Here is a 64,266-nt window from a genome sequence, read left to right as displayed (position 1 = left end):
TTCCCCGCTCCCAGCAGGCTCGAGGAGAGCCCTCCCTGCCCTGCCCGGCTGGGTCGGGTCGGGCGGTGGCACCGCTGCAGGGACGGCAGCTCTGGGTCTGTCCAGCCTGGAGGACCGGGTGGACGCACCCCGTGCCGGTGCCTGGCGCTCAGGCGGGTGCCGTGGTTTCGGGGCAGGGCCTGGGAGAGCCCCCCCGCCCTCCCCCTGCGTTTGGGGGTCCCTGGCTGGTCCCTGGGCCCGGTGGCAGAGGAGGGGGAGGGCAGGAGGCCGGGCCGTGGCGTCACCGTCCCGCCCGCCCTGACGCGGGGCCGCGCCGGCGTCTCCCCCGCAGCCGAGGAGGACGAGGACAAGGAGGACGACTTCCGCGCGCCGCTCTACAAGACGGTGGAGATCAAGGGCATCCAGGTGCGCATGAAGTGGTGCGCGACCTGCCGCTTCTACCGGCCGCCGCGCTGCTCCCACTGCAGCGTCTGCGACAACTGCGTGGAGGTGAGGAGCTGCCGGGCCGCGACGCCGCACCGCGGAGCCTCGCGCGGCGCGGGGGGAGCTGCCGAGCCCCTCACCGCCGAGCCCCTCACCACCTCCTCTCCCCCCGCAGGAGTTCGACCATCACTGCCCCTGGGTCAACAACTGCATCGGGCGGCGCAACTACCGTTACTTCTTCCTCTTCCTGCTCTCGCTCACCACGCACATCATGGGGGTGTTCGGCTTCGGCCTGCTCTACGTGCTCTACCAGGTGGAGGAGCTCTCCGGCGTCCGCATGGCCGTCACGTATCCTCTGCGGGGCCGCGGGGGGGGCGGCGCGGGGCAGGGGCGGCGTGGGGCACGGCGGGGCCGTGGCTCTTCCTTAGCCACCCGCTGGCAGCATGGTGGTGATGTGCGTGGCCGGCCTGTTCTTCATCCCCGTCGCCGGCCTGACGGGGTTCCACGTGGTGCTGGTGGCGAGGGGCCGTACCACCAACGAACAGGTACGCCGGGGCGCGGGCACAGGGCTACGGGCTGCGTCTGGGGGCGTTTTGGGGCTCCCCGGGACAGGACAGACAGGAACAGGCTGGGCTGGGGCAAGGGGAGGCCACTGAGGTCTGTGAGGGGCGGCTGAGAGCACCTGGAGAGGGGGGATCCTCCCTGCTGCCGTTCGGGGTGGCTGTGGGGAGGACGGAGCCTGCTGGCTCCTCGGGAGGGCGCGGGGCGACGGGGACAGCTGGAAACAAGGCAGCTTCCAGCTAGACGTTGGGGAGGGACTGGAACAGGGACCTGGGAAAGGGGGCCATCTCCAAGTATCCAAGTATCTGACCTTGGAGGTTGTCGTGAGCGAGCTGGGCAGACCCTGGGCTGACTGGCCAGGCCGGAGCCCCCCCGAGGCCCCCCCCCGCCCCGGCTCACTGCCAGGGTCCTGGTCCCGCAGGTGACGGGCAAGTTCCGCGGTGGCGTCAACCCCTTCACCAACGGTTGCTGTAAGAACGTCAGCCGGGTCCTCTGCAGCTCCCCGGCCCCCAGGTGAGCCCGGCACAGCCCGGCGGTGCCCCCCGCCCTGCAGCGCCCGGCATGAGCTCCAGGCCTGACCTTCCTGCCCCTCGCCCCAGGTACCTCGGGCGCCCGAGGGCCGAGCAGACGGTGCTGGTGCGGCCGCCCTTCCTGCGGCCCGAGGTGTCGGACGGTCAGATCACCGTCAAGATCATGGACAACGGTATCCAGACAGAGCTGAAGAGGACGAAGGTGAGGAGGGGTGGGGGTTGGCGGCCCCTGCGCTGGGGCCCTCCATGGAGCCCAGGGGTGCAAGCCTGCATCCGTGAGTAAAGAACCGAGTGAGCCTTGTCACGTCCCCGCCGTGTCCTCTTGTTCCGTGTCCCCACGGGACAGAAGCCACGTCCCTCCCATGTGGCAGCGGCCACATGAGGCTTTGCACCCTCCGTCACCCTTCCCTGCCCCGTCCTTCCCCCGGCAGCACCCTTTGGAGTTTCCCCTCCCCAGCACTTCCAGCACCTGAGGCACGTGCTCGCCGTGTCGGATGGCCCGGAGGGCAGCGGGGGGCCCCTCACGCCGCTGCCCGCTCCCTGCGTGCCGCGGGGAGGGCTGGGGCCCCGGCACCCCCTGACCCCCCTCTGCGCTTTGTCTCTGCAGTCCAAAGGGAGCCTGGAGGTGACGGAGAGCCAGTCTGCCGACGCCGAGCCGCCGCCCCCGCCCAAGCCAGACCTCAGCCGCTACACGGGCCTGAGGACACACTTAACCCTGGCCACCAACGAGGGTAAGGAGGGATGCGGGGTCCAGGCAGCCGCCGGGCGGGGAGCCCAGGGCTGCGCCGGGCAGGCCAGGAGCCAGGGCCGTGGGCGGCACAGGCTGCGGGGCCGACCCGGAGCACACCAGCACCGCTGCGCTGCGGGGCAGGACGTGCCCGCGGCCCCGGGCCGGTCTGCGCGGCCCCTTGTGCGTGGAGGAGCCTGCGGGATGCTGGCGGCCAGCGGAGGAGCGGCAGGCCTGGCTTGGCGGAGGGCACGGCTGCGGCGGCCGGCGTGACTCGCTGTCCCCGCGTCCCCACGTGCCGGCGGAGCAGCGCTGGGAGCCGCCCGCGTGGGCTGGCCCAGAGAGGTGGGACGTGACGGGCAGAGCCTGGAAGCAGCCGCTTCCTGCAGTAGGCTGGAGGCCTCTGCCCCCTCCCCGTGCCCCGCGGCTGGGAGAGGAGCTGTGGCACGTGTGGCAGCGGGGTGACCAGCCAGCAGGTCCGTGGGGTGCCCGGGCACCCGCTGACGCCTCCGTGCAGCGCACACCCCGCCGGCCCCGCGGCGTCACCCAGCCGGGGCCGCTGCAGGCGTGGAAGTGCCAGCCCCAGACCCACTGCCGTGGGGACACGTTCTCCATCCTGCTCCGTTCCCCCCGCCCCGGTGCGCCTCTCCTCAAGCCCTTCCCTCTCTCCTCCTCCTCCTCCTCCCGGTGTGTCCGCCCCAGGCTCAGAGCCGGTTCTTGGGGAGGGAGGGCAGGGCTCCGCACGGCCCCGGGGAGCCGCTGCGCGTCTGAGCATCCCTCTCTGTCCCCCACCCGCAGACAGTGGCCTGCTAGGCAAGGACAGCCCCCCGACGCCCACCATGTACAGGTACCGGCCCGGCTACAGCAGCAGCAGCAGCTCGGCAGCCCTGCCCCACTCCACCAGCGCCAAGGTAAGGCCGTGCCAGGCGAGGGGGGACCCCGCCTCGAGGGGCTGCCGCCGGGGGCGCATCGGGGTGGGCGCGGGGAGCTCTGCAGGGGCCCTGCCTTTCTGCGGGTGACCGCCGTGCCTCTGCCCGCAGCTGAGCCGGGTGAACAGCCTGAAGGAGCCCAACTCCATCTGCGAGGGCGGCCACAAGCCCAGCTACCGCTCGGAGCCCAGCCTGGAGCCCGAGAGCTTCCGCTCGCCCACCTTTGGCAAGGGCTTCCACTTCGACCCGCTCTCCAGCGGCTCCCGCTCCTCCAGCCTCAAGTCGGCGCAGGGCACGGGCTTCGAGATGGGCCACCTCCAGTCCATCCGCTCCGAGGGCACCACCTCCACCTCCTACAAGAGCCTGGCGAACCAGACGCGCAACGGCAGCCTGTCCTACGACAGCCTGCTCACACCCTCCGACAGCCCCGACTTCGAGTCGGTGCAGGCGGGCCCGGAGCCCGACCCGCCGCTGGGCTACACCTCGCCCTTCCTCTCGGCCCGCATCGCCCAGCAGAGAGAGACCGACCTGCACGGCCGCTTCGCCGGCGCCGCGCCCCCGAGGCCGCCGCCGCGCGAGCCCTCGCCCGTGCGCTACGACAACCTCTCCCGGCACATCGTGGCCTCCATCCAGGAGCGGGAGAAGCTGCTGCAGCAGCCGCCGGGCGCGGGCCGGGAGGAGGACGCGGCGCCGGCCGACTCGGGCATCCAGTCGCCGCCGGGCTCCGGCAGCGCCGCGCGCACCAGCTCCTCCTCGGACGATTCGAAGCGCTCGCCCCTGGGCAAGAACCCGCTCACCCGCCCGGCCCCCCCGCGCTTCGGCAAGCCCGAGCCCCCCGCCGCGCTCCGGGCGTGCTCCCTGGGCTCCCCCGACCCCCCCGCCGCCCCCCACCTGGGCAAATCCGTGTCTTACAGCAGCCAAAAACCAGCCTCGCCGGCCAGCGTCCCCGAGGCCGAGGAGGTGGCCTTGCAGCCCTTGCTGGCACCAAAGTGAGTACCGGCGCCGGCCGCTTTCTGCACGGGGCGGGGGGGTCTCATCCCAGCGCCTCCCGGGGACACCCCACGGGCCCCTCGGGAGCTGGGGGTGGTGTGTGGGTGCTGGGGGTCCCCAGGGAGGGCAGGGCTGTGGCGGTGCCGGGTGCTGGGGTCCCTCCCAGGGGGTACGGCAGCCCCATGGTCCTGTCCTCCCCCACACCCCACAGTGCCCCCCTCCCTCCCTGTCCTCACCCCGTGTCCCTCTGTCCCTCCCTCCCCCTGCTCGCACCCTGTGTCCCTCCATCCTGCCCCTCCTCACCCCCCATGTCCCTCTGTCCTTCTCCCCCCTCTGTGTCCCTCCATCCTGCCCCTCCTCACCCCCATGTCCCTCTGTCCTTCTCCCCCCTCCGTGTCCCTCCGTCCTGCCCCTCCTCACCCCGTGTCCCTCTGTCCTTCCCTCCCCAGGGACGAGGTGCAGACGAGAACAGCCTACAGCAAGTCCAACGGGCAGCCCAAGAGCCTGGGCTCGGCCCCCCCCGGGCCCGGGGCAGGTGCCCCTCAGCAGCCCCACGCGAGGAGGAGTCAAGAAGGTCTCGGGCGTGGGGGGCACCACCTACGAGATCTCGGTATGAGGGGCAGAGCCGCTCGCCCCCTCGCCACCTCCCCGGCTGGCCCCCGCCGCCCCGCAGGGACCTTCTGCGGCCGGACGCTCTGCGGGTCCCGGGAGAGCCGGACGGGGTGGCCGGGCCAGCGGCCCCGCTGCCCTCCCGCGGCACCCCGGGACGTGGGGGCTGCTCTCCCCCCGCCCAGGACTGCGCCCGCCGCCGCCCGGGGGGTCGGGGGCCGCACCCGGCGCCCGGCGCCGCCGCCACTCGTGGGCCTTGTGCAATCAACCGCTCGCCTAGCGTGGTAGGAACGGATTGTTTTTAAACCAGAATACTTTTTTTTATTATTATTGTTACGGATTCTATTTTTTTTCTCTTTCTGAGTTACCAGGTGTGTGTATATATAAATATCTATATATATAAATATAAATATTAAAAAAAAAAAAAAAAAAAGGCAGAAATTATATATCTTACCCAGAGAGAGGAAGAAACTCCCCCTTCCCTGCCCAGGGCCTGGGCCCCCACCTGTCACCGTCCCCAGAGGAGGGCCGTGGGGCCGGGGCTGCCTCCTGCCTTCGTGGGACCAGCCGGGGCCGGTGCCTGGTGTCACCGTCCCCCCCGAGGCGGGGCCGTGGGACGGCAGGGGTCCCCCGGGGTGCCCTGGCCCCCGCCGAGCCCCACCGAGGTGCTTTCAGCCAAGGACGCTCCCACCTCCCCGGTTCTTTGCTTGTGCAGCCCCCAGCCCTCCCTCCTGGGGCCGCCGGGGAGGAGGAAGGGCCGTGGGGCAGCCCCCTCCCCAAACCCAGCCGTGAGCCGGCACGTGCGGGCACTGGCGGGTGCAGAGAAACACTCGCGGGCTCCAGCCCTTCCCCACCTGCGGTTTTTGCTCTTTTTATGTTTTTATGATGTTTCCCCGGGGTTTGTGTTGGGGGGGGGGTGTTGTTTTTGTTGGGGGTGGGTTTTTTTTTGTTTAAATGGGTCTGATGGGGTCTCTCACTGTCGCGGTTGTTTTCGTTTCCGTTCGGGGAAGGGGCAGGCCAGCAGTATTTTCTCATCACATGCCAAAACCCACGTGGCCAAGGAGCCCAGCGCTCCCCGTCCCCCGCCGGGGCCCACCACACTTCAGGCACTACTGGACTCTTTCTCTACGGCAATATCTCGCCCGTGGCCTCCGCAGAGCCACGCCATTGTTTTTTTATTAATATTAGCCATTTTAAAAAACGAGGAATAAAAGGATATTTAATGAGCCACCCCCGCGGGCATGCGTGTGCTTTGTTTAGCGTCCGGGGACGGAGGAGCCCCCGCGGGGCTGGTGTCCTTCGGGGCTCGGCCTCCCCTCGCAGCGGAGCAGAAAGGGGGGGGGGCCCGAGGAGCGCTGGGCCCGGCCCCAGTGCGGGGAGGCCCCTCCTCAGGGTGCTTTTTGGGCAAACTCTGCTCCCACAGAAGGTAAGTTTTTTTTCAGGGCATGAGGAAAGCGGCTCTGGGGAAGGCGCCGCGGGAGCTGGTGAGTCCCAGGCTCCTGCGTGAGGCACGGGGACCAAAGGAGGACCTTGGCGTGGTGCTGAGGCTGCCGGCGCCCACGACAGCAGCCACCACCGCGCGGGGACACGGTGCCTCTCCGGGGTCACTCCTGCCCTCCCTGCGCCTGGAGGTGAGGGGCAGGGGAACTCGGAGCCCCTCGGCCCAGCCCAGCAGCCACAGCCAGGCCGGAGCCCACGGCCCCGGGCTCTGCCCCTTCCGCCTCGCCCCAGCTCGGGCAGGAGACAGCCCCGGAGCTGGGGCGGGAGCTCGGCCACCGTCCTCCCTCCCAGGCTGCGGCGTGTCGGGGCCGTGCCCATCCCATGCCCCACGGGCTCCCCCAGTCTCGGCTCCTCACCTCAACGTGACAGCCGAGGGTTGCAGCAGCCACTGCCACCAGCCCCTCCTCAGAGCAGAGACTTTAATTAAAAGGTGACTAAAAAAGAGCAGCCCCGAGGCACCGGGTTCTTTTGGTATAAAAGGCCGAGGCCGGCAGCCCCAGTGCCAGCAGAGTCCGTGTCCCCTGGTCCCGGCTGGCTGCACGATGCAAGCAGGGGGCTGCGGGGTGGGGGGGGGAACAGGCCAGCCTGAGCCCCCCTGCCGAGCGCTGCAGGAGGGATGAGCCCCCCCCCCCAGGTCAGTCAGGGCCGTTCCCGTGGGCTGGGGGACCCCCAGGGCGGCGCCGGCGCGGCCTCACCGCAAGCTGCTGCTGCTGCTGGCCTGGGAGCCGCCCACCCCCGGGTGCTCCGGGCTGTGCCGGTTCTGCGGAGGAAGGACAGACACGTGAGAGCTCCTGCTCGACGGCAGCACCCCTGGGGAGCAGCCGCTTACCGGCACCCTGCCCCGCTCTGCCTGGGCTGAGCTCGCTGCCAGACGGCCCCGAGGGTGGGCACAGGCTGGGAATCAGACCCCACCTCCCCGCACCCACCTTCTTTTTCTTTTTCTCTTTCTTCTTCCTCTTGCGTTCTGGATCCTCCTCCTTTTTCTTCTTTTTCTTCTTGTGGTCAGAGTCCGAGGGGGTTTCTGCAGGAAGGAAGGTGCCGGATGAGCTGGGAACCCCTCGGGGCTGGATGGAAGAGGGGGCGGCTGAGGCAGCGAGGCGCAGCCCCTTACCTGGGGGGACGGGATCCTGCGTGCGGCTCTGCTTGTGCTTGTGCTTGTTCTTCTTCTTGGGCGGCTGGATGTGCATCAGCCGGCACTGCTCGGGCAGCTGGGGAGGGGAGACGGGGCCGGTCAGGCCGGTCCAGGCACCGAGCAGCCCGAGCGGCCGCCCCCCAGCCCCGGGCTCACCGGGCCAGCGTGGAGGCGGAAGCCCGTCAGCATGGTGCCGGTGAGGGGCGTGAAGGAGCTGCCGCAGATCGGGGGCTTCTCGATGAGGGAGCGCAGGCTGCTGTTGTCGTGGGAGCCGGGCAGGTCGATCATGCCGGGCAGGTCGGGGAGGAAGTTGCTGAGCTTCTCCTTCACCTTCTTGCCGCAGAACTTGTTGTAGGCGTGCTCCAGGTTGTAGTGCGTGATCAGGTTCGTGCTGCCCGTCAGCTCCGTGGTGCCTGCGCCAGCCGCCCGCCGCGGCGAGGGGGTGGGCTGGTGCTGCCGCGCCCCCGCCCCGCCACCAGGGACCCCGGCCCCGCTCCCTGCCCCTGCCCAGGCACCGGGACCCCCGGCCCCGCCCCGGCCCCGGGACCCCGCCCCCGCTCCCCGCCCCTGCCCCGGCCCCGGGACCCCCGGCCCCGCTCCCCGCCCAGGCCCCCGCCCCCCCCAAGGCCCCATTTCCCCACTCGACGGCGAGCTGCTTTGCCCCGCCCCCTGCAGGCTCATTGGCCTGCCGCGCTGTCAGTTCGAGCCTCCCCGCCCACCACTCTCTCCCCTCATTGGCTCGTCGCGCCGCCAGTTACCGCCGCGCCCCCGCTCCGCCGCGCCGATTGGCTAAGCGCGGCGCCCGGCCCCGCCCCGCACCTGGCAGCTCCCGCAGCAGGTAGAAGGGGCCTGCGGCGGCCTTGCGGGCCGCATCTTCGCCCGGCGGCGGCGCGGCGGCGGCGGGAGGCGGCGCGGCCCCGGCGCCCGGCGCCTTGGCGGGCCCGAAGCCCAGGGCGGCGGCGGCGGCGGCGGGCGGCGGCTCGGCCCCGCCGAACAGCGCCGAGAAGTTCTCCATCTTCCCGGCGTGCCCCGCGCGGGGCCGGCCCCACAGCCCCGCCCCGCCGCGATTGGCCGAGCGCCGCCCAGGCCCCGCCCGCTGCCCCGGTTGCGAAGGGAGACGCGGTCCCAGCCTTCTGATTGGCCGCTTCTCTCTTCCCCTCTCATTGGTCCGCCGGGGTGTGGGAGGTGCTTGACAGCGCCGCTCGCCATTGGCCAGTGGGGAAGAAGTCCCGCCTCCCTCAGACGAGCAGTCGGGCGGCCCAATAGGCGGCGGGCGGGGGTCCGGCAGAGCGGCGGCGAAGATGGCGGTGGTGGCGCCGCTGCTGGCGCTGCTGTGCTCGGTGCCGGGGCTGTGCCGCTGGCTGGCGCGGCCCTACTACGCGCTCTCCGCGCTGCTCGCCACCGCCTTCCTGCTCGTCCGCAAGGTCCCGCCGCTCTGCCACGGGCTGCCCTCGCAGCGGGAGGACGGCAACCCCTGCGACTTCGACTGGGTGAGGCGGCCTGGCCTGCCGCGGCCCCGCACGGCCCCGGCCCCCGCACCCCCCGGGCCTGGCCCTGCTCGGGGCCTGCATGCCCGGCCCTGCTGAGGGAGGGGGGAAGGCCTGTAGCCACTGGCATTGCTCGGCGGCTGCCATCGCGCTGCTGAGGGGCTCCCCAGGCACCGGCGAGGAGGGGGGGCCGTGCCCGTCGTTGCAGGGGCAGCGCCCTCTCCTTGCTGTGTCCCCCTCGGGAGTCGGGAGGCAAAGGAGCTCCAGGAGGAGGCAGGGAACTGGCAGGGGCTTGGGGCCAGCAGGGCCTGGCACGGCCGCTCGTCCCCGTGCCAGGCTGGGCCAGGAGCAGCCTGGCTGCGGGAGGGCGGTACGGCTGCAGCCGGCGCTGGCGGCCGCTCCCAGGCTCCGCAGCCCGGCGGCGCTGGGCGGCTGCAGGCTCCCGTGGGTGCCTCCTGCTCACGCCATCTCTCCTGTCCCAGCGGGAGGTGGAGATCCTCATGTTCCTCAGCGCCATCGTGATGATGAAGAACCGACGCTCCAGTGAGTCGGGGCCTGTGCTGTGGGGTGGGCGCGGGGGGCCGTGGGGCTGCGTGCAGGGCCTCCCCCAAGGAGCTGGATGGCTTGGGAGCTGGAGGACCAGATCCGGCCCACCCTCGGGACATGGCGGGGATCTGGCCCCATCTTCTATCCCTCTCTCCTGCAGTCACCGTGGAGCAGCACATCGGGAACATCTTCATGTTCAGCAAGGTGGCGAACGCCATCCTCTTCTTCCGCCTCGACATCCGCATGGGCCTGCTCTACCTCACGCTCTGCATCGGTGAGACCTGCCGGGGGGAACCCGCAGCACCGGGGGCAGCAGCGGTGCCGCCGTGGCACGGCTCGGCCTGCCCTCAGCACCCGCCGCCCCTACCTGCGTAAGGAGTCTCCATGGGCTCGGGGGCCTGAGGGGGAGCTCTGCCCGCCCCAGGGCTCGCTCTGCCTTGGTTCCCGGGGCTGCTCTGGGGAAGGAGGAGCCGTGTCCCAAGCCCAGCCTGGGCCGTGCGGGCGCGGGGGGCTCAGGGGCGCTCTCGTTGCAGTGTTCCTGATGACCTGCAAGCCGCCGCTCTACATGGGCCCCGAGTACATCAAGTATTTCAGCGACAAGACCATAGATGTGAGTATCCCCTCTGCGGGGGGTGCTGGGGGCTCTGCCCGCCGCCCCCCCCGAGCCCTGCGCCCCTGCGGCAGGAGGAGCTGGAGCGGGACAAGCGGGTGACCTGGATCGTCGAGTTCTTCGCCAACTGGTCCAGCGAGTGCCAGTCCTTCGCCCCCATCTTCGCCGACCTCTCTCTCAAGTGAGCGGCGCCCGCCGGGGGCCGGGGCTCGCGCCCAGCCCTGCAGTCCCCCGTGGCACTCATGGCCGCGTGTCCCCGTCCTCCCCAGGTACAACTGCTCGGGGCTGCATTTTGGGAAGGTGGACGTTGGCCGGTACACGGACGTCAGCACCAGGTCTGGGGGGAGACGGCCTGGGCAGCAGGGCCTGTGCCGGGGCAGAGTCCCTGGGAGCCCCCTGCCCCCTCCAGCTGCCTGGGGGTCACCATCGGCCTCTCCCCCTCCTGCCGCAGGTACAAGGTCAGCACCTCGCCCCTCACCAAGCAGCTGCCCACCCTCATCCTCTTCCAGGGCGGGACCGAGACCGTGCGCCGGCCGCAGATCGACAAGAAGGGCCGGGCCGTGTCCTGGACCTTCTCCGAGGTGGGTGGGAGGTTGCAGCCCCCCGCCCCCGGGGCAGGACGGGGCTCGGCAGCCAGGCTGTGCCCGGGGAGGGGCGGGGGGTCCCCGGGGGTGCTGACGCTGCCTCTGGGCCGCAGGAGAACGTGATCCGGGAGTTCAGCCTCAACGAGCTCTACCAGAAGGCCAAGAAGCAGCCGAGGCCGCGGGAGGAGGGGCCCGAGGAGCCCCCGGCCGCGCAGGCAGCCGCCGCGCCGCCCCCCGGGGACACCAAGAAGGACAAGTAGCGGCCGTCTGCGCCGTCACCGTCACCCCGGTGCCACCGGCCCCCGGGGCTGCCCGCCGCCCCCCCCTGCCCGGGGCCACGCCCGGGGGGGGGGCAGAGCTCATCCTCATCGCTGACAATAAACCGCCCGTGTCGCCGCGCGTGCCCGTGTCGCCGCGCGTGCCCGTGTCGCCGCGCGTGCCCGTGTCGCCGCGCGTGCCCGTGTCGCCGCCCCCGCCGGGGCGGGGCTTGCTGCCGGGGGCGGGGCCGCCGCGAAGGCGCCGCGCTCTGATTGGCTGGTGCCGCGGCGCTCGCGGCGCAGCGGGGAAAGGGAGAGGCGCGCGCGCGGGCGGAACCACTGAGCCTGCCCGGGGAGGGGGGTAAGTGGTGTTACCGCGGCTCGGGCCCCCTCCCGCCACCGCTGACCGGGGAAGGGCGAGGGAGTCCCGCGGAGCGTGCGGCGGGGCGGCCCGGGCCCCAGCCCGCGGCCTCCGGAGCGCCGTCCAGCCCCTCCGCCTCTCTCCGCCCCCCCCGCGGCGGCCCGCGCCGGTGGCGGAGGCCGGCGCGGCGCCCCGCGGCCCGGCACGTGCTCGGCGCGCGCGGCAGGTAGGCGGCGGGGCCGGGGCTGCGGCCGCTCCGAGCGGGGCCCGGGGCCCTCGCACCGGCCCTGCCCGTCTCCTCTCCCCGCGGCGGCGTCGCCGGGACCCCCTTCCCACCCACCCACGCCCCTAAAGCGGCATCCCCGGGACCTCCCCACGCCCCCGGGACGGATCCCGGTGGCCCCCCCCCTCTTTCACGCCACGGTGGGTCCCCGGGGGCCCGCCCTCCCTGCCCGCCTCCCAAAGCAGGATCCCGGGGGGGCCCCTCCTTCCCCCCCCAACAGCGGCATCCCGGGGGGTCCCACCCTTCCCATCCCATGGCCCCCCCCGCCGTTCCCCGGCCCCCACCGCCCCGCGGCTCTCCCCAGGATGGCTCCCCGCGGGAGGAAGCGCGGGGCCCGGCAGCCGCCGGCGGCCGAGGCACCGGAGGAGGCGGGTGCCCCGAAGCGGGCGCGCACCCAGCGGGAGGGCAGCCCGGAGGCTACCGGCAGCCCCGGGGGCAGCGGCCCCCGCGTCGTCATCGAGCACTGGTGAGCCGGCGTGCAGCGCGGCGCCGCCCGGGTGCCGAGGGGGGTCCCGGGGTGCCCGCGGGGTGCTGACCCCCCCGTGCCCCCCCAGCAAGAGCTGACGGGTGTTCGGGCGCAACGCGGCGGCGGTGAGCGAGGCCCTGCGCGGGGCCGTGGCCCACCTCCCCGTGGACATCAACCCCCGGCAGCCGCGCAGGAACAGCTTCGAGGTGTCCCTGGTGAAGGAGGACGGCAGCAGTGAGTGCCGGGGCCGGGGGGGCGGCGGGGGGGGCTCCCCAGCGCCCCTGACCTGTCCCCCTTGTCCTCGCCAGCCGTGGAGCTGTGGAGCGGCATCGGGAAGGGGCCCCCCCGCAGGCTGAAGTTCCCCCAGCCCGAGGCGGTGGTGGAAGCCCTGAAGAGCAGCCTGGCGTAGGGGCGGCGACGGCACCCGCGGCGCGAGCACCCATGAAGAGGCGAGATGAAGTGGGGGGCACCCGCCACCCCAGTCCCGTCTCCGATGCTGCAGCTCCGCCACAGGCAGCCAGTGCCGGACCCCCCGGCTCCCCCTCACCCCCCCTCGTCCCCCTGCTGTTCCCCAATAAAGCTCGGCAGCCCCATGGCGCAGCTCTGCCGGCTCCAACCCTTTATTTTGATGCCCCACAGCCCAGGGCTGTGCAGCCTCCTCAACCCGGGGCGAGGGCAGCCCTGCCTGCGCCGCCCAGGGTGCGGGCAGCAGCGGGGGGGGCAGAGCCAGCCCCCCTAGGTGAGGACATCCACCTCCTCCTCGGACTCGGACGAGGGGCAGGGCCAGACACCGATGGTGCCGGGGGGCAGGCACGCCTCCACCGTACCCACATCCACCTCCTCCTCCTCAGGGTCACGCAGGGGCTCCCCCAGTGGCACTGCCTGCCCGCAGCCCTGCTGGGGAGCGGGGGGCACCTGGCCCTGCTTCCTCCAGGCCGCCTGAGGCGGGCAGCGCCTGCCCGCTCGCCCCTGTGCACCCCCATCCGTTGGGGTCCACGGCTCTGTCACCCCCCCATCGCCCGCTGCCACAGCACCGGGCGCGGTGGGGGGCTGCCTCTCCCGCACCACCTCCCAGCGCCCCCCGCTCTCCCCCTTCCGCAGCTTCACCCGCCCCACCGGGCCGCGGCCAGGGTGCGCGGTCCCCGGAGAGCGTGGCCCCCCCTGCGGCGGGACACCGCTGCTCCCAGGGGGGACGCCAGCACCGCCGGGCTCAGCCTTACCCCCAGCCACCATGGGGGGGCCACGCCGGGGCAGGCGCAGGCAGGAGTGGTCGAGCTGCCGCTGGGGTCGCAGCCTGACCAGGCGTCCCCCCCACAGCTGCAGCGACTCGAGCTCGGTGATGCGGAGGCGGCGGGCAGCCGCCAGCACCTCCTGCACCTCCTCCTGCGTCGCCTCCAGCTCGGCCGTGTAGAGGAAGCGCACCAGCTTGCGCAGCGCCCTGATCTTCAGCCCCCCCAGCTCCAGCACCACCCTGCGACCCCGCAGGGGCAGCTCCCGGCCCAGCTGCTCCATGAAGAAAGGGCTGCAGACAGAGAGGACGCAGCAGTGGGCCACCACCGCCTCGCCTGCAAGGCAACAGCGGCTGTCACCGCCCTGCAGCCCCCCTGCTCTCCCCAGTCTCCCCAGGAGGGTTGTGGGGACCCTGCCCGCAGGTCCCCTGAGGGCACTGGCTCCTCGGCGGGTCACGCTGCCCGCTCACCTTCAGCCTGCAGGACCACGTCGCAGAAGACGTCCGCCCGCTGCTGCTGCTGGTGGAGGCGCTGGAAGACCGTGCAGAGCAGGCGGGTGCTGCGGTAAAGCAGCCTCGGGGTGGCTGACGGCGAGGCCATGGGCGCCCTGCGGAGACAGCACGGCGCTGGGGACACGGGGGTCAGCACCCGCCGCCCCGCCTTCGGGCTGGCCCGAGGGGCTCGGGACTGCGATGTCGCGGGGCCTGCGCAGGAGCGGGGCTGCAGCCACCCAACCACCCTGCGTGCCCCCTCGGTGCCCGTGCGGGGCCCCGCGCGGAGCTGCCCCGCGCTGTGCGGGGCCCCACGCACCCCCCAGCCCCTGGGGCTCCGCTCGGCCGCCAGAGGGCGCCGGCCACGGCGGTTCTGGGGAGGAAAGGGGCGGGTTTGGAGCCCGCCGCCTGCCCTCAGGCTGCCGCCGCTCTGCCCTGGGCCCTCGCCCCCGCCCCGCCGCGTACCTGCCGGCGGAGGGGGAGGCTGCGGCCGAGGGACGGGACGGGACCGGGACCGGGCGGTCACGCGCCCCCGCCTCCCTCACGCGCGCGCCTCGCGCCCGCCGCCTCGCGTGTCCCGGAGCCCCGCCATTGGTCCGCTCTGCCAGCCAATCACACCCCGCCAGCCAATGGCCGCGCAGGTAGGCGCTGCGGCGGGAAGGGCGCGAGGGCGGGGTGCTGGCGGAGCCGGGGGAGAGGGGGCGGCGGGGGAGCGCCCCCTGCCGGGCCGGAGGGAGCCGGGGGTGAGCACCGCTGCCGGGGGGGGCCCGGGGGGGCCCGGGGGAGCCGTGGGGCGTGAGGCCGCGGTGCCGGGGACGGGCCGAGGGGCGAGGGCTGGGCGCCGGGGACGTGCCTGTGGCAGCCCTGCACCGCCGCGGCCGTTCCCCGCAGCCCCTCTGGCCGCGGTGCCCCTGCCCCGGCCGGGTGTCAGGGGGCACAGACCGCGGCCTGTTGCAAAGCGCCGTTCCGCCGGGGGGTTGCGGCCCCGGGGCTTCGGAGCGTGCGGGGGGGCAGGCTGGGGACCGAGCCCCCCGAGGGACCGAACCCCTGTGAGGGACCGAACCCTCCCTGAGGGACCGAGCCCCCCCTGAGGGCCGGCTGCGCCCCCCAGTCACCGCCCCGCAGGGCAGGGGTGCAAGGGGGTGCGTGGGGGGACGGCCCGTCCCGGCCTTCGCCCTCGCTCCTGCAGGGCACGGCCGAGGCAGCCAAGCCATGATTTGAGCAGAGGGCTCGGTGCCGCTCGTGGTCGCCGTCACCACGGCGCTGGGGCACGCGGGATAAATAACTGGGGAGCGCAGAGTCTGCAGGGCAGCTCCTCCTGGCAGGGTGGCACCGGGGTTCGTCAGTTCGGAGCCCTGTGCCGGGCCTTGGTTTGGATTTCCAAAATCTATCGTGGCCTCGTGAGTGAGAAATGGCGTTTTTGGGGCACGCAGACAGGGGAGGACTGATGGCGGGTGTTTTGGAAGCCGTCCTTCATGCAAACGATGCTGCCTACTTAGTTTGAAAGTATTTTGCCATTTTATAAAGCATCCATTGTAAAAACGTCTGCGTCAGTCACTCCGCACACACGAACAACAATTATAATAATCCCAGCCCGATTGCCTGGAGATATTAGTTGTTCTTACAAACAACCCAAGTGGGTGGAAGTTTCAAGAGCTGCAGAAGAATACGAGTCTAAACGGCGCCGTGGACTTTAAACCTACAGAGTTTTCAAATGCGGTGTCATCCCCTGGTATTTTCCGTGGCTTTGCAGATGGATTTTCATCTGGTTTGACATGTGAGCGTGGTTTGGTTTTTCTCAATTTTTGCTGCGTGCAGAATGGACACAAACCAAGAAAGCGCCTGATGACGGGTCTGGGCCAGCGGCTGCTGAGGGTAGTGGCAGCCTTTCCACTGGCCTCGGGTGGCTTGGAGCCTGGCCGCAAATACCGAGGGACACAGCAAAACACATAATTTGGTATCAAAGTGCTATCATATGCTCATAAAAATAGAAGTAAAATAGAGATGTTTCCTCCCCCCGCCCCTTGCAATCTTTCAGAATTACAGTGATCGGAGCCGACACGTGGAAAGCTTGAATTCTGCGGGACGGAAGGATCCAGACACCGACTGAGGGCCCTGCCTCTGATTCCAGAGCCCGACTGCCTCTGCCTCGTGTTTTCAGACCCGTCCCCAGCCTGGTGATCTGCCCTCAGTCCCACGTCGACCCCGCATCCTCGGTCCCACATCGGCCCCGCGCCCCGGTCCCATCCCCATGGTGAGGCACCTTCAGCTCAGAGGGGACCTGCGCAGCCCTGCAGAAGGGATGTACCTGGCCTCAGGACGTGGTGGGCTGTCTGGGCTTCCCCGCTGCTGCATAACACACTGTGTCGTGCCCCAACCGCGCTGAGACGGCGGAGTAGGGAGAGGGGGGTTTACCAAGCGGGGATCAGAAGCAAAGCTGAGAGGAAGACCCCTCCTCTCCAGCCCAGGCGGAGGTGCAAGTGGGTGCTCTGACGGGGAGCCTGCAAGAGGGGGGACGTCGGCGGTGGAAATCGCTTCCCAGCCGGGCGAGCCAACCGTGGCAGAGACGTCGGGAGTGACGCGGAGCCAGGGCCAAGCGCAGTTACAGAACCCCAAGGCGCCAAGGACTCCCCTCGCCATCGGCAGGTGAGGCAGCGTCCCGAGTGTTGGAGCAGCCCAAATCCTTGGTGCTGGCTGGGGACAGGGCTTGCTCCCCCCGTCCAAGCTCCTCCGGTGCCTGGGCAGCCCTGCTGCAAGGGGGGACGGAGAGGCTGCCCTCGCTTCGCTGGCTGCACCGGCAGCACCCGGCGTCGGGAGGGAAGCCGTGCCCGGCGGCTCCTCTCCTCCCTGCCACGTGGCCTGAGGACTGCCCTCCCGGCCAGGAGCAGTGGCCGAGGAGTTCCTGCTCTGGCTGTGGAGGAAGGAGCTGCCTTGGCCTGTCCACCCCAGGGAGGATGCCAAGGCACGGCTCGGCTCTTCCCTCCCCTCTGTGTCCCTCTGCCCACCCCCAGGGCCGTCCCAGAGGCAGGGGTGATGGAAGGGTGGGTGGCGCGTGTTGTCCTTGTCCTGGGACACGCTCAGGGCTGCCAGCAGCTCTGCTGTCCCAAGACGAGCAGGGCTGGGCGCTGCAGCCACCTCCTCGGTGAGGGCTGGGCACACACCCCGCGGCTCTGGCAGAGCACGGGGTGTCCGGAGGCCCTGCGGTTTCTTGGGCTGGCGATGACGGGAGGGACAAGGTCCCCCAGCCCCAGCGGCAACGGTCACACGCTGTGCAAAACAGCTCCCACGCATCCTCCCGTGAGAGCCCCGCGGCCTGTGGAACGTGTTTTCCAGGTGGAGCATGGCACAGATGCTCCACTGTGGACAAGGGGATCCCGATGCCCTGCAGAGGCGGCCCCACAGCCCGGCCTGGAGCCGTCCCTCGGGCAGCCCAGTGCATCCCCTGGCCGTGGGAAGGGGCAGCAGAGCTCGTGGTGGGACAGCGGGGGGACGGTGGGCTGATGTGCTGATACATGACCTGGCAATACCGCAGACGCTCCCACTGCAGGTACACAAAAGCGGCCTTTTATGGGCGTAACTTTTCCTAGTGCCGAAGCCAAATAACGTACACTGGGAAAAGCACCGACACCCTTTTGTCCCCTTGCCCCCCTCTTTAAACACCGACATCCCCATTCGCTGACAGAACTTGCTGGCTAAAAACACGCGGCTGTGGCTCTCACCACCACGCCAGCACCGCGTGTGAGGCGGTGAACCTGCCTGCCCCGTCCTGGTGTCAGGGAGCTGGTTACCCCAGCGGTGCCAGGCCTGGGGCTTGGGTGCCCATCCTCGATGGTGGCTGGGCGCAGCCCTGGGTGACTCGTGGGTCGGGAATGTCATGGGGGTTTGTGTCTGGTGGGATTCACCGGGGAGGGGAAGGTCCGCAGTCCGGAGGCAGCCTGGACGTGCGCAGGTGATCCGGGCTGCCTCTGCAGCTGATGGGAAGAGAGGCCTCCCCACGGCACGCCGTGCCCTCCCCGTGCCTCCCAAGCCCTCACATCGGCGGGTTCTGAGCTGGTTTCTTTAAGAGAAGGAAATTCTCGCCTTGGGCCTCTCTCACTTACAGCCACGATTGTTTTCCAGCAACGTCCCCTTTTGCTCTTGTCGCTCCGCTGCAGCGCAGGAGCTGCCTCAGTGTCCCCACTCCTGGGAGGTGCCTCGCACTGTGCCGCAGCTGCCCCAGAAGGGACGGACGAAGGCCGGGGGCCGTGGCTGGGAAAAGAGCTGCAGGTGGAGGGGGGAGGAAGGAGAGACTGTAAGTAGCGATAAATCGTTGCGGGGCTGGAGGGAAGAGGATTTCTGTGCACACTTCAGTCGTTCGCACGTTTGAGGAAAAGATCAGGAATCTGACAGTGGGGGCACGACGGGGTGCAGCCAGGTCGGGCGTCACAGGCCGATGGCGGCTGGTTTGGGGCACGGGAGCGCCCGGGCAGAGCAGGAGGCAGGCGGGTGCCCGGCTCTGCTCTGGCTCTGTGCCGTGCCAAGCCGTGGAGCTGCCGGACGCTGCCCCGGGACGGTGTCGGGGTGGGCTGTGGACTTGCTTTATTGCCTGGCGTCCTCGAATCAGGGCTGGAAAGCTCCGGCAGCCCCAGCTTCCCTCCGGCCCTTTACCAGACGAGTCGCTTCGCCCTCCCGGTGCCACGCTTCCCCTCGTGCGGGGGCAGACAACAACCTGTCGGGGTTCCCGCAGGAAAGGGGCCGCGGAAGCGCCGTGTTGTCCTGACGAGAACAATGCAGGCCGTCCCCACGGCCGCCCGCGCCGGCCCGGTGGCCCCAGCCTCCCCTTCCTCCGGCCCTGCGCCGCCGCAGCACGGCTCTGCCGTGTAAACAAGGCGTCGTGCTCGGTTCCGGTGGTAGCCGCGTTTTCTGGGCGTCTCGGCTGGATGAGGCGTCGGCAGCGCTGTGGGGTGAAAGGGGACGTGAGGGTGTTATTACCCGTAATTACTGTAAGAGAGGGCAAATTCTCCCGTGCTGGTAACACATCTCTTCCTCCCAGGGTGCAGCGGGATGGACGCCTCTGCCGCGGCCGTGATACTCAGACAAGAGCGTGATCTGCTGCTGGGTGAGCTGAGGCCGGAGGGTCGGGGTTCAGCACGCCTTCGAACGTGAGCGTGCGCTACCGGGCGTGCTGGCGGCCGCGGGGCACGGCCGAGCCGGGCGCTGGAGCTGGCAGTGCGCTGGCAGACCCTGCCCAGCCCCGGCCCGCGGCCCGCGGGACAGGAGGCACTCGGACGCCTCCAAGGAGGTCTGGCTCCAGCTGGGAGCCCGCAGCGGTGTGTGTAATCTTTGGGGAAACTAAAGGCTTTAAAGGCTGTTAAATTTCTGGGCTGCTAATTCGGGCAGTGACAGGGGAGGGTGACAGGAGGCCTGGAATCCGCTTGTGGGCTGACGTGAGCTGCGAGCTGGTGGCTCCGTCTGTGATCCCCCACACCCGCAGCATCGTGCTGGCTTCAGCCCTGCCTCGCCAAGGGCAGAGGGTCTGTGCGAGCACGTCGGGCCCACGCCTGTCCCCACCGACAGCCTGTTGTCCGATCAGCCCGGGCAGGCGCCCTCAGGGACGTGTCGCGGCAGCCGGTGCTGGGATGGAGGAGCAAGGTGTCCCGGGTGCTTTTTCCCTGCGGGAGAGCGGTCAGAAGCCCCTGGGACGGGACGGTGAGGACTCTTCTTCCCAGAGTGAACTGTGGGAGCACCTCCTCTCCCTCCATGTCCCCAAGACTCAGGGGACGCAGCGTGGGCGAAGTGGAGGGGAGGGCAGCCAGGGGTGTTTGTGACTTGCAGATGACACCAGGCTGGGTGGGAGTGTCAATCTGCTGGAGGGTAGGAAGGCCCTACAGAGGGATCTGGAGGGGTCAGATAGATGGGCCGAGACCAACGGCAGGAGGTTCAACACAAGCAAGTTCTGGGTCTTACACTTGGGCCACACCAACCCCCTGCAGCGCTACAGGCTGGGGGAAGAGTGGTTAGAAAGAGACCTGGGGATGCTGATCGGCAGCCGGCTGAACGTGAGCCAGCAGCGTGCCCAGGTGGCCAAGGCCAATGGCATCCTGGCCTCTATCAGGAATAGTGTAGCCAGCCGGTCTGGGGAAGGGGTTGTCCCTCTGTACTCGGCCCTGGTGAGGCTGCACCTTGAATCCTGTGTCCAGTTCTGGGCCCCGCACTTCAAGAGAGACGTTGAGGTGTTGGAGCGAGTGCAGAGGAGGGCGACCAAGTGGTGAAGGGTCTGGAGGGTCTGACCTGCGAGGAACGGCTGAGGGAGCTGGAGGTGTTTAGCCTGGAGAAGAGGAGGCTCAGAGGTGACCTTAGTGCAGTCTACAACTACCTGAAGGGAGGTTGTAGCGGGGTGGGAGTCAGCCTCTTCTCCCAGGGAACCAGCACTAGGACAAGAGGACACAGCCTCAAGCTTGGCCAGGGGAGGGTCAGGTTGGACATTAGGAAGCATTTCTTCTCAGCAAGGGACATTAGACACTGGAAGGGGCTGCCCAGGGAGGTGGTGGAGTCACCATCTCTGGAGGGGTTTAAGAAAAGCCTGGCCATGGCACTTAGTGCCCTGGTCTAGTTGCCATGGTGGTGTCAGGGCAATGGTTGGACTCGATGAGCCCAGAGGGCTCTTCCCACCCCATTGAGTCTGTGGTTCTGACCCGGGAGCGGCTCTCGCTCCGGGCACAGGCCGAGAGGGGCAGGCCGGGGAGGGGCTCTGCTCCGGAGGGGCTGGGCAGTCCCCGGGGAGCCCTCGCCCACCGGCACAGACCCCCCGGCCCCGCGCTGCGGCCGCCACCGCCGGCCCCGCCGAGCCCCGCCCGCCGCGCGCGGGGCCGCTGACGCGGGGGGCGGAGCCTGCGGGGGGCGGGGCCAGCGCCCGCCCCGCCCCGCGCCCGCCGGAGCAACTTCCATTTTAGGTGCGGGCGCGGCGCGGGGCGCACGGCGGGGCCAGGCCGGGCCCGACCCTCCGGCACCGCTCCGCTCCCTCCGGCACCGCTCGGCCCGGCGGGGACCCGGCCGCCGCCCGCAGCTGCCGCCTGTTACCGGGCGCCTCGCTTTGCCTCGCCGCCGCGGAGCGGGTCCGCGCGGAGCGAGCCGGGCGGCCGTGCCGCCGCCGCGGGGCGGACCGCGCCCCCCGCCCGCCGCCGAGGAGCCCGCTCTCGGTGAGTCCCGCTCTCGGTGAGTCCCGCTCTCGGTGAGTCCCGCTCTCGGTGGCCCCGCCGCCGCGTGCCCCGGGAGGGGGAGCCGGTGTGGGCTGGCGCCTGCCGGGCGCCGCACGCCCCCGCGGCGGGAGCGGGGCGGGCCGGCCCTCGCCCTCCCGGCGGGCCCGGGGCTGGGGCCCGGCCGTGCTCTCCTGCCGGGGCCGGGCCCTGGAGGCCCGTCGCTGCCCGGGAGCCGGGTGCCAGGCGCGGCCGCGCCCCGCGGGACCGGCCGGGGTGGCGGGGCCCGGCCCTGGCGGGGGCGCTGGCGGGGCCCGGCCCGCCCGGAGCCCGCGGGGAGCGACACAAAGGCGGCGGGGCCGGGGGCCGCCCCGCTCCGCGCCCGGTGCCAGCCCGCCGCGCTCCTGCCCGAACAAAGGCCGCCCGTGTGCCAGCTCCCCGCGGCCGGCGGGGCCCCGCTCCCCTCGCCCCCCCGTGTGCGGGGGCCGCCGCTCGGCCCCGCCGCGGGGTCTCTGCCGGGGCACGGCCCGGGTCTCTGGCTTTGCCTCCCGGCGGCGGCAGCTCTGGGGCGGGCCGGGCAGCCCCGTCCCGCTCGGCCCGGTGAGGCCGGGCTCATCCCCCGGTGTCGCGTTTGGCTGCGCCTTTGTTCCGTGGGGAGCGGGCCGGTGGGCCCGGGACGGGCGGGCAGCTCCCCTCCTCCCGCGGCCGGTCCCCTCCGCGGAACCGTCCCGAGGTTAAAACCGGCCCCCAGACCCGTGTGCCGGGGTCGCAGCGACCAAGTGACACCGGAACGCGTCCAGGGGAGGCAGGACCCCGCGGGCTGTGGCTCCGCCGGCCGCTTTCTCTGTGCCCCGCTGTCCTTCGGCAGCAGCTCGGCTGCCTCCCCCCTGCCCAGCGCCTTTTGTGCGAGCACTCGGTGACTGTCCGCGGCATCGCCGTCTCCCACAGCGTGGGCACTCCCGTTCCTCCTCGGAGCACCGCCGAGAGGACCCTTAACGTGCGGGAGAGCCTGGGTGGCTCTGTCGTGAGGGCTTCTGGCACCTCCATTACACCCCAGGGCTTTGAGCGAGGGAGCCCGGACAACAAAGCTTCCTCCGATTGTTGGAGAGAGGGGTGGACCTCCTGGAGGTGCCTCCCTCTCCGGCAAGGGCTTGGTGCCCAGGCTCTTCCATGAAGCCGGTGATGATGGGGGTAATGGTATTATCTGGGAGGCCTGGGGAGCGGGGAGCCCCTGGCAGGGCTGAAGGCTCCTGTCACAGGGCCGTGGCACCCACCCGGCCGCTGGTGAGCCCGAGGGGAGCGTCTGGGTGCGTGTGGGTCTGTCTGGGCGTGTGGAGCATCGTGGTGGTATCTAACTGCAGCTGCCTGCGGTCCCACCGATGTCCCCTCTGCGCTGTGCGGATGCTTTTGGACTCGGCTGCCCCGTTCTTGGTGTGGAATTGAGAACAGGCTTGTCCTCAGCTTTGCAGGGAGCGGGGAAAGCTCAGCACCTCCAGGACCCAGGCACGCTGGCAATCCCGTAGTCAGTGGCCACAGCTTGCGTTTGAAGCCTTCGTTTCTGTGCCTTGCTCTGCCTCCTCTGAGAAGCTCTCCTTGGTGGCAAGGTGGGGGTGAGCTGATGACTCGCAGACTCATGTCTCTGATGCCTGCAGCACACGCTGCTGTGCGTGAGGGACCTGCTGGGCTTCTGCGGGGAGCAGAGCAGCGTCCCCCAGGTCTGCGGGAAGCCTGTGCTGGGAAGAGCCCGAGCAGTGATATCATTAGTCTTCCCCACGGTTACCTTGCCTGCTCCATCCTGCTCCCAGTGCTTTCTTGAGGCAGGCTCTCTTACCTGTCAGTGTTTACTTGTGTGCTTTAAAGGGGAAAAAAAAAAAAGGCAGTTTTAAAGCTGTTCTCCTTCCACTTGAGTGAACTTGGCCGGGACTCTGTTGCATGCAAACGACTGTCCTTTGCGATGTGCAGCACTTGCTGGAATCCTGCGCGGAGCCTTCCTGGAAGGGGTGGGGGGAGGATGAAAGCGCTCGCTTAGTGGAGCGTGCTGGGCTGCCGCAGCGGGGTGAGCCTCCTCCCTCCCGACTCGGAGGTCAGGCCCTGCTCTTTGTGGCCGAGGAGCCCTTGAGGCTGTCCCTTCCCTAAACACGGGCTGGGAGTTGGGTGAGTGGTCCAGCCCTGACCACGCAGCCGGCCTCTCTGCCCTGCTCCAGCCTCTGGCATGGAGATAAGGCCTTGGTCCATTGTGTCTGTGCTGGGGTGGCTTTAGGACGCCCAGAAAATAATAGTGTAGCTGGGGCTATGCCTGGAAGGTGGTTTGCTTCTCAAAATAGCTTACCAGCGTCCCTGACCTTAGGGTAGAGTGCTGGTTAAATCTCTTGGTTTCCCTTCCCAACAACCCCTCGTAACCATCTCTCATTTACTGCTGGCAAGGACGCAGCCCTTTCCTGAGCCTGCGGTGGTGCTGCCCCCGGGGAGGGACCGAGCTCTCCTCCTGGCTCTCAAACCCCAGCTCTCCGCAGCGCGGCCGTTCCCCCCGTCCCTGCCTCGCCGACAGCGCGAGCAGAACCGCGGGGCTGGTCTGGGTCCATAAGAGGCAGCAGGTGTTGCCGGGGCGCGGTGACAAAACCCAAACCTGTTGGGTGATTCAGGCGGCTCCTCCGTGCGCGACACGGGGCTGGGCCGGCGGAGGAGGCCGTCCTCTGGCACGGAGCGCAGGAATGCGGCTGTTGGAAGGGGGTTGGATTTACGGGCTCTCGACCAAAGTCCTCGAGTTCCCCAAGGTGGCCACAACCTTCTCGTTGCTTCTTACCACCCGAGGCAGACGTTTGGGGGGGAGATGGTTTCTTAGGGCCAGTTCTTGTGCTGGAAACTCCCAGCAGCAGGCCGATGAGTCCGTCCAGCTCCTGCCTGTCTTGTGCTTGTTGCTAATCTGCCTTCCTTCCCACCCAGGAAGGCGGCTGGCGTCGCGTGGCCTGCAGCTGGCTCGGCGCAGGCGCGCCTGTCCCTGCGCTGGCCCTGTCCCGTGACCTGGCCTGGGGGTTAGCGTGTGACCTCGGCCCGCGGAGCAGGCTCTGGGGTGGACGTGGGTGCTGTGTGATCTCCTGCAGTGCTGCTCCCCGTCCCCGTGGAGGAAGCCCGAGTTGTCCCCGAGGGACGCCGCTTCCTCGCCATGTCCCATGTCACAGCTGCGTGGCGAGGTGGCTGCGGGGGCAAACGGTGACTAAGCAGCACAGGGTGCCAGGCGTGGTGCTGGGACGGGTGAGCCCTTAACCGGGGTGACCGTCACCTCTGCTTCTGTCTGCTTTTCCAGCCCAGAGCAGCTGCAGGCCGGGGGTTGGCAGTGGGACCCCAGTGTGCAGCAGTCTCAGACTGAGGTGGGACCGAACCTCCTTGGCAGCCTCCCCGCAGCTTCCCCTGCCTTCGGGGAGGTGAGCTTCCCTGCGCGGAGCCATGGGTGCCCGGGAGCTTGTCCCCATGTCCCTAACCTTGTGCTGCAGGTCCACAGGGACTCTGCTGCAGAGCTCTTACCCGCTGCAAGAGTGCTGGTGCCAGCGTGGGCCTGCGGACCCGATCCAGGCTGAGCACTGCCCCGCGTGTTTGCCTTTAATGGGTTTGTGCTCATGGGAGAGCAGGGTTTGTTTTGTGAAACCACAGCCCTGGCCTTTTGCTGTGGCAGAAGATGGGGTGTCTGTGAGGTGCAGGGGTGCTGCTGGCGTGTCGGCGGGTGTGCAGGTGTCCGGGCTGGCTGCAGAGCTCAGCAGAACAGCGCTGGTGGGGTGCTTGTCCAGGCCAGGAGTGACTGGCCATCCAGCACAAGCAGGGGGTAGGAGGGTGAGCCCTGGGAACAGCCCTCCTGCGGCATGGCCGGGGCGGTGGTGCAGTCCTGGGGGTGTTTTTACAACATCTGCAGCTCCAGGGCTGGTACGAGGCCGTCCCTCTGGGACCGGTGCTGGGTGGGCTGGCAGCAGCGTGCTGGGCTGGTGCGTGCGAGAGGAGCTGTTATGGTGCCTCCATCCAACCCCGGCTGCTCCCGTTCCTCTGGGCGTTGTCCCCAATTACAGCGAACGCTGCTCAAAGTTCACCGGCTTCCTGCTGCCGGCCCTCGTGGGCGCGGGGGGCCGGGAAGCAGCGTGAGCCATACCTGCCCGTGCCGCTTCCTGGAGAGCCGGCGGCGCGAGGAGGGCGGCAGGCGGCGGGGACGCGAGGGGAGCCGGCAGCAGAGGGGTTGCGCTCCCCTTTCGTCTCGCCAGGCTTTGGCAACTGCAGAAGCACCTCCTGGGTAGGAGAGCCGCTGCCTGGGGCGAGGGGGCCGTGCTCCCTCCAGGAGCAAGGTGGCCCAGCGTGGGAGCTGGGCAGCCTCAGAGGAGACTATGGAGAACTGACTCCCACGCTGGCCGGGAGGAGGAAGGCGTCTTGCTGCTCTGCGCACGTTCCTCTCACCCCCTCCTCGCGTGGTGCTCTGGCCGGTCTTTTCCGAGGAGAGCTCCCAGGTCTCTGGGCTGCTGCCCCGCTGCTCCCAGCTCCGCTCTGGCCCGCGGGAGGGGGCCCACGGTGGTGCTGGGCAGCTTCCGCGCGTGGGCGGCAGTGGGAGGGAAGGAGGGCGTCGAACTGCAAAGACGGGTTTTTCCGACCTGGAAGGGTGGGTCACCGGTCGCGTTTGCATGCCGCTGGCAGGCCCCTTGCCCGGTGCAGTAAGACATTCTTGCGAGCGTGTTGCTGCACGCAGCTGCCTGCCTGGCTCTGGCTGCGGGCAGGACAGCTCGCTCCGGGGAGAGATGTCACCCCGCCTCGTGCAAACCGGGGTCTGGTGGGGAGGAGGGGGGCGGCCTGGGGGTGCTTCTGGGAGAAATCCTCTCTGACGTGGGGAGGCCGCCTGCCCCAGCCGGGCCTTGTAGCCCTCCTTCCTCTCTGCTGTCCTTTTTTCCCTGCCCTCCCCTGCAGGAGGGAGCTCCCGAGGCCCTGCAGCTCCCCTCCAGTGTGTGCTGCTGCGGCAGACGGGGAAATCTGCTCGCCCTTGATCCCTGACCCGTGCCTGTCGCCAGCAGCTGGCTTGGGTGGAAAACCACTTCCCTCCTCTGTTCGCCTTCCTTCGGTGGCAGGAGGAGCCGCCCTGGGCAGGGCGGGCCTGGGGAGCGGAGCTGCGGCAGCAGCCTTGTGCCGTGGCGGGGGCTCGTGGCTCGGCGTCCCGGGGGTGTCCCCGTCCTGCGTCCAGGAGCCCTGGGAACCCCACAGGGTCGGGTGGCCCTGTTGGCGTTGGCTGGCGGAGTTGTGCAAACAGGCCAGCGCGGTGTGTGAGGGGACGCTGGAGAGCAGCAGTGCATGCTCACTCGTGGTCGGACTGAGCAGATGTTGTGGTGTCGGTGCCTCCTCGGCTCCACAGATGAGCAGCCCATCTCTAGGGCATGGTGGGCAGAGACACATCCTTGTGGGGCTGAAAAACAGCATCTCCCACCCTCTGCTTGTAGGATACTCCCAGCCCTGGACAGGGATGTGATACCACCATGGACAAGGAGCCCTCGTACGTGTTCCACAGAGGCAGGATGCTTCCAGCAAGCTGGCGGGGGTCTGGTCTCCTGGGTGGGCCATGCCGACCTGGCTGGCAGAGGCTGGGCTGGTGGAGGTGGTGCCCGTCCCCGCTGTTCCCAGCCTGGTTCCAGGGTGTCTGCATGCGGGCTGGGGGCGGCAGGGAGCGGCCCTTGGCAGGACGTCGTGTTTAGAAGCTTACGGGAAAGGGAAGTCACGATGTCATCTCCCGTCTGACCAGGAAACGCAGGTTTCCTTCCCCTCGGCTCGCGCAGGAGCCTGGGAAGCCGCTTCTCAGCGAGCGGGTTGGGGGAGCGGCAGCCAGATGTGGCACCGGCAAACAATTTGGGCAGGGGCTGGGGCAGGATCAAGTCCGCCGTCCCTCTGAGCGTGCCCTGGCCTGGCCTGTGGTCTTGTTTGTCCCTTGCCGCTGTGTGTGAGCGCTGGCTCGTGCCAGCACCTTGCCCGGCTGTGGGCACTCGGGGGACTCGAAGCACCGCAGGGACTTGCCGTTGCCCTGCCACAGCCCATCGTGGGGCAGCAGCCCCCTCCCCACCCCAGCTGTGACTCAGCCCCTGGCTCGTGGCTCTCCTTCGCCCCTTCGCTACCCTCTTGGCAGGGCCCTCGAAGGCGTCTCGGAGCGCAGAGGCACACGCAATTAGCGAGCAGGGCACCTGATGAGGTCATGGCGAGTGGAGCCAGCCCGGGGTGACGCGTGCTGTGACTCAGCCGGCCGCCCTACCTGCTCGGGGAGCCGGGGCTGGCAGGGCCAGGGGAGGGCACGGGGGTCCCGCTCCTCCTGGGCGGCTCCCCTGGGCCGCCCCTGCGAGGGCGGCTTGGCCTAATCTCAGCAATTCCCTCCTTGCTGCTCCCGTGCTGCACGTTGCTTCGCCGCCCGCCGGTCTGCTCAACCTGGGGAGGAAGGGTGCCCTGGGCAGGTGGGTCTCCCATGGGCAGGGGGTTGCTGGGGTGGGTGGGGGGCCCTGGGCTCCTCTTCTCTGTACTCCTAGTCGTGGTTCCTCGGTGACCTGAATGCTCCGTGCAGGAGGGTGGGTGACGGGGCTGGCCCCCTGCACTGGGCACTCTGCAGGTGAGCCCGGTGGTTCCCGTGCTGCTGGTACCGTGCTTCCTGCTGTGCTGCCAGTCCCCCGTGTGCTGGTCGCTGGGGCTGGGCCAGGGCCAGGCCCTGGGGCTCGGCCTGGCTGCAGGTGTTGGGGGAGGAAATGATCACAAGTGGCTTCCCTGGGAAGGGGGTGGGGGGCTGTGGCGAGGGCTCCGTGCCGGGGAGGGGGCCCACATCGTGCTGCTGCGCTGGCAGGGGCCGTTCAGGGTGGCAGCTGGCTGCGGGTGCCTGCGGCCCCATGGAGGGGGCTTCCTTCAGCCCTGCACGGAGCGCTGGCCATGGGCCGCAGCCCCTCTGCTGGGGGCAGCCGGCAGCACGCGTGAGCCCCTGAGGAGCTAAATCTGCCCCGGGACGGGGTGCTGGGGCGGCTTCGCCCCGTCTGCCAGGCCCTCGTCCCTCCGCTCCGGCTCGGGGAGGCAGCTGCTGGGGTTTAATTGAGGGGGACTTTGCTCCCTGGCTGTGCCAGCGCAGCCCTTATCTCCACAGAGCCGGGCCCGTGTTTGTTTTCGCTGCGGGAGGGAGGCAGCTGAGTGGGGAAGCTCGGCCCGGCGGTGGGTGGGGGGAGAAGGGCAGGGACACGGGGATGGCCGGAGCCTGGGGGCAGCGGTGACCTTCAGCACAGCGCCGGGGTCCGGCCAAGCCCTGTGGGCATGGGGATGTTTGTGTCCCCCATCACAGTGGCTGCCATTCCTCGGGCATGGCAAGGAGCTGGGGAGCTGCCCTGCAATCCTGCTGCCCCCCGCTGCTCCCAGGGATGGGGTGGGGAGCCGGGGGTCCGCTCCGTCCCCGCCGCAGGGTCCTGGGGGAGGCAGGAGCACGGCCTGTCCCGGGAACGCTCTGGCCTGGTTCCCGGGCTCCGCGCTGGGTGTTTGTGAGCTGCTGCGCCCGGGGGTCTGGTGCCGCTGTGGCAGGAAGCGGGGACGCGGGGGGGAGCGGGCGGCTGGGGATGTGCCTGTGAAATCCCTTTGTCCCCGCCAGCGCCCAGCTGCACGTTCCCACAGCGCGGAGAGAGCCGCCTTTGTGCTGCTGCAGGGCTCCCGGGCTGCGTGCGAGCCGCGGGGCTGGCGCCCGCGTGGTGCCGAGGGGACCCCGGGGTGGGGGACCCTGCAGCGGTACCCGTGTGGGGAGTGGGGCTGCTGGTGTGGCAGGACGTGGCTGCAGGAAGGCCCTGGCCCCGTGGCTGTCCCGCTTGGGGACTGCGGGTGGACGGTGTCTGCCTGGAGCCCGGCGGCTTGGCTGCCTTCCTGCCGGAGGGACGCCTGGCCTCTCCTCCCCGGCAGCACCGGGGGCAGCTCGGTCTCCCACTCACCACAGTGCTGCCGGTGCGGAGGGTCGGCAGCTCCCCGGGCCTGCCTGGAGCCCTGCTCCGGCCCGGCCAGGAGCGAAGGAGCCCCTCCGTGCCGTGTCCTGGCCGCGCTCAGCAGCGGGGCGAGCGGCCCCATCGCGTGCCGGGGAGCACAGCTGCCCCGCAGCCGGATTGCTGGCATTCCAGCAGCACAAGCCCTGCTCTCCCCGCTGACCCCAGGCTGCTCCTTTCTCCCGCTGGCCCCACTCGGCTGCCTCTCCCTCTTCATCCCTCTGCGGTGGTGAACAGCACCGATGTGGTGACCCCAGCCAGGCCGGGGCCAGATCCCTTCCCCGGGGGATCGCCCCCGGGTTTGGCCAGGGCCAGATCCCTTCCCCGGGGGATCGCCCCCGGGTTTGGCCAGGGCCAGATCCCTTCCCCGGGGATCGCCCACCATGTTTCACAACCCCCGGCTGTGTCCGGGCACGTCCTTTGGACCCGATGGCTCTGGTGCGTTCTTGGGCCCCCTGCCCGTGCTGGGGGGCTGACACGCAGCCTGCTTCCTCCCTCCAGCCGCAGCGCGGCCGCACCCTGCCCTTATCTCTCCCTCCTTATCGTCCTCCGCTGGCTGCTGGCCCGCTCCCTTATAAGGTGCGCTGCCGCGTCCCTGCTCCCCTCTCCGCAGGTAACTCCCCTCTCCAGGGAGGCTTTCCCAACGCGTGGCCTTCGTCCCTGGGCTGGGGGCGGCGGGCGAGGCAGACCAGGCGGCGATGCCGCTGCCAGCCCAACCAGTTGGGTGTGATGGGTGGAGGCGAGCGGCTCCCTGCCCGCTGCCGCCCGCGGCGGTCACCGGGGCCGGGCGCCTTGGGCTCGGCTCCCCCGAGAGAGGAGGGGCTGGACCGGGGCAGGTAGGCACCCAGGGTGGCATCTGACCCGCCTGCTGCCCGGGAGGGCTGGCCAGCCGCTGCCAGCCTGTCCAAAGTCCCTTGTGCCTGTGCTCTGTGACCTGCCCTGGGGAGAGCCCGTCCTGGCGGGGCCGAGAGGGCGGCCGAAGCCCTCGGCAGGAGGTGGGAGAGCCTCTCCCCTGGAGCGGGGTCAGGCAGGCCCTGGGCAGGGCAGGACGGGCAGCGTGAGCAAGGTGGCTTCTTGCACAACCTGGAAGCGAGGACGCGTCCGCCCAGGCAGGCGGGTCCCTCCCGGCGCCTGGTCTGCGGTGGGGGCTGGCAGCGCAGGGCGTGGGCACGTTCCTGCCTCTGGGGTGACAGGAGAGGAGCAGCCGTGGCCAGAGCTCTCTGTAGCCCATCGTTGGCTGTCCCACTTCCCCTGCGGCCCCGGGGCCGTGGTGCTCCCCTAGACCAGGCGGGGTGAGCGTGGGCCCGCGGGCTCTGCCTGGTCCCCTGCCGCCTCGGGCAGGCTGCGGTCTGCAGGCTGGTGTGAGAGCCTGGACCCCGTGCTCAGCGGCATGGAAAGATCCCAGAGATGTTGGCTCATTTATTTTTTAGCTAATTGGGACTGACCAGAAGCCTGCGGTGGATCAGCAGGGCCGTGAACCTGTGCAGAGCAAGCAAGTGTAATGCGCTGCCAGCGCTCGGACAATTGCAGCCTTGAATTATTGATGGCGTGTCTGTTTTTCCTAAGTGCCTTGTGATAGGCAGCTGGAACCAGGACAGTTCGCTTCCCCTCTCCCTGGAGGACGGGGGCCTGGTGCTGAGAGCTGTTGGTGTTTGCTCTGGAGGGGTGGGCGGGCAGCTGGCTCTCCTGTGTCCCTCAGATGGAGGGGGCAAGGCGAATTATTTGAGCGGTGTTGCTGTTTTTCTTGTCTAGTTAGTGCTGGGGACTGTGGAGCCGGAGGAGGTTCCTGGGGCAGCGCATCCCTCCCTGTCAGCGTGGCGGTGGGTCTGGCCTGGGAGCCCTGAGCTGCCAGGGGCTCGGGCAGCCCGGGTGAGGGGCTGCTCCCTCCTGGCTCTGGGGGCCGGTGGTGGTGAGCTGGAGGAGGAGGGCGGCTGTGCTGGTGCCTCAGAGCAGCGGGGGGCTGCCGGGGGTGTCTGGCTGCGGTGATGAGCCTCGCCACGTGCTTGACAGGCGCCCGGGGGACACGGACAAGCAGCAGAGCTGTGGGGAGGGCTGGGACGCAGCGGTTAGAGCCCATGGGACCCTGTGCCCCCTTCCCGGTGGCAGAGGGCTGTTGGGGGCGAGCGCCTGGTGTGTCCCTGAGCGGGGAGCTGGGGCAGGGCTGATGTGGCAGAGGTGGCTCCTGGCTTTGTGCGTGCTTGGGTTGAACTTCACCCAAAATCCTCCGTGCCGAGGGAGTGGCGGTGGCTCCAGGGATCCCGGGACCACGGGGCGATAGCTCTCTGGGGGCTCGGGCGCGGAGCAGGGCTGGAGTGGGTCCTTGGAAAGACCCAAGCAGAGGGCTGTGTGCTGGAGATCCCCGCGCCACCCGTCTGATCTGCGGGATCTTGTCCGTTCCCCCCAGCCTGGGGTGGACAATTCCCCATCTGCCGGCGCGGTCTGGGCCCGGCGTTAATCTGTCCGTGGCTGACAGGGAAGCACTCAAGGCCTGAGCTCCATCCTCGGGCAGAGGAGGGTGCAGGTGAACTCTGGGTGGGTATGGCTGTGGTCTGGCCCTGGAAATTATTTTTCCAGGCAAAGGATTTGTTCTGGGGGAAGGCAATCCCCCCGAGAAGCAGGGGCAGGGGGTTTTGGAACAATGTGCCATGTCAAAGCTGACCCCAGTGGGAGAGCTCTGGAGGGTCGGTTGGGGTCGAGTGAGTCTGGCTACTCCCAAGGCTTTAGTCCAACCAGGAGGATTAAGGTGGGTACCTGGAGGGGAGCTCTGTGGCTGCCTCCCTGCCAGCAAGGGGCTCATCTCCAACGGCACCGCGCGTTGGACGTCTCTCAGTGGACCTGCTCCGGCTGCAGGGCCTCTGGGCGCCGCGCAGGGTTGTGCTGCTGCCAGGAAGTTGGGAGATGAGATAATGGCAGGGGAATTTGGATGTAAAGCTTTCTGGGCAGCTGGGTCAGTCCCTGGAGGTCCCCTCTCCTGATAGCCCCGGGGCAAGCGCTCTGGTGCTGCTCCTGTCCCGGGGCAGGAGCCGCTCGGGGTGCGCCTTGTCTTTAGGCTTCTGGTGCGCCCTGAACCGAGCCAGGCGAAATATTTTTGGCTTGCTGGGGTTTTTAAGTAACGGGTGTGTCAGCAAGTGCCTCTCATGATGAAAAGGCTTTCATGCAGCCATCCTCAGAGATGGTCAGGGTCTGGCTTTGGAAAAATGCTCTGTAGCTGTGTCTTCAGGGGCTGGGGGGGGGGACGGGCGCAGAGCGAACCCTGGAATTTCACCCTTGCAGGGTCCGGCGTACTTGGCTTCGAGCTGGCTGGCGCGATGGGGCTGCGTGGCTGAGGCTCTCCTCTCCCCTCCCTGCCTGGCTTGGAGGGTGACAGTGCCCCAAGCTGGCGTCGGGAGGCGGGGAGGGGCTGTGCTGTGCCCAGGAAGCCCCTGTCCCTGCAGTGCTGCTGTGGGGGGTGTGGGGCAGGTTCTCCCCAGCCGGGAGGGCGCAGGGCTGCGTGGTGGCCTGGGGTTTGTGTGTCAGCCAGCCGTGAGGGGACGGCTGCGCTCCAGCCCAGGGTGGCGATGGCGTGCGTCTGCGGGGAGAGCTGGGGACAGCGCTCGCTGGCCTCTCGGGACCTGGCACTGCCTCACCGTAATCATGCCTTTAATCCCGGATCGATGAAGACCAGATGGCTGGAAGGAGAGCGGAGGGAGGTGGCGTGTCCTGATGCGGAGGCTCCACGAGGGAGCCCCCTTGTGCATGTCCCCCCAGCCCCTCCTGATGGGGGGCTGGAGGGGTGTTTGTGAGCGCAGGGGGACAAGGAGGGCTGGCGGGCCAGTGACCTGTCCTGTCCCTTCCCCCCGCTATGGTGTTTACTCCCCGTGGAAGGGACGGGAAGGAAACGGCCTCACGGCTGCTCCGGCCCCTTATCTGGGGCCCTCCACGGCCCCGCAGGTTTCATTGTTAGCTTCCACGTTCTCCGGGTTCCCAGGGGACGTGCTGCGGGGGGGACCGGGGCTGGGAGGCGTTGCTGCCTGTGCCCGGCCCGCCTGGCAGCCGCGCCGGGATCTGCTGGGGCTGCTGCCTCTCCGCTGCCTCCCCGCAGAGGCAAACCCCGCTCCGCGCTCGCTGCTCAGTGCCGAGGCCGCTTGCACGCCAGCGAGCCCGTTCCCAAGAGCAGGGGCTCAGCTGAAGCTCTCCTTGGAGCCAGCACGCTGGCTCCGTCCTCGTGCACCCCACAGATCTGCCTCTTCCGTGCAGTGATGGTCGGGGGCAGGCTGGGGAGCCGTTCCGTAGGCACAGCTGCTTGGAGAGGTCGTGTCGTGGGGGATCCCTTCTCTGTAGGGGGGTGTTCCCATCTCCAGAGGGGCTCGGTGAAATACTGCTCTGGAAATGAATCGCACCGAGCCAGCAGGGCTTCTGGCTGGGGAGTTGCATGCTCCAGTTGTGTAGGGTGTCTGGGGGGCAGGACCGTCCCCCGACCTGCTGGAGAAGTCTGGGACGCGGCAAGGAGAGGGTCCCCCTTCCCTGGGGGCGCGGGGCCAGGTCAGTGGCGCAGGCTGCCTTTCCCCTGTGCCGGGCTGGCTGCAGCAGCCTCGCTCCCTGCCGCGGGGCTGGGCCCTGCAGACCGGCTCCCTGTCTGCGTGGGGCGACAGGGACCTTCCCAGAGCCGCAGAAGGAGGATCCATGTCCCTGCTCGAGGCGGGCGGGTGCCCCCCACAGCTGGGGAGTGCGTGACTCAAGGGTGAGGGCTGGGCTGTGTCAGCACCGTTCTGGGAGGCACCGAGCCTCTCCCTCGGAGCATCGCTGTTGCGGACGCGTGGGGCAGGTGGGACCTCGGCGCAGCGGGGATCGGAGTCCCTGCATTCCCATACAAGGCTTGGGGAGTCGAGCTGCTGAAAGAAGCCTTGGGGCATACCTGTTGCAAGGTGGGAGGAGTGGAAAGCTGCGTGCATGAGCCAGGAGTCATGTCTGGGAGCCTCCGAAAGCCTGCTTGGGCTCCCGTGCCAGGAGCGGTGGGCCGTGTTCCTCCCGGGGTGCTGGCTGGCCAGTGAGCATCCCAGCCCACGCTGGGCTGGGGCAGGCTGCTGGGAGCCGGGGCGGCCTGGAGCGGGTGTGCGTGTGCCGTGGGGTTGTCTCTTGCTGGGCACCACATGGGCACAGTAGAAGAACAGGATGTTTTATTGATGAAGGCAGGTTACAGGGTGGCAGCGACCAGGTGTTCAGATGTGCTGCAGGCAGCATCCAAAGCACTTGGGAAAAATCCACCCTGCTTCACTGGGCTCGGCCGTGGTGGTGCCACAGCATGTGACAAGTGCCAGGGCTGCCTGTGTCCGAGGGAAGCTTGGGGGGGCAGACCTATGGGGAGGAGCAGGGGAGGCATTTCGGGAGGGGCTTGATCTGGGTACACTTGAGATAGTGTGGGAAATTAATAAAAAGCCCCAAAAGCCCTGCTCGGAGCTCCTCTGGGGCTGGAGGGGCAGGGCTGGCAGGGAGTGTGGGGTGCGGGGGGTGGACGGGACAGGGCTCTGCGGAGGGGTAGTGCTGCCTGTGCCCTCAGTCCCGGGTCGCCGGGGCGGTGGCACTGGGGGAGTGGGCAGAGCCGGTGCTGGAGACCGTGGGAAAGCAGTTGTGTGCCGGCTGCCTGGCTCGAGCGAGTCCCCACACGCCTGCCGTGACGGCACGGGTTTGGGAAAGCCTCCGGCGGGCTTGCCGGGACGGGGCCAGGCTGCGCGGGGGGCGGAGGGCTGGGCCCTCGCCGCTCCCCTCCGCCGGTGGGGAACCCTCGGAGATGCTGGGGGGCTGCTGCGGGAGCAGCGTCCCGTTTGCCGCCCCTCCAGCCCTCCAGACACTGCTCCGTCCCTCGGGGAAGAGGGGGTGGGAGAGGGGAGCCCGTTCCCCCATCCGTTGCCTGCCCTACCTTCCGTTTTGAGTTCACCCGTGTGATTTTTGCCTCCTCTCCCGCTGTCCCTGCAGCTCTCTTCCCTCCTGCTTCCTCACTGTGGTGGCTGGGCTCTCTCTCCCATGACTCTCTGCGTCTAGACCTGGCTGTCCCGTGCCTTTGCCAATCAAACCCGAGCTTCCTCCTCTGACAGGTCTGTATGGAAGAATATTGCCTTTCCCTACCCAAATGTGCTGATTGTGGTGTGCTCGTTCACCGTCCTGCTCTGGGAGGGGGTGTTGGAGGGTCCAAGCCAGTGCCCGTCCCTGGGGCGGTGGGCTGAGGGCCCCCTGGGGTGGCTGCAGCCTTGGGAGCCCTGGCGAGAACCCGGAGGGTGGTGAGCGTTGGCAGCAGTGGCAGGGGCTCGTGGGGTCCCTTTAGGGGGATTCCGTCCCCTCTCCTGGGTAGGGAGGAGCTGTGGAGCTGGGGCTGTCTCCCCACCTTTTATCACACTGGGGAGGAGGGCGCAGATAAGTGGCACAGCCCTTCCCTGGAGGAAACAATGGGATGTGGGCCGCTTATCCTGCGGGAGTGTCCCCTGCCCAGCCCCAGGGACGTGCCCTCCCCTCCTGCCACTGGCTACAGGCAGCTTTTCCTCCTAGGGGCAGCCTTCCTGCACCCAGCGAGGGCCCTTGTGGGAGGGGGGACCCTCCTCAGCACCTCTTCTGAACCCGGCTCGGCCCCAGCTGTTTGGTGTGATGGGGAAGGACCTTCTGCCCCGAAAGTGCCACTTCCCCGGGCTCAAATGCTGGGGCAGGGAGCACCCGAGTCAGGCCTGGGGCTGTGCTGCTCTGAGACCCTCTCGCCAGCTCTCTGGTGGTGGGTGGGAATGGGTGTTAATGCCATCAGATAATTTTTTTTTCTTGTTCTGATAATCTGTCTTAATGATATCAGTCTCTTCTGACTGCTCTTCTCTCCTCCTTTCCTCCCCCAAATCACATGCAGTGAAGAGAGGGGCTCCTGCCCTTCTGGGTCACTTTTCTTCCCCTCACCTTGACACCAAGCCGCCTCCGCTCGTGCCTCCCTGTGCCCCCGCCCTGCCCGTCCTGGGCACCCGTCACCCATGGACGACTCGGAGGTGGAGTCGACCGCCAGCATCCTTGCCTCTGTCAAGGAGCAGGAGGCGCAGTTTGAGAAGCTGACGCGGGCGCTCGAGGAGGAGCGGCGCCATGTCTCAGCCCAGCTGGAGCGAGTCCGCGTCTCCCCACAGGACGCCGGCCCGGGCTTGGCCAACGGCACGCTCACCCGGCGGCACCAGGTAAAAAACCCCCTGGGCAGAGGGGGGTGCGGAGGCTCCCGGAGCCCCCGTCCGTGCCAGCCCTGCCGCGGTGGGGGCAGCCCGGGCCTGGCTCCCTCCCTGGATGCGCGAGGTGGAGGAGGGCCGGTCCCGTAGCGCTGCCGGTGCCACACGCGTGCTGGGGCCGGAGGTGAGCGGGGAGGTGCAAACCCACCTCGGCTGCCGGCGTCTTCGGTGGCGAAGGAGCCAGCCCGGAGGGTATTGCTGCCAGGTCAGCTCTGGTTTGGCTCTGTGGTGGCTGGAGGCTGGCTGCGGTCTGTACCCGGGCACCTCTGCTCGCCATCCCGCCCCGCTGCTCGATGCGTCGGTGTGCGGCTGTGGGGGAGCGTGTGTGTCCCTCTCGGGTGACGATGTCCCCCAGGCAGCCGCACCGGGGCTGGATTCCCTCCTCTACAGGGCTGGAAACGTGGTTTGTCTGCCTCGGCCCGAGGCCTCTCCCCTGGGCGCCGTGTTGGGAGGGCTGGCACATGGTGGGGTGCCCCTCAGCAGGTGCCGTTGGGGCTGCGGAAGGTGGTGGTGCTCAGAGAGATGTGTGGGGCTGGGCAGAGGGGGAGCGAGAGTCCAGCGGTGGCACGCTGCCATCGCCGGGCACCCGCGCTGGTCCCTCGTGGTCCTGGGGGGCCTCTGGGATGTCGCCTGCGGCTCCTGCGTCGGAAGGTGGGGAGGGTCTCCAGGGCCGTGCGGGGGAGCAGGGGAGGGTCCTGGCCGTTCCCTCGGGAGTGTGTGGGCACCGCAGGAGAGCTGGGGCGTGTGGAGCGGGGCTGAACTGCGTGTCCTCCAGCTTCCCCACTTTTGCTGCACGACACAGGGGCCCCCGAGGAGCGTGCCGCTCTCCTGGCAGTGCCGTGGGGTGTGCGTGGGGTGTCTGTCCGGTGTGGGAGGTGGCAGGGACATGGGGTGTGCGTGGGGTGTCTGTCCGGTGCGGGAGGTGGCCGGCTCCGGCCCTGGCAGGGACCCGGGTGTGGATGTACGGGGTCCCAGCAGCGGGAGGTCAGTCCAGTGACAGGCCCGCTGTGGTGCTGTGTTTCAGAGCAGCCGTTTCTTGGGCGATGCTGACCTAGAAAGGCAGAAATACCCAGATCTGAAGCTCAACGGGCCACAGGTAAGGGGGGCTGAGCCTGCTTGCCTGGTGGGAGTGCCGGGACAGGGCTCCACGTCCCCATCCTAGCTGGGAGAGGGGAGACTTGGGCTTCTAATGTGGCCGCCCTGGCTTGAAGGGGCTTTGGGTGTGGGTTTGTTGGTACCCCCTCCTGTGCAAGAGGGTATCGGGGCTCCCTGGGAGGTGAGATCTCTTGGCCGGCCGCCTCCAGGGAGGCCCGTGTTGGCAGTGGGGTCTGACTGCCTGTCCCTTGCTCCCCTCAGGACCACAGCCACCTCCTGTACAGCACGATCCCCAGGATGCAGGACCCGGGCCAGATCGTGGAGGAGACGTACACCATGGAGGAGGACCCAGAAGGGGCCATGTCAGTCGTGTCTGTGGAGACATCGGACGATGGGACAACCCGGCGTACAGAGACCACGGTACAGGCCTGGGGAGAGCATGGAGGGACAGGGCTGTGGCCAGGGACCCTGGGGGCTGGGGTGCTGCAGCCGTGATGTCTGCCAGCTGGCCGTGCCGCGAGCTGAAGCAGGGTGTGGAATCTGCCCGGAGTGCAGTGCTGGGCTGGAAGGGGAGTCTGGGGCCGCAGGGGTGCGGTGGATTTCCTGATGGGAGTGTGTCCTGCGTCCATCCCTCTAGGTGAAGAAAGTGGTGAAGACTGTGACCACCCGGACGGTGCAGCAGGTGCCAGTGGGGCCCGATGGGTTGCCTTTGGAAACCTCCCCCGTCACCAGCAACTACGTCCAGACCATGGACAGGAACTTCCGTAAGAACGGCAACGGGGGCCCCGGGGGCTACCTGAGCCAGCCGGGCACAGCCACCCTCCCTCGTAACTACCACTACCCCGACGGCTACGGCCGCCCCTACGAGGATGGCTACCCGGGCAGCGACCACAGCTACGGCAGCCTGTCCCGGGTCACCCGCATTGACGAGCGCTACCGCCCCTCCATGGACACCTACCGGGCCCCCAGCCGCCAGGACATCTACGGCCCCCAGCCCCAAGTGCGCGTCGGGGGCAGCAACATGGACCTCAACCATTTCCACCCCGAGCCCTACGGCCTGGAGGACGACCAGCGCAGCGTGGGCTTTGAAGATGTGGACTACGGGCTTATGTCTGACTACGGCACGGCCAGGCGGGCAGGGACCCCGTCCGACCCGCGGCGGCGGCTCAGGTACGTGGCAGGAGGTGCTGGGGCGGGGGGTGCTGTGGAGCCCCTTTAGCTTCACCCTCCTCCAAGAAAGGAGGATCGCAGAGACAATACCATGAGCTGAGTCACACGTGGCTCATGCAGGAGAAAACTTGCATCCGCTTCTAATTGTCTGCTTAATTGGTGGTTAAAACTCAGTGCTAATTGAGCCGGTCGTCCTGCAGCAAGGAGTTCCGCTGGGCGGCTGGGTGTAGCTCCGGGCCCTTCCCTCTCTGCCGCCTGCTCTGCTCGTGGGCTGACCCTGCTGGGAGCCGCGCCGGGCGCGGGCTGTGCTGCGCAGCCCCACGTCAGGAGCAGCAGCAGCCTCTGGATCGAGCTCTTGCCGAGCCGAGAGCAGCCCCGGGCAGCGGTGCCGAGGCTGGGGCGAGCGAGGCTCAGCCTGCAGCACCCCAGGGGCCGTTCCTGCAGCGTGCCAGGCCCTTGGGCAGGGCAGGGCAGGAGAAGCTGCTCAACCTGTTTGGCAGTAGCAGCTTCTCGCCCTCGTTTCTCTGCGGGGGATCTGATCAGTATCCGATTGCGGCTCCTCCAGCCGGCTGCTGAGCCGCTGCCCCACCAGCCTGCAGCTCCGTGGGTCTGGGTGGTCCTTCACCTCCCTGGCCGGGCATCCTGGGCCATGGCCAGCCCCGTCCTTTGCACAGACGCTGCTTTAGCCTCTCGGCCCACTCTGCGTGTGCCTGGGCTGCAGGGGGGGGTTTGGGGGGTGCTGGAGGGGGGCTCGGGGGGTGGTGAGGTAGGAACGGAGCGAGGGGCCGAGCCTGGCTCCCAGGGATGAGGGGCTGCGTCAGCAGGCTGGGGTGGCTGTGCGTGTCCCGAGTGCCCCAGGGCGGGGGGGGACAGGCAAGGCTGAGCACGGGCTGCTGGAGCTCCCAGGGCAGGAGGGGGAGATCCGAGGGAAGGGGGGCTCTGGCCAGCCCTGCTGGAGATCCGCCCATCGAGGCACGTCCTGTAAATCCCCGGCAGCTCCCAGCTGCTGATGGAACTAGAGGAGGAGCTTTATCCTTCCGGCTTGTGCCCACACTGTTGAGCACTGCTGTTGCTGTGCTGAACCAGCCGGGCGGCTGCTCGCCCAGATGGGTTTCCCCGGCCCGCCTCGCCTGGTGGAGCTGGAGGAGGGCAGGCAAGGCAGCTGCCCCAGCTCCGCGCCGACACAAGCGGCCTGCGAGAAGCCAGCACGGCGGCTTTGAGCACGTGGCTGTCACGGCCAGCCCCTCGGTGAGCAGCCTGGGCAGCAGGGCTTGAGCCGGCGTGTCTGACCCGTGGCTGCTTTGCTGCAGCCTGGGGCTGCGGAGGGAGCGAACACCAGCCAAGAGGGAGGGCTCTGCCTCGCCAGCCTTCCCCGGGCTCATGTCCTGCCCAGCACGTGGGGCAGGAGCCCTCCCTGGACAGCCCCGTCTGAACTGCGTGGCCTTTGAGACCACGAGGGCGACCAAGCTGGTGAAGGCTCTGGAGGGTCTGACCTACAAGGAACGGCTGAGGGAGCTGGGGTTGTTTAGCCTGGAGAAGAGGAGACTGCAATAAGTCTACAACTTATTGCAGTCTACAACTACCTGAAGGGAGGTTGTAGTGGAGTGGGAGTCGGCCTCTTCTCCCGGGCAACTAGCGATAGGACAAGAGGACACAGCCTCAAGCCTCACCAGGGTAGGTTCAGGTTGGACATCAGGAAGAATTTCTTCTCCGCAAGGGTCATTAGCCATTGGCAGGGGCTGCCCAGGGGGGTGGTGGAGTCACCATCTCTGGAGGTCTTTAAGAAAAGACTGGACATGGCACTTAGTGCCATGGTCTAGTTGACAGGGTGGTGTCAGGGCAGTGGTTGGAGTTGATGATCTCAGAGGTCTCTTCCAACCTGGTCGATTCTGTGATTCTGTGTGAGTCCCCTCTCTGGGCTGCATGGTGTCTGTGCTCCTCGTGCCCCTCTGGATCCTGGAGGACAGGAGTTACGGGAGGCAGGGCAGGGGCTGCAGCTGCGTGGGAGGCCGGGGGCCTTGGCTCACAGCAGGGGGAGAAGGTCCCGCTTCCAGCCCTGGCGGAGGCGTCACCTTGTCCTGCAGGGATGTGCAGGGTGTGGAGGCGGGTTGGTGCGGCCCGTGAGCAGGCTCTGCCTCCCCGGGCAGGCGATAAAGATGGCAGCAATCTGTGGAATCCAGGGCTGTTGAGCTTGGCTTGTCCCCTGCCTGCTCCGTTACCCCACGCTCAGCCGCCGGCCCTGCAGGAGCGGGAACGGGCGGGATCAGCATCCCCCCTGCCTCAGATGTTTGTCTTGAGCAGGGGCCCGGCGGTTAATGACTTCCTTCGGGAGGCAGCCCGCCAGGCGGGCGGGAGATGGGACGCGGCGCGTGCTGGCTGCCACCAGCCGCAGAGTGCGTGGGTCCCCTCTCCTGCGGCTCTCCTTGGAGCTCCCTCTCTGCGGGGAAGAGGGACGGGGAGGTCACGGCAGCGCAGGGTGCTCCCCGCCAGCCCCGTCTCGCCCAGAGGGGTGGGGGGATCCAGCACCGAGTGACCCTCGCCGCGGGGCAGGAGCTCCCTTTCGGCGTGGGAGCGAGGTCAGCTGCCGGCCGTGCTGGTGAGCGTCGGTGGCTCGTTTGCCGCGCTGGCCCTCGGCCGCGCCTCGCTCCTGCCATGTCCTGCTGCGGGGACGGTGGGGGTGGCTGGCGTGGTGTGCTGAGCACCGTGCGCCTCAGTTGGGAGCGCGGGAGGTGCTGGGCAGTCCCCGGGGCAGTGAGGTACCATCCTCTGGCTCACGACCTGGCCCTTGGCCGTGTGTCCCCAGTGCCCTGGCACAGCAGGGGTGACAGCAGCCGTCAGGCCCCTCCGTTTAAGGGCCAAGTTCCCTCCAACCCCTTCTGCTGGAAGTCGCTGGGTTCCTCTGCCTGGGTGGGGGAAGGATGATGCTGCCAGTGACTACAGAAAGAGGGCGAGAATCCGGGATGTTGTGCGGTGCGTGCTCTGGGGACGTTAGACATCACCTTGGCACATGGGGGACTGGTTGCACTTTGTTTCGGTTTCCACGTGCTTGTTGGGGCTCATTCCCAGTGCTGCTGGGGCTGTGGGGCCGCGGCTCTTCCCCTGCCTGAGCTGGGAGCGGTGGGGTTGATCCCTGGAGCCCGGGTGTCTCTCGATGCCCGACTGAGCCCATCCCCTGGGCATCCATGCAACTTGGTGTATCGCCAGGCGTCTGCAGGCAAGAGGGTCTGAGCCCTGTTGTGGGTAAAAATCTTTGCTCTAGCCACAGTGCTCTGAGATAACGGCAGTGGCTCGGTCTGGCAGCAGCTTGTGTGCCCTGGGCACTGGGGGCACTGGGGGTGACGGGGTGCGGTGCTGGGGGCAGCCGGATGCCGTAGCAGAGCAGGGGGTGGCCTGGCGCTGGCTGTGCCCGCAGAGGGGTGCCGGGGGCTGGGGAGCACTGGGAGCCTTGCCCTCCCAGCGCCATCCTGGCGGGGACTTGCCCTCTGGTGGCCACGTGCCCAGGCGGGTCCCTGTGCCTCTGGGGCTGGCTCCTGCCTCGTGGGGGTCGTGCAGAGACCAGGACCCAGCCTCTGTCCTGAAGCCCAGGTGGGTGGGAGGGAAGGGACTGGAGTAGCTGTTGGGGCTGCCTTCTCCTGGGGAACAGCCGCCTGCTTCCCGAGCGGGCCTGGGACACGCGGGGTGGCCTCCTGCAGCGACAGACCCTGCTGGACCCTGCGTGGGGAGCAGGAGGGTGCCCGCCGCCGCCCTGCGCCTGGCCCCCAGCCCGCGGTGGGAGCCCGCTCGGCGCGCTCCAGCGGGGTGGTGGTGACTAGACCCTGCGTGCGCTTCAGCCCGTCTCTGGTGGGTTGGAGGGGACGCAGCATCCCCCCGGGGCCAGGGCTCACGCTGACGCCTGCTGCCCTCTCTCCTAGGAGTTATGAAGACATGCTGGTGGATGAAGTGGCCCCCGACCGGTACTACTGGGCCCCTCTGGCTCAGCACGAGCGGGGCAGCTTGGCTAGTCTGGACAGCCTGCGGAAGGGGGGCCCGGCCCCGGGCAACTGGCGCCAGCCGGAGCTGCCGGAGGTGATAGCCATGCTGAGCTTCCGCCTGGACACCGTCAAGTCCAACGCGGCCGCCTACCTGCAGCACCTCTGCTACCGTAACGACAAGGTGAAGACGGAGGTGCGCAAGCTGAAGGGCATCCCCGTGCTGGTGGGGCTGCTAGACCACCCCAAGAAAGAGGTGCACTACGGCGCCTGTGGAGCCCTCAAGAACATCTCCTTCGGCAAGGACCAGGACAATAAGATCGCCATCAAGAACTGCGATGGGGTACCCGCGCTGGTGCGCCTGCTGCGGAAGGCCCATGACATGGACCTCACAGAGGTCATCACAGGTAATGGCTCCAGGGAGGAGAGGAGGGGCTGGCCCGTTGGGTGAGGGATGCGCAGCGCGGGTTTCTAAGCCCACATGGTCTGATTGATCACCTCCTGCCTGTGGCATTGCAGGAACACTGTGGAACCTGTCCTCACACGACTCCATCAAGATGGCCATTGTGGATCACGCGCTACACGCTCTGACCGATGAGGTGGTCATTCCCCGCTCCGGCTGGGAGCGGGAACCCAACGAGGACTCAAAACCCCGCCATATCGAGTGGGAGTCGGTGCTCACCAACACCGCTGGCTGCCTTAGGTACGGGAGGGGGGCTGCCAGAGAGCTGGCGAGGGTGGGGGCTGCCGTAACCTCCTTCCTGGCTGTTCCTGGTAGCTTTCTGGGGCTACCAAAGGAGAGCTGTGGAGCCGTTGCTCTCCTAGGACAGCTACTGGTGAAGCAGTCCTTGATTCTGGAGGAGTTTCTCTCGGTGGAGGGGAGCTGCAGGAGCTTTTCTGTGGTCTGAGCTCTGCTGGGTGTGGGCTGCTCCTCGCCTGCCCTCAGCTGTCTCTCCCACGATGGTTCTCTCCTGCCCGCCAGGAACGTGAGCTCAGAGCGGAGCGAGGCCCGTCGGAAGCTGCGGGAGTGTGACGGGCTGGTGGATGCCCTGATCTACATCGTCCAGTCCGAGATCGGCCAGAAGGACTCGGACAGCAAGGTACCGCGGCGGGGTGCTGTCAGGGCGCACGCAGAGCCCTGCCCTTGTCAGCCAGCTCGAGCAGTGCTCTGCTCTTCGTGGCAGCTGAAGCTGGGTTCGTCCCAAGATGGATGAAGAATAAATGGTGGGAATCTTCACCAGGGAGGGACTTGGTCTGACAGGACTAGCTTGGGGAAACCTAGCCCAGGCTCACGCCTTTCCGATCTCCACGTGGGGAGAGCGGCTGCGTGGGTGTGAGCTGGGTGCTGTTTGACCAGGAGGTGTGTGGCACTCGGCCTGCAGTTTGCAGCAGGAACACTGGCCCTCCAACAGGGCCTAGCGGTGTCACCCGTCCCCACGCTGGTGCTCCATGGCTCAGGGCTCCCAGATCTGCCTTGACGAGGCGCTGGCTTGAATTTTCCTTGAGCCTTTCCTTGGACCTTTTGTGCTTGTGGCAGAGATTTTTGGCCCAACAGAGTATGGAATCATGTCCACGGAACTGGCCGTGCCCGCTTGGGGATGGGGGTGTGCTCCAGCTCCATCTGAGATGGAGCTGCGTGTCCCCCTGGTCCCAGTTCAGACCCCCTTGGCCCGGCTCTGGGTTGCGAGCTGTGACGGGGCCCTCACTCACAGACGTGGGATGGGCATGTGCTGCTCCGAGTCAAACTGTCTGGCTTTCTCTCTAGCTGGTGGAGAACTGTGTGTGCCTGCTGAGGAACTTGTCCTACCAAGTCCACCGTGAGATCCCCCATGCCGAGCGCTACCAGGAGACACCCCTGGCCCCTGCCAACAACGCTGGGCCCCACGCTGCGAGCTGCTTTGGTGCCAAGAAGGGCAAAGGTTCGTTGGGTGGCAGCAGCATGGAGGGAGGTGGGATACGGACGGATCTGCTACAGTGGAGCCTGGGGGTGGTCTGGGGTCTCTGTGCTCCTACGCTGGTGTCTCGTGTGTGAAGGCAGCTTTCCCTGGGGACGCGGTGGTCCGTGCCTCCCCTGGCCCTGGGAGCTACTGCTTGGCTTACCCAAAGCATTTGACACAAGCTAATGGTGGGTTTCTGTGGTGGTGGGATGGTGATGGATAATGTCCACTAACTCCACGCCTTCCCTTCTCTCCTCTGTTGCCCCTTCCCTTTGCTTTCTTGCCAAATGATCTGCTCCATGATGCTGTTGGCACTTCTCTCCTCCTGCCTCCCCTCTCTCCTGTCCTTCTCTCCGCTTCGCCAATAGACGAATGGTTCTCCAGAGGTGAGTGCGTTCTTGGTTTTAATTTGTCCGTGGTTTGATTGGGTGCTTTCTCTAGCTCTCTTTGTTCTCCCACTAGCCGGGCACGTGCTGCCTGCAGTGTGGCTAACGCCCTTGACGTCCCCTCCTGGGACGTGCTGGTGGCTTGGCTTCAGCTCGCCTCTGGGCTTGTTCTTGTCGCAAGTGGCAAAGAGCTGTTGGGCTGAGATGGGTGGGGAGAGGAGGTGTCTTACACCTCTCTGCTTGCCCTTTGAAGGTAAAAAGCTCCCAGAAGACCCTGGTGCTGATACTGTGGATTTTCCCAAAAGAACAACTCCAGCCAAAGGTACGTTCCTCGATGGGTTTGCGTGGGGCTTGGGTGTGCAGGGCGGCTTTTCCCCAAGCGGTCCAGGAGAGGGGTGGGTAGAACTGATTTCCCATTGAAGTGAGCCTCTCACGTGGGCAGAGGTTTGGCTTGGAGGAGGTATGTTTCTGGTTGCCCAGGTGCCTGTTAAAACACTACCCCTGCCACAGGCAGTTGTGAGGGTGCTTGTGCTTGGAGGAGGTCGGTGCTACCTCAAGACAGGCTTCCTGGGGCTGCGGAGGGAACTGTTGCCCTAGGGACTGAGGGGCAGCATGGTGGCACAGCCCTCGGGAGGGTAGCCCTCTGGGGTGGTCTCGGACTTCTCAGCACAATTGCCCTCTTGTCTGCTCTTCTGGGCATGAAGAACAGGCAGGATTTAAAGCCAAAAAACCCTGCCTTAAAGTGCTCTCCAGCGTGAGGAAGGGTCGTTCTAAGAAGCCTCTGGGCACAAGTGTTTTGCCTGGAGGGCTGTGAATCGCAGCCCCTCTCTGGTTGGCCAAGCAGTGGGCATCAGCCCAGGGCTTGAGTTCAGCTCCTTCTGCCCCAAAACACCCTGTGGTTCCTGGGAGGACCCTGGAGCTCCCAGGGGTACAAAGAGTCAAGCTAGAAGAATCACAAGGAAACTTAGAACAGACCTGACCTTGTGAGCAGCTCAGATAGGCGGTGGTGGCTCCTCAGGCTGACCTGGGCTGTGGGAAGAGTCAGCACCCATCGCTGGTGGAAGCCCAAGAAGCCACCTGCTCCGTCTTTGGGGGCTGGGGACATCCCTCACCACAGCCGAGACAGAGCAAGATGGAAAACCTGGCCTCGCAACTGTAAACTGCAATCTCGCCGCTGCTTTACGGGTCACTTCTGGGCGTACGTTTCCACGAAGAGTTAATGCTTGAAGGCCTGGTCCCTGCCTGCTTGTGGGGCAGTGGAGAGCTGGAGACCGTGTGCCTCCGTCTCTGAGGATGAGCTGGACCCAGGCTCCTTCAATGTGGTGTTGGTGCCACTTGCTCGGGGTGTTCCCCTTCCCTCTGCTGAGAGCCTGGGCTGCGCCTTTTGCTACCACAGACCCGGCTGCCGAGTTTGCTGCCCCCCCAAGTGCCCCTGCCTGGGCTGGGTACTTCTCAGCCAGGTGTTGTGCTGGAATTGAGGAGCCCCTGCTGATGGCAGCAGTGCTGCGGCTCGGCCCATACCTCTCCTGAGCCTCAGCGGTGCATGGGGGACTGCAGGCAGCAGCCATGGCATCCCTGGCCAGGGCTGGGGTTTCGGTGCTGTGGGGCAGCCTGGCCCACTCTGTACCAAGGGTGCAGCCGTGAGCCTGGGTCAAAGCTTCCAGCCTCGTCTGCCCAGCAGTGCTCCTCTGGCAGAGCCCTCCAGTAAGTCCTTCCTCCCTGTGCTCTCCTGGCAGGCTACGAGCTCCTCTTCCAGCCCGAAGTGGTCCGGATATACATCTCCCTTCTAAAGGAAAGCAAGACTCCAGCCATCCTAGAGGCTTCGGCAGGAGCCATTCAGAACCTGTGCGCCGGCAGCTGGACGGTGAGTGCTCTGGAGCTGCCCGTGCCCGCGGTGGTTGTGTCGCAGGGCAGGGGCCTTGGGGAGCGGGGGGCATCGCCCTCGGGGTACCCGCAGAGCTGCGGGGGGCCGGGGCTCTGCCGCGTCAGGCTGTTGGCTTTGTGCGTGGCTCGTTCAGCAGCACAGCTCAGGTGTGGGCCAGGTCTCTCCTGTGCTGTGCAGGGCTCTGTGCTGCCTGTCCGTGTCCCTGCCTGCAGCCGGCCCCCTGCCCTTCCACGGGCTGGGGGCAGGGGATGAAGGCTTGACCTGCGTTCCCTGGGTGTGTAGGGAAAGACCCGCTGGGAAATCTTGCTTGCCTGGCCTGCACGGGGGCTTTGGGGCAGGAGTGGGACCTTTGCAGTCTGTCTCGCTGTGGGTGCAGCCAGGACCCTCAGCTCCCAAGGCGCGGGTGGGTGGTGGGGCTCCCAGCGGTGCCCCCAGCCCCAGGACTGTGCCCCGGTTACACCGCGGTGCTCTGCTGTCCCCGCAGTACGGCCGGTACATCCGCTCGGCGCTGCGCCAGGAGAAGGGGCTCTCCGCCATCGCCGACCTCCTGACCCACGACAGCGAGCGGGTGGTGAAAGCGGCGTCCGGAGCCCTGCGCAACCTGGCCGTCGACTTGCGGAACAAAGAGCTGATAGGTGAGGGCTCTGCAGGGGAGGGTCCTGCTCTCTGGGTCTGTCTGGGCTAGGCAGGAGCTTCCTCCTGAGCTCGGTGGCTGAGGAAGCGTGTGGGCGTGGCGTCAGCCCAGTGTCCACCTACTGCTCCTCTCCCAGAGCAGCATGTCCTGTGCTCCATGGAGAGGAACACCGAAGCTGGTCACCTGTCCCTGGTCCTTCTGCAGTGATGTTTTTCCCCTTGCCGTCCTCTTCCTCGCTTGCTCACGCCCAGCTCTTTCCCCTTCCCAGGTAAACACGCCATCCCCAACCTAGTGAAGAACCTGCCTGGAGGCCAGCAGACCCCAGCCAAAAACCTCTCTGAGGACACAGTGGTGTCAATCCTCAACACCATCAATGAAGTCATTGTAGACAACCTTGAGGCTGCCAAGAAGCTGCGGGAAACGCAGGGGATTGAGAAGCTGGTGCTAATCAACAAGTCTGGGTAGGCTCTGCTCGAAGGATAATGCGAGGGGCAGAGAGGGGCTTCTCCAGGAGCTTCCTCGAGGCTGTGGGTATTTCCAAACGTCTCTTCCCTCACCTCTTTCTAGGAACCGCTCAGAGAGAGAAGTCCGAGCAGCTGCCCTCGTCTTGCAGACAGTCTGGGGATATAAAGAGCTGCGGAAGCCCCTGGAGAAGGAAGGCTGGAAGAAGTCAGATTTCCAGGTATGGGGATGCCCTGTGGAGGCTGGGGCAGCAGGTAGGGTCCTGCAGCAGGGAGAAGGGTGTTCCTGGAGCTCAGCAGCACTCAATTTCAGCTCTTACCCTGCTGGTGGGATTGGAGACCCTGGAAGGTGTCCGCTCTGCTGCTTTGCAGCGGGTGGCAGGCAGGAAGCCTCTGCTGAGGAAGGAACGCTCTGTAAAGCTTTAATCTCTGTATCCCACACATACACATGCAGATCTGCAGGCAGGATAGGAGCTGCTGTGGCAGTGCTGAAGAACAAGGTTCTCCAGGGCTCGGTTTCTTTCCCAAAAGCTGGGACTGTTGCTGCTTCCCAAGGGCTGGGTGCTGCCCCAGTCCAGGCAGGCCACCTCCACTCTAATGTGGGTGCAGCCATGGGCTCTGGAGCACCCTCTGGTTGCCTTGGGCCCCTTGTTGAAGGGCTGTGGGAGGGTTCCTGGGTCTGTCCTGGTCTTGGGACTGGAGGGGTGGGATGTGCTGGTGGAGGACTGTCTGGGCCAGGGTGTGAGTGGTCGCTGTCTGATGCTCCAGGTGAACCTGAGCAATCCCTCTCGGACCCAGGGGGGCAACTCGTTTGATGACAGCACCTTGCCTCTCATCGACAGGAACCAAAAACCAGGTACGTGCCTTCCCTTCAGCACCTGTCCCCGCTGTCATCCTTCCACCTTGTGGGTACCCAGAACAGCTGGGCTTTGTCCCCTGCCTGCTGCTCAGCTCTGGCTCTCATGGGAGCCACAGCTGCTTACGCAAGGCCGTGGGTCTGGGCTTTAGATGGCTTCTCAGGGCTAGGAATGAGGCGGGCAGTTAATGTGGGTCCTGCAGCGCCCTGGGGTCAGCAGTGCTGCGGCTGGGTCTGGGCTCCTCCAGCTGTGGTAGGCGGGGGCTCCTCTGCTGTCGTGGCTGCGGGGGCTGTGTCTGATCCGCTGCTCTCCCGTGCTTGTAGACAAGAAATCCTCCCGGGAGGAGATCCAGATGAGCAACATGGGACCAGGTAGGAGAGGGACAGGAAGGGGGTGTCTTGCCTCCTTGGTGTGCTGGGAGGGGGCAGAGCTCACATCTCCTGTGGGGATGGTGCTGCCTTCCATGGAGGTGACGTGACTGACTGTCCCCTCTCCTGCCCCAGACAACTATTCCACACTCAATGAGAGGGACCACAGCAGGACACTGGACCGACCTGGTGACCTCGGAGACATGGAGCCGGTGAAGGCAGCACCGTTGATGGTGAGCAGCCCTTCCTAGGGAGGGAAGGGTGAGCGGGGCTGGGGTGTGGGAGATGACACATTGCCGTCCTGGCTGGCAGGAGGAGGGGAGAACTGGGCTGCCCCGACTAACCCCCCGCCCCACCCCATCGCCCCTACTAACCCCGTGTGTCCGCAGCAGGAGGAGGGGCAGGAATCGCAGCCTGAGCTAGAGGCGGCGGAGGAGGATGCTGCTGTGTTCTCCCCTGTGTCGGTATGTCCCGCAGCGTCCTGCCCAATCTGAACAGCGGTGACAGATCCTGCTGCGCTGTCAGGGGTGCTTTGGCCAGCCAAATCCTGCTCTGATCGCTGCTGCCTGCAATCGCTGCCCGAGCCGTCGGGGCCGTGATCACGCTGCCGCTGCTCGCTCGCTCTCGGGCCGTGCTAACGTCTCTCCCTCTCTCTCCACAGCAGAAGATCTAGCTGCCGTCCCCGCCTCCACTCAGTTTGGGTTGATAATATATTATATAAATATATATATATAACTCTTCGTGGTGGAATGGACCGACTTTTACCTTGTCTTACTCTTGGATTTTTTGCTGGACCATCTGTGCCAACTAGCCAGCCAAACGCCTGGGCCCCCCCGGGCAGCCTGGGCCACTCTGCCTCCTCCAGACCGCTGCACCTCCCCGTTCCGGGACACCTCAGCCGACAGCTCTTCCTCCCTGTCCTCCACCACCTCCTTCCTCCAGAGAGTCAAACCCTGCTGCCCGAGTCTGCCGAATCGACTGGCAAATGCTGCACAAGGACTCCGATCTCTGCCTTGGCCAGGAACTGCCTTCACTCCCCCACCTTCCCTCCGCTCAGAGATGTCTGCAGGGACAGAGACTGGGACCTCGCCTGCCGCCTTTTTTTGGGGTGGTTTTTCTTTGTTGCCTACAGGATATATTTTTGTGCAGGATCACTCTTCAGCCAGGGCTGTGGGGACAACAGGAGCATCCCTCCCTGGCGGCAGTGGGACCAGGGTGAGGGGGGCTGGAGTCATGGTGGGATGAGGGGAGGGAAAAACAGCAATAATTTCTCTTGCTTTGCTCTAGATGAGGCTTTGGGGGCATGGGAAGGGGGGATCTGGCTCCGGATCCTGTGGAGGGATCTGGATGGGGCCGCTGGCCCCCACCCGGTGCTTGTGTGAGGAGGGATCCTTACATGGGGGAAGATGGTCGGTGTGGGGGCTTGGGGTGGGCCTCCCCCCGGATGGAGGAGATGCGGCAGGGCTTTTGGCGAGGGGCAGGCTGCTCGGGGTGCAGCGTGTGCCCGGCGCGAGGAGCCAGCGCAGGCAGAGCCAGAATCCCCCTCTCATGCCGGCTGCCTGCAGCGGTGCCCCTCGGACTTTCTCTTGACATGTGCCTTTCTTTTGCCACTGTGAAATAGCTCCTGGAATCGTACTGTCTGGTTTCTTCACTGGGAAGGGGTGTTTCCTGGGCTGCAGTGGGGCTGGAAGCCTGTTTTTGGGATCCCAGCCCCCTGCCTGCACTGTTGGGGTGCAGGGCTCTCATCTGCATCCTCTCCTGGGGTGCCCCGGGAGCTCGGACAGACGCATCCTGCTCCCCTCTGCTGTGGTGGGGGGGGGCACATCCAAGTGCTGTGATCTTTTGGGGAGCCCTTGGGCTCCCTGTGCAACTGGAAGCCTCTGTAGGAGGCTGCAGACGGAGCAGGAGCCCTCCCCAGCCTGGTGGGCTCACGCGGGGAGGGGGCAGCAGGCAGAACTGTGCCCTGCTCCTGCCCGCTCCTCTGCCCCACAGCAGCTCCCAGCTCTGGCGGAGCCCTCCCTGGCTCCAGCCCCACCTCAGCGCGGTTTGGTTTTGTTCTAGGGTCTAACTCTTCTCTTTTCCTTTAAATATGTAAAACACTAATTCCTTTTTTAATTTTTAATTCCAAATGAACCAAAAAAAGCTTCCCCCTTCTCTCCTCCCCTGCCCTGGCTCTCCTGGGCCACCCCTGCCCAGGGGGAGAGTGGGGATAGGGAGGAGGGCAACGGGGAGCAACAAGCTGTTCCTTGTCTGATTCCTGTGCACACTCTTGTAATGCTTTTAAAACAAAGTGATTTTTTTATATAAATAAAGTTTTTAAAGTGTGTCTCTGCCTTCCACCTAAGGCTGCTACCTCGGTGGTTTTAGCTTTGTAGTTGGGACCAAGTGTCTCCTCCAGGGGCAGGGCTCCGCTCTGGAGCGTTCTGGCTCTGAAAGTGCCACTTTGCCAAACCCTTTCTTGGGCTGCAGTGACATTTCCTCCTCTTCCTAGCAAAAGATTGGAGGAAAAATAAAAAGCACAGAAACTTTGCTTTGTAGGGAGCTCCTAATGATTTCTGCAGGGCGCTTGGGGCTGCTCAGGAGGGAGCTGAGAGCCCTCCCTCTCCCCAGAGGGTCGGGGCTTCCCGCTGCGAAGCCTTTCCCTGAATTTCCCACTCCTCTTGCAGCTGGTAGACTTTGTACAAGTGAGGAAATACCATAATTTCCTTGCATAATTTTTTCCTTAAAAACCCTGGCTCAGGGAGCCCGGGCTGCTGCTGCAGAGCAGGGCTGGGCTGCAGACGTGCTCGTCCCTTCCTGGGGAATACCGAAGCCAGGCTGACACACCGCGGTCACTCGCTTGGCTTTCACCCACGCGTGCGTGTGAAAAGGAAGAGAAAGAAATTATGTAAATTCGTGGAAGTAACTTTTTGGAAGCAGTTTTCTGGCTTCTGCTTCAAACCAGCTTTTTACTGAAGCTGCGTTGCTGTGGGGAAGTTTTCAGCGATTTTACCCTGCGGTAGCAGGATGCGGGTCTGTGGGGGTGCTGGGCCGGCCCCTTGCCTTGCACCCTCATCCCCAAAGCCACCAGCGAGCGGCGCAAAGGCAGGGCCAGGGGTTTTATTGCTTCAGGTGCAGGGGACGATGGCCAGGACGTGTGGCTTGGCCGGGACAGCGCCAGGAACGCCTTGGGCGAGGGGGACAAGGAACGATGGCCGGGGTGTCTGGCTTGGCAGGGACAACGCTGGGGACGTTTGGCTCAGCAGGGCCAATGCCAGTGACACGGACGGTGTGACAACACGAGGGATGTTTGGCTCAGCAGGGACGGTGCCAGGGCTGCCGATGGTGGGGGACGATAGCGGGGACATGCAGCCAGGCAGAAGGGCGGCTGGGGCCGGCGGTCAGAGGAAGAGCTTGTCATGGCAGGCCCGGCAGTACGTCTTGTCGCCGCGCTCGCGGAAGGAGCCTTTCTGCAGCTGGCCCAGGCAGTAGGCGCAGACGAAGTGCTCGGGGTGGTACTTGCGCCCCGCGGCCGTGATGCAGCGGCCGGTCACGGGGCGGCCGCAGCCGTGGCAGACGCTGCCCTGCCGCTGGTGGAAGTGCAGCTCGCAGTAGGGCTGACCCTCCAGCTCAAAGAAGGAGCCGCTGGCGAAGCCGCTCAGGCACTCCTGGGGGAAGGAGACAGGGACGGCTGGCACGGCCACAGGAACACGCTCCCCCCGCATCCCTGCCCGCCGCCGCCCACTCACCACACACACGAAGCACTCAGGGTGCCAGACGCCCCGCAGGGCCGACAGGTAATCGTCCGTCACGGGGCGCTCGCAGCCCCGGCACTTCGGGGCAAACAGGGCCAGGAAGTCCTGGCGGCAGTAGGGCCTCCCGCCCCGCTCGTGGAAACCTGCGGGGAGGGCGTCAGGGTGAGCACCCCCCTGGGGGGAGGCGGGCAGGGGGGCATGGCCGTGGGGGTGCCCGGGGTAGGAGGCAAGGGAAAGGCCAGGGGGGGATGTTGGATGGGGCAATGGGCACCAGGGCTGGGCTAGGGCGTGGGTGCGAGGGCAAGGCTACGGGGGGGGTACCCGGGGCGGGTGCGAGGGCAGGGCTATGCGGGGGGTACCCAGGATGGGAGCAATGGTGGCAGGACCCACACCTGTCCCCTGGGACATACCGTCATCACCGAACACCTTCCCGCAGTGGGCACAGAAGAAGTGCTCAGGGTGCCAGGTCTGGTCCAGGGCCGTGAGGACTTTCTGCGGGACGAGGCGAGGTGAGGCGGCTGGCGGCGGCGGGGGGCAGCGTGGGGACGCCGGGGGGTCTCACCTCACGGATGGGGCCGGCGCAGTAGGCACAGCGGGGGGAGAAGGCCTGGTGGTAGTCCTCCTCGCAGTATGCCTGCCCACCCCGCTCGAAGAAGGGCTGCCCGCCCAGCTCCTGCCCGCAGCGGGCACAGGTGAAGTGCTCGGGGTGCCAGGCTCTGCCCAGGGCAGTGAGCGCCTGCGGGGAGGCGGGGGACAGCGGGAGCAGCTCCCAGGGATGCTGAGGGGCGAGGGGAAGGTGTGTGGGGTGGGGGTGTGGGCTCACCTTGCCGGCGATGGGCTTGCGGCAGGCGGCGCAGACGCCGGCCGGGGCGGCCGCGATGCCCAGCTCCTGCAGGTCCCGCGCGAGGCTGCCCAGCATGTTGTCCAGCGAGGGCTCGGGTCCCGCTGGCCCCCCGGCTCCCAGCCCCGCAGCCACCAGGGAGGGAGGGTGTGATGGCCGGGGGAGGGCCGGGCCCCCCTCCTCTCCCCTAGGGACAAGGCTCACCTTGCTCTGCGTGGGGCCCAGGGCGGCCAGGAGCTCGTCCAGCTGCCGGGCGGCCACCGTGGCTGGGGGCGAGGGCGGTAGCGGCTGCGGGGCCGGTGTGGGGCTGCTGGGCACGGCAGAGAGCGAGGGATGCTGTGGCTGGCACCCCGAGGCTGAGGGTGCCCAGGACCGAGAACCCACCACCCCCAAGACGCTGCCCTGTCCCCACAGGCCACAGCAGGGGACAGGGGCCTCCCTGGGGACGTGGTGGCGGCACACGGCGGGGAGGGGGCTGCTGGAAGCCCAGCTCTCGCCCCAGCAGTGCTGCAGGATACAGTCCCCCACCCCAGCTCGTGGAAGGACCTGGTTTTTGGGGGGGACGTGCAGGAGGCAGGGTGACCCTGGAGGTCACATGCAAGCGATAGAAAGGGGGAGCCCCAGATGGCTTTGCCCTCCCACAGCCGTGTTTTACCTGTACACCGTCTGCAAAGCCTCTCCCGGGGGCTGAGCCTGAGGCGGCAGCTGCACCTGGAAGGACAAACCCTCGCGGCCGAGCCCGGAGGATGCTCCCCTGCGCCCTTCGGTGCTTGCCCGGCACCACCACCCCTGTCACGAGCTGAGCAGGGTCTCACCCACCAGCCCCACCGCGCTGAGGCGTTACCTTCAGGGCCGCCGAGGCTGGTGGCTTGGGGCCACGGGGCGCTGGGGGCCCGGCCGCAGCCAGATCCTGCTTGCAGGAGCCTGGTGCCGGCAGCACGCCATCCTTGGGGGCCGGGCGGGAGCTCTGCTCCAGTTCTGCCAGCAAAGCGTCTGCGCGGAGAGACCCGGGTTGGGCACCCCAGCCCCCGGCTGCCCCCCTGCCTGTGCACCCCCGAGCAGCCTCGTGCTGCTCCTGAACCCTCGGGAGCAGAACCGGCGTCACGGCAGCCTCTGCCAGCCAGGTGCCAGCCCCCCCCGGGGCTGGGGTGGCCCTGAGCACCCTCCCCTGCGCCCGATCCCCAGCGCAGGCTGCGCCCACTGCACCGCGCAGCCTTCCCGAGCTGTGGGGGGGCCGCTGGCAGCGGGGTCCTGCCTGCCCTGCTCCCCACCTCTGGCTCACAGAGAAACCTTTACCAGCCCTTAAATTCATCCCAGCGCAAGTCCTGGCACGGGAGAGCCAAACCTCGGCGCTTTCCGCACACCCGGAGCGGCAGAGAGAGGGCAAAGCTTTCTCCTCGCACTTTCCCCTCGCCACCTTGGCCGCCCCCCCCGGCATCTCGCTGCCCTCACGTCGGGAAGCGGGGGGATGCCCCCACAGCACGGCTGCTGCCCTGAACCCGCGTCCCCCGCCCCGGCCAGGGGGGACTCCCAGCACCCCCGACGTTGTGCCGCACCCGGGGGCCGCTCGGTCTGTTGCGTGCAGCCGGGGTTGCATCACTGCCCCGGCCCCTTTCCTGCCCTCAAGCTCTCTCCATTTTCGGCCAAGCACTCGCTTGGCCACCCAGGCCCTCTTCGTGCCCCGAGATGGGGGGACGTGTGGTAGGGAGAGCAGCTCCATCGCTGCCCCTCCGCAGCATCCCCACCTGACCCCGGGGCAGAGGAAGGATGAGGCTCCCCCAGGCTGCCGAAGGCACGACCCCGCACGAAGCCTGGGCACAGAACGGGCTCCGAGGGGCCTGGCTTACCTAAATCCTCCATCCCGCCTCGGCACGGGGTCCCGGTGGCCGGGGGGCCGGGGCTGCGTCCGCAGGGCAGCGAGGCGGCAGGCCGGAGCGCAGGCTTTCGGTTCCGCTCCCCAGCCTCGCCCCTGCGCAGGGCTGGGGTTTGTCGCTCGGGGTTTTCCTTTGTGGGTTGTGTGCCGTGTGGGCCGGGCGGCAGGCGGAAAGCGGTGGCAGAGGCCAGGGTGAGAGGTGCTGGGAGCAGCCCCCGGTCGGGGCTGGCAGGGCAGGTGCTGGCCAGCGGGTTGTCCAGGGAGCTCCTGACCCATAAAACATCCGAGCTCCTTGGGCTTCTCGGCTGGAAGCCGGAGCACGTGTCCTGCGGACCCAGGCCCTTTCCAGGAGCCACCGGCCGCGTGTGACGCGGGACGGCATCCCCGTGCTGGGCAGAAACACGTTTGTGCCGGTGCGATGGAGGCAGGCGCGGGGCCTCCAGCACGCTCCAACCCAGCCTCGCCTTCGGGGTGATGTCTTTGGAGCCCCAGCTTGGATTTCCAGGTACGGCAAAGCCCTTCGCGTCCCTCGGGGCCAGCGCGAGGGCCCGGCTCCCCGTGGCAGCGCAGGCACCGATGCTGCCACAGCCGGTGGCCACGCTGTGCCCTCCCCGCATTGATGTATCGGGCCACTGACAAGTCTCCCAGAGGTGCCACACGTGGCTGCCAGGCACCGCTCGGCCATCGGGGCAGACCCGCTCAGCAGACAGGAGCAGCGACCTGTGCTGGTGATTGGGGCGATTTACCCACCATAGGGACTTTCCTGCTTCTCCCAAGCCAGAGCGCTTCAGTCTCTGGGCACCCACGCAGCCATCTCGGGTGACAAGCCCACGAGCCCCTGAACGTGTGTCTCGAGGCAGGAGCCACGCAGGCGTTCCTGGCAGACACAGGTCGAGGCAGCACAGTTCGGGACCACCTGGGAAGGCAGAGCCACAGGTACCACCGTTGTCCCCGGCGCCTCCACCGACGCCCAGCCCCTGTGAGGGTGATGGAGTGGTGTTTACAGCTTGGCTTTTCAGCAGAGAAGTCTTTTGGCACTGCTGAGAGCAGCTGGTGGATGTTGGAACAGCTCCAAGGGACTGGTCGGTAATCTGGGGTGGGGGATGAAGCAGAGGCTACTGCAGCCGAGAGAGGTGAAGAACTGGCATATTCGTTGCACCAGTGGACAGGGGCACGGCAGGCGATGGCGGTGCAACGATGCCCATAATCAAAACACGTCCCAGACCTGAGGTGCAGACATCTGGGGTGACGTGGCAGAGGAGCCTGGCACCAAGACGCTCCCCTGTCCCACCACAACCCTCTGGCTCCGGTTTCTCCCCCAGAGCTGCTTTTGCAGCCTGCGGTGAAGGGGGTTTCTCCACGCTGCTGCCGGTGCGCTCCCCCTTGCTGGTCTGTCACCCCATCGCAACACCCCTGCCCCGCTCTCGTTAGAGCTGGGTGCGGTGATTAATCCTAGATGGCGCGTGCAGGGGAGGCTGCAGGTGGCTTGACAGGTCTTTCGTGCTCTTGCTTGGGTCTCCGGAGAAGGCATTGCCTCGTAGGTGCACGGATAACATCCCAGACACCGTGGCTGCCAGCCCCACACAAGCCTGCAAGCTTCACAGTGCCCTTGTGTTGTGGTTTGGTGGGGATAAAATGTCCAGAATCCCTTTCCTGCCCCCCACTGTCCCACGCTGTGCCCAGCTGCGGCTGGTGATCGAGGCCATCAGCAGTTAAACCCGGGGCAGCTGCCCCAGGCTGCCCACAGGTGTGTGCTGGGGCATTGTCCTCAGGGGCACTATAAATGGGGCAGCTGGGGGGATGGGGGGCTCTTGGCTCTGCTCTCATCTCCTTCATTCTCCTCCTCCTCCTCCTTCTTTCTCCTCAACAGCTGTGATCCCTGGAGGAACTTGCTGCCACTCCATAAGCTAAGTATAATTTTGTGTCTTTTGTATTAGCATTGATATTGGTTTCCTTTATTAATTCTGTTTAAATTTTAACCCATGAGTCTCCCTCCTTTTCCCATCCCCTGTCTTGGTCGGGGAGGGGACGTTGGGTGACAGAGCAGCAGGTCGGTGTTTAGCCCTGGGTGAGGGCTGAACAAAGACACCTTCGTGGGCTCCTTCCGAGTTCGGGCTACCCGGGGGTTTCAAGGATGCTATAAAAGCCTCAGTAGCAAAAGGTATGAGCCACGCAGCCGGAGCCCACAGCTTCCTGCTGCCCCTCCTGGGGGTGTGTGACACTTCTTGCAATGTCCTACTTCTGCCACACCTCCCGTGCTGTGGGTGTCTCCTTGGTCTCACTCCCATACTCTCTGGCTTTGCCTCTCTCCTGCCAATCCTCCATTTCATCGCCAGGGAAAAGGCTTGTTCAGAAAATAAAAACATTCCAGATAAAGCCAAATAAGCCTCAGTGTTTCCCCAGCATTCCAGGCAAGAGGAGCCCTGGGTCTGTGTGCAGCTTCACCGTGGCAGCTTTATGTCTCATCTGGAGAGCCTTCAGGAGACCCTCCAAGAAAGGGCTGCAGTCAAGCACTGCACTACCTCCAGGTGTGTGAATCGCCACAAAACAGCCCAGAAACACAAGATGTGGCTGCTTCAGAGCTGTTACTGACCGGGGGAGGAGAGCTTCACCTCGAGGCCAAGTAAAACAAGTGGGTCTCTGTGGCGGCAGGGCAGCGGGATGCAGCCGTCCGTGGGCACCTGGGAGAGGGTCTGCAGTCGGGACCTGCAAACATCCTCGTGGGCGCCCGCAGGCTCCGTCAGCGGCTGGGCTGAGCCTGCTCCCTCCAAGTCCGTCCTCTCCACGGGCCCACCGACCTCCTGCGCAGCTGAGGAGCGGACGCCCGCTGCGCGGGTCAGGCTGGGGCGGTCTCGGCGGGGCTGAATGAAGCCCCTTTGTACCAAGCTGGCACACAGAGGTTCACTTAATTACTGACACTCGGTGTGGTGACAGCTCTTTTGTTATCCCCTCGCCGTAGGGACATCCAGCGGGGCACCAGCCCGGGAGAAGCCACGTGGGACACTAAACTGTGAGTCCCACGGTACGTTTCAGGACAAGCAACACTGAGAGCTACCCAAAAGACGAGACGAGGCCCTGCTGCTGTCACTGCCTGACGGCTACTTCGAGAGAGGATCATCGTGTCAGACACTTCCCTTTCTGCACATAACAGAACCTTCCTGTCAGCGGAAGGTTTCGGGTTATTTTTAGACTTCTCAGTGATTTACTCTCCCCCTCCAGCGATAATGTGAGCCTGAGTGTAAACAAGTATCTGGAGTTGTAACTTTGTGTTATAAAATTTCATATTAGAAAACACAAGGGCAACAGATGCCAATGGCTGAGCTGTGTCCTGATCTGAGCTCTGCTTCCGTGCAATGGTTTAGCCAACCTATTTTAACAGGAATTAAGCGACATCATGCCTTGCCTACAGTGACTTGAGGATAACTTCCCACATCCAGACTCTTTAGTTTGAAATAAAATTGATTTTATTTAAGAACAAATGCAAAGTCATTTCACAGCAGAGAGTCTGGGTTAACCACAGCAGAACAGTTAGTTTGGAAAGTGATGTCAACCAGTTTTCCAGCTAGACAAGTCCTTGGGAAGAGGAAGAATATTTTCATCCACTTACAGTACAAACAGGAGTAGCAGACATTACTGAAATCCTTGCTGATATTTCCTTCTTGAGAAGAGAGATAAATGTTTCATTTGAAAGAAAACTAAGAGATGGACATTGGACTGACAAAAAGCAAGAGCCAGCCAAACTGTCTCTGCTGAAAACGAGCCTCACGCCACTCAGGTAACCAACTCGGAGAAGGTTTGTACATCGCCTTCAAACAATGCCGCTGCTGGGAAAGCACGCTGCACAGCCTCCTGGATCAGCAGCCCCTTGCCTTGGTCTGAGGGGACAGAAGGAATCCCTGTGTGAGTGTCTCGAATTGTTCTGGTTCTTTAACTTCCACGTTAGGGTGTGCTCCTCCTCCCCACAGCCCTGTGTCTTTGCCAAGAGGAATCAGACTGTACGCGGTTCTCCACAATAAGATGGTGAACACTTTATTCGAGCACTCTCAGGAACTGAGGAATTGGAGATCTGGACATGTTTTTGTTTTCTAGTCATACATAATAAAGCTTAGGACTTGAAACTCAAAAGCGGGAGGAAATAAAAGGCAGTCTGAGTCATCCCGCTGATGGGTATCAGTCTACCAAACGCGATTTACCAGCTGAATGCCTCAGGCTCATTGAATTCCCTTTTATTTTTTGCTGTCTGTAGAGAGGGGATGAAGAGCACCTCGTTCTGCTGCTGTGGTGGGGCACCCTTCCCAGAAGGGCACTGCACACCCTCGAAACAAACAGTGGACGGGAAAGCCGGCTCAGGCAGAGGAGTTTTCCCCTTGGCAGCCCCACTGTGGGGAGCTGCAGGGCCGCGCACCAGCGCCGGGACGCGCAGCGTGGCCCGCCTTTCCTTGCCTCTTGGTAAAGTCGCTTCCACCTGTTCCCCAGAGAGATTCTCTCCCGTGCAGGGTAAGTTCTTGAGTTTTGTTTGGACCTCCTCGTGCAAGTCGGAGGCTGCAGCCAAGCAGGCCGCCGTGCATCCACCCCTGAGGCAGCAGCTCCCGCCGCTGTGTCCCCTGTGCCCGGTGCCGGGCCAGGTCCGTGCCCTCGAGAACGACGGCCCGGGAGGCCTGACGCTGCTCCTGCGGAAGACATTGTGCTAGTGCAGAAACTTCCTTACAGAGCTCAACTTGTCCTCTGGACGTGTAGGTGTGATAGTTCACGGCACGAAGGGCTGCAGCCACCGACTGGTAAACCCCCTGGCCAGATGAATCCAGGTGTCACGGTTCGGGGGTTTGGGGTGCGGTACCATGCACCCGGCCCGTCTTCTCCCTCACCATTGCTGCCTCGACTGCCACGCTCTCGTGTGCAGGTTGAGAGACGTAACTGACCACATCCTCAGGGAGGATGTATTTTCTCTCAATTTCCTTTGACACAGGAGGAACGGTGTGGGGTGTCTGCTGTGCTTTCTTCACCAGCTTGTCCAAGATAGGACGCAAGGGCACAGCAACTCCATTGCAGGAGGGCTTTTGCTCAGATACCGATCAGCGAGACTCCCCATTGACTTCTGGAATGGAATTAAACGAAATCCAACCAGTTTAGCCAATCTCTTCAAGAACTGGGGGAAAGATGGATTTTTCTGATGTGGATGTATTACCCTGTTGTTGTTCTGTTCTGCAAGGGTAGGGCAGATCAGCCAAATCATCCTCTCCAGAATGATCACAGCAACAACCCTCATCCCTGAAAGCAACACCTGCTTCCAGCTGGATGAGTCACAACCCACTGTTGGCGAGGTGGGGTGAGGAGGCACTCTTTCACAGGGGGATGATAAGGGCTGTTCTGAGACCCTTGGCAGAGGGGGCATTCACCTTGAGGTAACTGCATCATCCAGTGAGAGACACAGCCCTTGAGATCCAGAGGAGGTCCTTGGTTCCAGAAGCATCCTGGCTGCACTGGAGCTCACCAAAGGATCTGTGCAGGTTCTGGAGGTGGCGCTCTGGGTCTTGAGGCAACCTCTGCAACTAGGAGGATGGGTCTGGCCAGATCTGAGAGCATGCCCAGCCACTGAGAGTCCCTGGATGGTGGTTCTGGTCCTGACACCGGGTGGAGGGGATGGAGTGGAGGCTGGGACACGGAACTGCTTGAAGGTGACAGTGTCAGTGTGTGTGGGCTGGAAGCTTTTGGGTTCTGTTTGGTTCTTACAGGACAGTGCTGCTTCTGCGGGGAGTGTGTGTTGTCAGGTACTGCGACAGCTTTGTTTTGGGGAGGTAACTCAGTTTTTGGAGATGACAGCAGCAGGTCGTTCAGCAGGGCTGCTCTCCCAGGGGGTCTGCACACCGGGGTCACTGGCTGTAGTGCTGGGATGGAGCCCTGGCTACTGCCGGGGAAGGTGAGCTCACGCCGGCGGTTGGCGGATCTCCCCTTCGCTGCCCCCAGCTCAGGGTGCAGGTCTGTGCCACTGCCGGGCCGAGGGCAGTGGCGCAGGGTCGTGCCCATCTGTCACCGAGACCCTGCGGCCGCCAGGACCCCGAGGCAGGCCCGGCCCCGCGGAGGGAGCCTGGTCCCGCTCCGGCGGCGCAGAGGCCGCCGCTCCCAGCGTGCCCCGCGGCCGCCCTCACCCGTCCCGGCGGAACTACAGCTCCCGGCAGGCAGCGCGCATGCGCGGAGACTGGGCGGAAGTGGGCGGGCCGCACGGTGGCCCCGCCCCCTCTGTGCCGGCCGCCATTTTGTCACCGACTTTCACCCGCCGCCCGACGGGGCGTTTTTTTTTTTTCTTAAAGGAGAAGCGGCAGCCAAAAGCCGGCCCCGCCGCCAAGCCGCCCCGCAACCGCGAGCGGCGCCCGGCCCCGCGGCACCGAGCGGCCGCGCGGCGCGGCGGGCGAGCGGCTTCCCCTGCCAGGCCTCGCCCGCAGGGCGAGAAGACCCGGGGGCAGCCGGAGGGGCGCAGGCAGCGGCGGCGGTAGGGAGCCCGGCGGCGCCGAGGGCCGGGCGGCGGCGGCCGGGCGAGCCGGGCGGCGGGCCGGCGAAGCGGCAGCCGGAGGGGCCGCGCTCGGGCGGGCGCTGCGGCGGGGCCGGCCGGGGGGGGAGCGGGCGAGCGAGCGCGGCGGCCCCAGCGGCGCCTGCGCGGCGTGGCGCACGCCTGGCGCGCGCGGGGCGCGGCCCGCTGGTTGGCTGCGCGGCGGCGGGGGGACGGGCCGCGCCGCAGCTGGGCCGCTCATTGGCCGGGCGCCGCGCGGGCGGTGGAGACAGGCGGTAGGGGAGCGGGCAGGGGGAGGCGGGCCCGGGGGTGGGGCCATCCCTCGTCTCCCGCCCGCGGATTGGCGGGCTCGCGGAGGAGGCGGGTCGCGTGGCGGTGCCGCGTGAAGGCGGGCGGCGGACGGTGATTGGGCGCGGCCGAGGCGGGCGGTGGGCGGTGATTGGGCGCGGCGGAGGCGGGCGGGGGCGGTGATTGGGCGCGGCGGAGGCGGGCGGGGGCGGTGATTGGGCGCGGCGGAGGCGGGCGGGGCAGGCTTGGCGGGCGGGAGGGGCAGCGCGCAGCAGCCGCCGCCGCTCGCCGCCCCGATGCCGGCGGGCACCGAGCAGCCGGGGGGCGCCGCGGAGCAGCCGCCCGCCCAGGGCCCGCCGGCGGCGGCAGTGGAGAGGCCGCCGTCCTCGGGCCGCCGCCGGCCGCCGCTGCCCGCTGCCGAGCAGGGGGAGGAGTCCGGTGGCAGCCGGGTGCTGAGGGGCGGCCGTGAGCGGGGACGGGCCGCCGCCGCCGCCTCGGCCGCGGGGGTAGCCGCCGCCGCCGCCTCACGCCGCCGTAAGGCCGAGTATCCCCGGCGCCGGCGGAGCAGCCCCGGGGCCCGGCCCGCCGCCGAGACGCCCGCCGCCGAGACGCCGCCCGCGGCCAAGAAGGCCCTCCGGGCCGGGTGAGTGCCCTCCGCGGGGCCGGGGTGGGGGGGCTGGCAGGCGGGCCCGGCCGGGCGGCCTCTCCCCCGTCCCGCTTGAGTGGCGCCGCGGCCCGCCGGCAGCCGCGGGGTGCCCCGCGCTTCCGCCTCTTTGTCCCGGGCCGGGCACGGGCCGGCCCCGCCGGTCCCTTACCAGGACAGGCGGTGTCCCAGCACTGCCTGCCCACGGCAGCGGGCGGTTGTTCGCGGAGCCGGGAGTGCCTGCTGCGTGCGCCCCGTGCTGCGCAGCGGCCTCGGGGGTAGCTGCCGCCCTCCCCGGCGCTCCGCGGTCCCCGGCCTGTTCTGGCTCCGGGTGCCGAAGGTCTCTGAAGGAGGTGGCGGGGTTTATGTTCCCGTGAGGAGGTGACTGCACCTCGCTGCTGCTGTTTCTGGAGTAGGAAACTAGCGATGTGCACGTGTAGGCTTGGAGCGTTTGGTGATGCAGCTGATCCGCCTTGTTCTAATGACAAATTCCCTGGGATTTAGACACAACTGTTACGGGCAAGTCTGGGCTTTTGCTGATGTATTATTTTAGTTCACCTGAGCTTTCTCTGGATGAAATAATCCGTGTTGGTATAAGGGGTTGAAACCAGCGATTTGAGAACAAGGCAATGGGTCTGTCCACAGTTGGGAATTAGGGCTCGTTCTCCACATCACTCAGTTTCTTGTTTCTGCCGCCTTGCCGTAGAAGCTGCCTCTTACGCTTGCCTTTTGTATTTTTTCAGGTGCACAGATAAAGCAGCTGGTAAAGGTAAGAGCTGAATTACTCACTCCTATTGTTGTATTCCATCCAGAAAGTCAGGGCTTTCCCATGAAGGTAGCCAGACATCTGTTGGATCTTTCTTTTAGGGAATGTTTTGTTGCTTGATGACATGCAGTTTCTTTCCAAGGTCTCTCTCACGATTGCGGAACTGCGATAAGCTGCTGCTGATGTTCGCACGTGCCCAACGTGCAAAAACTTACTCTACCAAATAACCACTAGGGTGTTACTTTGCCATCAGTTGAGACCACGCTGCACCGCAGTTGGACAGCTCTTGTTACACAGTGGTCCCGAGTAGCTGGCAAAACCTGGGCTGTCACAAACCTGCTGCTGTCACAAATACAGGTGTAGGTCCTCAAGAGACTTGTGAAAGATATGTGGAAATAAGAGTATTCAAATATTTACACTCGTCCTTCTCTAGCTTTAGTAGATGGTGAATTTTTTATGCTTATGTGTTCATGGATGAAAGAGAAAAGTTTTGAAGGGGGATGGTAGCTTAATGGGTCTGATCAAGAAAGCCCCAACTGTGGGGAGCTGCGACCAGGGGCAGAACTTTTGTTCCTCCAGTGCAAACTGTGTGAACTCTGTGTGTTTAACAGCTTCTTGTAGAAAAAAGTGTTACAGGGCTTTGCTCCTTGCCCAGTGATGACTTCTGAAAGAGTTCCAAGTAAAAGGCTTTGTGTAGTGTTGGTTTTGATCTGGCACTAGAGAATTGTCGCAGAATGAAATAGTGAGG

The 64,266-nt window shown here is 66.5% G+C and overlaps 7 protein-coding genes across 14 annotated transcripts in view; 5 read left to right on the top strand and 2 right to left on the bottom strand.

Annotated features, from left to right (window-relative positions):
* Positions 1-5,999, top strand: part of ZDHHC5 (zinc finger DHHC-type palmitoyltransferase 5) — a 6,245-nt gene extending 246 nt beyond the window's left edge. The window contains exons 3-11 of the mRNA XM_068399376.1: positions 332-489; positions 599-771; positions 866-968; positions 1,406-1,497; positions 1,584-1,716; positions 2,122-2,245; positions 3,040-3,152; positions 3,282-4,159; positions 4,610-5,999. Coding sequence (XP_068255477.1) covers positions 332-489; positions 599-771; positions 866-968; positions 1,406-1,497; positions 1,584-1,716; positions 2,122-2,245; positions 3,040-3,152; positions 3,282-4,159; positions 4,610-5,057 — 2,222 coding nt within the window. The 3' untranslated portion in view covers positions 5,058-5,999. The remainder of the gene's footprint in view (positions 1-331; positions 490-598; positions 772-865; positions 969-1,405; positions 1,498-1,583; positions 1,717-2,121; positions 2,246-3,039; positions 3,153-3,281; positions 4,160-4,609) is intronic.
* MED19 (mediator complex subunit 19) lies at positions 5,906-8,433 on the bottom strand. Its single transcript, XM_068397811.1, has 5 exons — positions 8,221-8,433; positions 7,558-7,814; positions 7,381-7,477; positions 7,196-7,290; positions 5,906-7,029 (listed from the first exon to the last, which is right to left on the bottom strand). Exons 1-5 carry the CDS (start codon positions 8,414-8,416, stop codon positions 6,961-6,963), a joined length of 714 nt encoding a protein of 237 aa, XP_068253912.1. The 5' UTR covers positions 8,417-8,433; the 3' UTR covers positions 5,906-6,960.
* Positions 8,434-8,684: 251 nt separating this feature from the next.
* On the top strand, positions 8,685-11,027 carry TMX2 (thioredoxin related transmembrane protein 2). The gene is made up of 8 exons (XM_068397803.1): positions 8,685-8,891; positions 9,371-9,431; positions 9,595-9,708; positions 9,968-10,044; positions 10,119-10,225; positions 10,314-10,379; positions 10,496-10,625; positions 10,742-11,027. Exons 1-8 carry the CDS (start codon positions 8,703-8,705, stop codon positions 10,886-10,888), a joined length of 891 nt encoding a protein of 296 aa, XP_068253904.1. The 5' UTR covers positions 8,685-8,702; the 3' UTR covers positions 10,889-11,027.
* Positions 11,028-11,151: 124 nt separating this feature from the next.
* Positions 11,152-12,595, top strand: SELENOH (selenoprotein H). Its single transcript, XM_068397837.1, has 4 exons — positions 11,152-11,246; positions 11,834-11,995; positions 12,084-12,229; positions 12,304-12,595. The coding sequence occupies exons 2-4, from the start codon at positions 11,835-11,837 to the stop codon at positions 12,402-12,404; spliced, it is 408 nt and encodes a 135-aa protein (XP_068253938.1). The 5' UTR covers positions 11,152-11,246; position 11,834; the 3' UTR covers positions 12,405-12,595.
* A 6,200-nt stretch (positions 12,596-18,795) lies between these two features.
* Positions 18,796-51,194, top strand: CTNND1 (catenin delta 1). 8 transcript variants are annotated; one of them, XM_068397708.1, is made up of 21 exons: positions 20,828-20,893; positions 34,840-34,958; positions 35,750-36,062; positions 37,132-37,203; positions 37,464-37,622; positions 37,840-38,372; positions 42,284-42,747; positions 42,860-43,043; positions 43,323-43,440; positions 44,106-44,259; positions 44,646-44,663; positions 44,917-44,985; positions 46,400-46,527; positions 47,033-47,183; positions 47,451-47,643; positions 47,750-47,864; positions 48,412-48,499; positions 48,824-48,871; positions 49,004-49,101; positions 49,258-49,332; positions 49,530-51,194. In XM_068397708.1, exons 3-21 carry the CDS (start codon positions 35,868-35,870, stop codon positions 49,539-49,541), a joined length of 2,874 nt encoding a protein of 957 aa, XP_068253809.1. In that variant the 5' UTR covers positions 20,828-20,893; positions 34,840-34,958; positions 35,750-35,867; the 3' UTR covers positions 49,542-51,194. The 8 variants fall into 8 exon arrangements, with proteins under 8 accessions (XP_068253808.1, XP_068253809.1, XP_068253810.1 ...); XM_068397707.1 differs by lacking the exons at positions 20,828-20,893; positions 49,530-51,194 and adding an exon at positions 18,796-18,813 and having other exon boundaries at positions 49,258-49,377; XM_068397709.1 differs by lacking the exon at positions 44,646-44,663.
* A 977-nt stretch (positions 51,195-52,171) lies between these two features.
* Positions 52,172-55,363, bottom strand: LPXN (leupaxin). The gene is made up of 8 exons (XM_068399353.1): positions 55,291-55,363; positions 54,288-54,436; positions 54,099-54,154; positions 53,426-53,753; positions 53,165-53,338; positions 53,013-53,094; positions 52,597-52,745; positions 52,172-52,515 (listed from the first exon to the last, which is right to left on the bottom strand). The coding sequence occupies exons 1-8, from the start codon at positions 55,301-55,303 to the stop codon at positions 52,249-52,251; spliced, it is 1,218 nt and encodes a 405-aa protein (XP_068255454.1). The 5' UTR covers positions 55,304-55,363; the 3' UTR covers positions 52,172-52,248.
* A 7,042-nt stretch (positions 55,364-62,405) lies between these two features.
* Positions 62,406-64,266, top strand: part of ZFP91 (ZFP91 zinc finger protein, atypical E3 ubiquitin ligase) — a 21,765-nt gene continuing 19,904 nt past the window's right edge. Inside the window, exons 1-2 of the mRNA XM_068398692.1 lie at positions 62,406-62,752; positions 63,496-63,521. Coding sequence (XP_068254793.1) covers positions 62,406-62,752; positions 63,496-63,521 — 373 coding nt within the window. The remainder of the gene's footprint in view (positions 62,753-63,495; positions 63,522-64,266) is intronic.

Source organism: Nyctibius grandis, chromosome 4 (assembly GCF_013368605.1).
Source record: "Nyctibius grandis isolate bNycGra1 chromosome 4, bNycGra1.pri, whole genome shotgun sequence".
In the NCBI taxonomy this organism is placed as follows: Eukaryota; Metazoa; Chordata; class Aves; order Nyctibiiformes; family Nyctibiidae; genus Nyctibius; species Nyctibius grandis.
Note: the sequence above shows the minus strand (reverse complement) of the source record. Positions and strands in the feature narration are given on the sequence as shown.

Bases quoted from the DNA above. Each gene is read 5' to 3' on its own strand.
- TMX2 (XM_068397803.1), top strand. From the start codon at position 8,703: ATGGCGGTGGTGGCGCCGCTGCTGGCGCTGCTGTGCTCGGTGCCGGGG. The intron at 9,709-9,967 runs GTGAGACCTGCC...CTCTCGTTGCAG, and splicing joins CTACCTCACGCTCTGCATCG to TGTTCCTGATGACCTGCAAG. The intron at 10,226-10,313 runs GTGAGCGGCGCC...CGTCCTCCCCAG, and splicing joins TTCGCCGACCTCTCTCTCAA to GTACAACTGCTCGGGGCTGC.
- LPXN (XM_068399353.1), bottom strand. The intron at 53,339-53,425 runs GTGAGCCCACAC...GCCTCCCCGCAG, and splicing joins GCAAGCCCATCGCCGGCAAG to GCGCTCACTGCCCTGGGCAG. The intron at 52,746-53,012 runs GTATGTCCCAGG...CCCTCCCCGCAG, and splicing joins GAAGGTGTTCGGTGATGACG to GTTTCCACGAGCGGGGCGGG.
- CTNND1 (XM_068397707.1), top strand. From the start codon at position 35,868: ATGGACGACTCGGAGGTGGAGTCGACCGCCAGCATCCTTGCCTCTGTC. The intron at 46,528-47,032 runs GTGAGTGCTCTG...CTGTCCCCGCAG, and splicing joins TGTGCGCCGGCAGCTGGACG to TACGGCCGGTACATCCGCTC. The intron at 47,865-48,411 runs GTATGGGGATGC...CTGATGCTCCAG, and splicing joins GGAAGAAGTCAGATTTCCAG to GTGAACCTGAGCAATCCCTC.
- MED19 (XM_068397811.1), bottom strand. From the start codon at position 8,416: ATGGAGAACTTCTCGGCGCTGTTCGGCGGGGCCGAGCCGCCGCCCGCC. The intron at 7,478-7,557 runs GTGAGCCCGGGG...TCCCCTCCCCAG, and splicing joins TCCGCCTCCACGCTGGCCCG to CTGCCCGAGCAGTGCCGGCT. The intron at 7,030-7,195 runs GTGGGTGCGGGG...CTTCCTCCGCAG, and splicing joins AAGAGAAAAAGAAAAAGAAG to AACCGGCACAGCCCGGAGCA.